This window comes from Durio zibethinus, chromosome 6 (genome assembly GCF_047325235.1).
Source record: "Durio zibethinus cultivar Kanyao isolate XHJ-2024 chromosome 6, ASM4732523v1, whole genome shotgun sequence".
NCBI classification, from domain to species: Eukaryota; Viridiplantae; Streptophyta; class Magnoliopsida; order Malvales; family Malvaceae; genus Durio; species Durio zibethinus.
Window position 1 is genome coordinate 9,532,904 of NC_143167.1, and position 72,089 is coordinate 9,604,992.

Genomic DNA, 72,089 nt, shown 5'->3' on the forward strand with positions numbered 1-72,089 from the left:
GCTTTATTCAATTGATCAATCATCAACCTACTAACTTGTTCTCTATCTTTCAGTAATTTTTCCACATTTTTCACTTTTGCTTGACTACTTGCATCCCATGCTAAGGCTAGTGGTTTATAACCATACAATACATTCCTAGAGAAGTATGATAGCTCCTATTATACCACCATTCAACTAATGGTAGCCATTAAACCCGACTCTTAGGCTTCAAAAAACACATACACCATAAATACTGTTTCAAATACTGATTAACCCTTTCATTTTGTCCATAGATTTTGGATAGTAAGTTACACTAAAATGAACTATGGTTCTCAATAATTTCATTAACTCCTACCAAAACAGACTAGTGAATACTGGATTTTTATCACAAATAGCAATTCTTGAAGTCCATGTAGTTTATGAACTTGGTTGAGATATAGTTTAGGTACTTTTATAGTTGTAAAAGGATGAGACAAAATAAGAAAATGACTATACTTAGTGAATTTATCCACTATCACCATAATACAGTTAAATTTTTGAGATAAAGGCAACCCTTCAATAAAATCTATGCTGATTACATCCTAAGCTTGCTGTGGTATAGGAATTGGTTGTAAAAAACTAGGATAAGAAACATGCTTATCTTTATTCCTTTGACAGGTTCACACAATTTGATATACTCATGAACTTTTTTCTTCATCCCAGGCCAATAAAAATTCAATATAAGTCTGTGGTAGGTGGCTTCAATTCTTGAATGCCCCCTTAAGGTGAATCATTCAAGGTTTGCAAAATCTTCTCCTTTAACTACCTACTATTACCTATATATACTTTTCTTTTAAAATTTAAAACTCCATTGCTAAACGAATAGTAAAAATTATTAAGAAGATGGATGATAAAAGGCTTAATTTCTTCATGTGCCACTATATCATCATTATAGTTATACTCGATCTTCTTTACCTACTTTGGTATAAATGTAGTTGATTGTAAGCTATAGCTTTGTGCTTTCTCTTCATGCTATTTGGATAGGGCATCTCCTACTATATTCATCTTACATTTTCTATATTATATAAAGTAATCCAATCTAAGTAATTTGGTTAGTCCTCTTTTTTAAATGGTGGTGATTAATTTTTGCTCAAGCAAATATTTAAAGCTTCATGATCTATCTTGATAATGAATGATTTTTCTTCTAACTAGTGTCTCCATTTTGTTACTACTATTAGTATGGCTAGATACTCATTTTCATAAATAGAAAGGTTTCTGTGTCCAGTACTTAGAACCTTACTTAAGTAAGCTAGGGCTTTTTATTTTGAGATAAAACAACTCAAATTCTATTGTTGCTAACATTAGTTTCTAATATAAAAAGTTTATTGAAATCAGGCAATGCTAGGATGGGGCAGAACACATGGCTTTCTTGAGTCGATTGAAGCTAATGCTATTGCAGGTATGCTTGGTTTTGACATATAGGTATTATTTAGATTTGTTTAATTTGTAGAAAAATTAGTTAGGTTTTGGTTCATTTAGTGGGCTTTTGGGGTTTACGTTCTTAATCAATTGAGGTTCTAATTAGTTTTTATTTTGCTAGGTGAATTTTTTTTACTATGAATTATGATACTTTGAAAATGGTGGAAAACATGCAAAAAATAATTAACCTTTTTTTTCTTTTGCATTTTTTGATTGTTTGTTGGTTTATTTTGCATTGATGAAGTTAGGGTAAGAGTTGTGGTTAAGGATGCATAATGAGTTTTTATGCATCGGCCTATTTACATATATTTATAGAGTATTTTTCTTTGCATGTATTGATAGAAATTTTGTTCAGTATCACTATTATCTTTGTTTATATATTTTTTTTATGCATGCATGAGTCTTTTATTAGGTTTAAAAGGTTTTTTTTGGCTTTGAATTGCCTTTTTTTTATTCTTATTTTAGAGACTAACTTTTTGCAATATGGGTTGTAAATTTTTGTTTTAAGCATGGTGTTTGAAAGGCTTTTATGGTGGTTGTTACGGTTCTATTTGTTTTTTTAATGTTGACATTCCACATGTTTATGATTTTGTATTCCTTTTAGATGTTTAAAGAAATGAATTCCTTTTCAATGCATATCATCTTAAACTCTCAACTTGATTAGAATGGATACTCATAGACAAATAAATGGATATTCATGTTCTATTGTTGCGATCCTTTTCCTTGAACTGCTTTTCTTATTTGTCCCTTTTAATAAGCTTTTTTTTCCCCTAACAATGCAAATTAGCAAGCATTAGTTTTTCAGTCCCTATTTGAGCTATGACCAATCAAGTAAAATCAAATGATCAAAATCAACATTGCATTTATATAGGATTTTTTTAATCTAAGATCAAGTAAATTAATCAGCCTTGATTTTATTACCACTAACATTAAGATAAACTCATTTTTTTTTAATTCATATTCTGTTGTTTTCAAGCCAATAATATATTAACTTGATTAGAATATGGTTTTTTCATAATCTGTGAATGTGTCCAAACCTAAGGTTGTCACTTAATTAAAAACCATAATCAGATAAAGCTTCTTAACAATGCCAAGAACAACTTAAATACAATAATCAAAGTGAGTTTTTTGTTTTCTTATTAATCAAAAACCACAATCAATGTTGTTTATTTTGATGATTTTAAACAAATACAAATGATAATTACTCTTTGAGCATACATATGGAAATGCATAAAGCCTTTCTATAGCATGCCTAAATTTTTTGTTTACCATTTAAAGGCTGCAGCATTTCTAAATAATGCTTACCACTCAAATGCTTTGTAAGGCTCGGATTTACTTTTGGAAATAGGGTAGTAATATTTTTGGATGGAAGCTGTTAGATATTTATAAGTTTTATTGTTGGATTTTATAAGGAAACTTAATTTTGTCAAGTGTAAACCTGTAGTTATATGGCTTTAGTGCTTTTCAATGTATTAAATACTATTTCAATGTTATGCTTTTCAATGTATTAAACAGAAACTACCTTTCAGAAGTGTGTTTATAAAGTGGTAACAAAGCCTGTAGTCGAGATGAATGAGAAATGCATTAAGCAATAGAGTTCTTTCTAGCTTGTAGATTTCACTAGATACCAATCTTGTTGACCAGTACCAATCTTGAAAAATCCATAGATGTGACTTAATGCCCCTAATTATGTTTGTATTTTCAGTTTGTAATTGGTCATTTCCTCTTTCTGAGACTGTTTGGTTTCAAGTATGATTTGATAATTATTTTTGTTGATTTTAATATGGTTTTACAGAGTGTATGAGTGGCTATAATGGCACAATTATGGCTTGTGGTTTAGTTCATGATTTCTATTATTGCATTCATGCTCCAATGTTATCATATTAACAATCTTTATTGAGTGGTTTTAGCACATAAATGTTACCTAATTAACAATCTTTGTTTTCATGCAATAATTTCTTCTTAAAATTATAATAAAAAAAGGATAGGTAAATGTAAAATGTTTCTATTTTCTTTCTAGCACAAGTTATAAATTTTGATATGCCTTATTGTACTTTAGGATATGTACATCATATTGGATGCACTAGAAGAGCATACAGTGCTAGTGATTCTATCTTTCTTGTAAGTTTTTCCTAACAAAATGTCTATTGCATTGTCCTTTTTACTAATTTCCACACCTTTTATATTTGCTATGATAGTGTACTTTTTGAGGTCATGTCATTCACTTTGACTTTGATTTGGCAACTTTTATAGTTTCTATTTATAGGCTAGGTGCTCTAATAATGATGAGGTTGATGTTGAATGACATTAGTGGTTATAGCATAAAACTTTTTTTTTTTAACTTGCATGGTTTTTTTAGCTCTTGCCAATCTACTTTTTTCTTCAACAGGTTTCTCCAGATGAGATAGAAGTTTTTGAAGAGATTAAATCCTTTTTGGGTGATGAATAAGATGATGAGACAAGTATTATTGTGACATTTTCATTGTTAACCAAGGATGCAGTTAAGTCTTTGCGATATAAGACTAAGGTGATATTATTTTGATTCCTATTATTGTCAGATGTGTAATTTTAATTATTATGGTTAAGGTTAATGGAGATCTAACAGTGAATAAAACTAACTTAAAATATAATTATTTTAAATCAATTATCAAAAGATTTTTAATATTACTCTTATCATATTTACAACAATTAATAATAGGAAATAGAAAATGATGATATTATTAATTTGACATTTCATTACTTATTAAAATAATTATTATATTTTAAGCTACAAGAATCAATCAGGTTAGAGATCTTAGCTTTGCTTCTGAGCTTGGAAATTATGCAGAATATAGTGGAGCTTCCAATGAAGAGGAAGTATTGCAATATGCCAAAGTAGTAATTGATGTAAGTACTCTGACCCTTCATTCACATTGTAATGCTATTTATAATGTGTTATTTTGTACAGTTTGAAGTTGTTGAAACTTTGAACAATTTCTTATTTTGATAATATAACTCAAAATTAAAAATTAATGTAGTAATTTTTTAGTTATTATAAATTTATTGTCAAACTTACACGTTTTGATATGATGCTACATTTTCACGGTAACTCTTATCTTTTTTGGGGGGAGGACCTTTTATTGCTAATGGATAAGAACCTTTTTTGTTGAGATGCTAATTTTTGTTTCACATTACAGATGGCTTTGCTCACTTAGGCAAAAATGCTTCAAAACAAGGTATCCCATTATACAATGCTTATGACTGAAAGATATTATAATTTCTCGCTGAGAGTTAGTGGTAGTGGTCATGAGATTTTGTGTATTATGGCACCAACAATTATTTTAAGGTTCATCTTAACCTATTTTCTTTTATTGGGATACTGTAGTGGACCTTTTGGTCATCTCAATGAATGGAGGAAGTGGAGACTTTCCCGATTATAATGACTTGGCGTATTCAAAAGCAATTGAAGATGGTGTAGGTATTCTTGACTGTCCTGTTCAAATGACAAAGGATGGAACAGCTATTTGCTTGAGCTCTATAAATCTGATAGATGGTACAACAGTTGCTCAATCAAGTTTTAGCAATCTTACAACAACAATTCCAGAGATTATGCAAGGCAGTGGAATATTTACCTTTAACCTGTCATGGAGTGATATTCAAAGCTTAACACGTAAGTTGAATTTAGTTCTCATTGCTTGTTCTTTATTGTACTGAACTTTTGGTTTTTATTTTTCCTATGGGTGTTTGGGGCCGGGGGTAGGTGGGGTGTCATCTAGACTCTTTAATCTTTTAAGAAATATAACATCTTGAAAATAAAAGGGGTCTAACTCAGCATAGATTGAGGTTTGTGCATTATATTGAATGGGTTTATAAAATTTGTGTTGCTTAGTGGATGCTGTTCATTTTTTTTTCTTGTGCTTGAAAGATTGTTACCCATAACCATGTTGTTGGAGCATGAATAAGACCCTGCTTTGGGAGATAATGCTTTGGAGCATGAATAACTCTAACATGACTTCACATATTTGACTACTCAAACAAGTCAGTTGTCAAGTAAAACATAATCATCCAACAAAACGACAGCATGGCATTTGTGAGCTCCTTGCCATTTCAGTGATAAAAAAATTTTTAAAATGATTTTTTTTTAAATCTCAAAAGACAAAAAGATTAAATAATATATGGAACTTTTTTAAAAAATTAGAAATCTGGAAAAATATTTTCTGAAAAATCAAATCTTGAAAAAATTAAGATTCATTATCTAAAAAAATAATTAAAAAATTCAAAATAAAGAAGAAAGGGTAACCAAGAAGTGACGCAAGCAAAAGGAAGAGAGGGAAGGAGCAAACCGATCATGGATTGATCAGTCTAGGGTGGTTCAAGGCTGATCTAGCGTTTCAATGAGTAACGATCTAGTCGAAGAAGACCAGATTAGTGCCAATTTATTTGGTTAGGATCATATCAGCCTCAATCTACCGATCAGCCCCTCTCATTCCCCTCCCTCTTTCTTCCCTTTCTCTCTCTTCAATTCTAAATTTTTATTACAAAACTAAAAAAAAATCTCAAACAAAATTGACAAGATATTTTTCGTCCCGATTTTATTGATTGTTTTTATTAAATCAGTCAATTGATTAACAATGTTAATTAAGGGGCAAAATACATGAAGAAGTAAATTTCAAGTATCTATGTATGAATTTTTATTTTTAAGGTATCAAATTTGTTTAAAAAAAATAATGATGAAAGGTAAATATGTCTTAGACGAAAATTTTTATAATAAGTTTAAAGTTTTTGATCTCGTTATAAAGTCATTAAATAATAATTGTTAGATATAAAAAATTAACATAAATTATTAATTTTTTTAATTGTAAAAATAATTAATTATCTGTTAACCTGTTAATTTAATTTTAATTAATTAATATTATTTATTATTTATTAAATAAAATAAAAAATTTTAACAAATAAATACAATCTATTTAAAATTCTTAAAAAAGAAAATAAGATAATATAATATTTAAAAAATTTAATTGAAAATTGGTTAACATAGAAAAGTGAAAATTATCATAAAATTAGTATTATTTGTTATAAAATGTGTTAAAAATATCGTAATAATATAAGAAAGAGTTGTAATAATTCTAAACGTAATGGAGTTAAGAATAAGCATAAAAAGATATTGTTGTAACGTAAATAATTAAGTTAACAGCATAAAAAAATTATTACCTTAAATAAAAAAAATAATTTTAAACTAATAAATAAGTGTTAATGTAAAAATATGAGAATATTCGTAAAATTTATGTCATTTAATGTAAAATAAGTTAGAAGTAATGTAATACCCTAACAAAGAGTTATGATTGTTATAAACGTAATGAAAGGTACTAACATGCATAAAAGTATATTATTGTAACAAAAATAATTAAGTTGATAATGTAAAATAAATATTATTGCAAACAAAAAATAATTTTAAATCTAAAAATAAAAGTTAATGTAAAAAAATGAGAATAATCATAAAATTAATATTATTTGATGTAAAATGATTGCAAATACTGTTAGACCTTAATAAAACATTGTGATAATTCTAAACATAATGAAAAGTAACATCAAGTGTAAAAAAATTATTAAAATATAAATAATTAAATTTGTAATATAAAAAAATTAGTATTATAAATAAAAAATCCTACACCAAAAAATTTGTGTTATTGTAAAAAAATAAGAATAATCATAAAATTGATATTTTCTGTTGTAACACCTTTAAGAAAAAGTTAAGATAATCCAAAATGTAATCAAAGGTAACAACAAATTTAACAAGAAATTATTATAATGTAAATAATTAAATTGACAACATAAAAACTTTTATTATTATAAATAAATAATAATTCTAAAAAAAGTATTAACATAAAAAAATGAAAGTAATTATAAAATTGGAATCATTTGGCATAAAGTACGTCAAAAGTGTCATAACGTAAAAAAGTAAAAATAGTTATAAAATTAGTGTCACTTGACATAAATTGCATTAGAATTATCGTAACACTCTCATAAAGAGTTTTGATAAATTTAAATGTAATAACAAGTAATAACAAGTATAAAAAAAATATTATTATAACATAAATAATATTTTTAGCAACCTAAAAGAATTATTATTACAAATAATTAATAATTTCAAACTAAAATATAATATAAAAAATGTGAGAGAAATCATAAATTTGGTGTTATTTAGCGTAAAATGGTTATAAGTGTTGTAACATTAAAAAAAAAGTTGTAATACTTCTAAACATAATAAAAAGTAATAGCAAGTGTAAAAAAAAATTATTAAAACATAAATAATTAAGTTGAAAATATAAAAGAATTATTATTACAAATAAAAATATAATTTTAAATAAAAAGTTAAAACTTAACGTAAAACGGTAAAAATAATTATAAAATTACTATTATTTAACGTAAAATAATTAGAATTATCGTTATACCTTAAAAAAATTATAATAATTCTAAATGTAATGAAAGGTAACAACAAGTGTAAAAAGATATTATTGAAACATAATAAATTGGTAACGTAAAAAAATTAATATTATAAATAAAAAATAATTCAATCAAAAAATAAGTGTTAACGTAAAAATGTGAGAATAATCACAAAAATAGTATCATTTGGCGTAAAATATATTAAAAGTGTCATAATACCTTAAGAAAAACTTGTGATAATTCTAAATATAATAAAAGTTAAGAATAAGCAAAAAAGCTTTTATTGTAACATTAATATAAATTGACAATATAAAAAAATTTATTATTAAAAATAAAAAATAATAGTAAACAAAAAAATATGTATTAATGTAAAAATGTGAGAATAATTGAAAAATTGGAATAATTTAGTATCAATATGTTACAATGTTTTAACGTAAATATCATAACATATAAATTCATAAACCTATCGCTATACTTGACTTTAAAGTCGCCACCAATATTTTTTGTTTAAGTATAATTGGTCACCTAATTGAATTTATCTCATTTTAAAAAGAATGTCCCAAACTTAATTTGGGTATCTTTAAAAGGTAAATTATAGTCTACAAAACTAAGTTAAGTCTGAGAATACGGTTACAAATGAGAAAGGTTATAACACCCTTATAACATCCATCAAAGGATAGTACCAGATGTTTTGTGTTATCCATTGAACTTTTAAAAATCTTATCAGATAATTAATTATTGGAAATTATTTTTAATTGATTCTAATATTTTAGCAAAAAATTAAAAAAATTTCCTCACCTCAAGAGTATACGAGAAAATTATTTTTTCTCTTGTAGAGGCTTTGTCGTTAAACTATTTAACATTTATTTAAAAAATTAAATTTAAAGAAAAAATTGATACTTCAACGTTTTACTAAGAATTCATTGTATTTTATTTTAGAAAAAAATGATGCTTTATTTTTAAAAAATTGATCCCTTCAACTTTTTCCTTAAATATTTTTATTTAAGGAAAATCTCTTAGGTGATCATAATTGCACCATGATCTCTTGTTAATCTCATAATTCATAATTTTTCTTCTCAGCTTTTCGATGCTAATGATTTTAGAATTAACTTACAAATTTGATTAATTGATCCATTACCATATCCATCATTTGCTCAAAACTTATAAACTCTATTGACTGATCCATCATTGTTTTCGTCACTTGGTCACCATAACTGCAAAACATTTTCTCATGCTTCTTTCACCTTTCTCATTTCTTTTTCTTCTCTTTGTCATCTTGGATTTCTTTTCAAATAAATGCAAAAATCTTTTATGAATATTATCATTCATTTATTTATTATTATTTCAATTCATAACAAATGTAATGCAGTCATGCATTTCTTCAGTTCATTCTAAGGATGCAGAAGTGGTAAAAAACAAAGAAAAATAAGAGAAATGGGTATGATTATTGAAATGAACAAAAAAATTGGTCTAGAACAAATTAAAGATGAATAATAGCAAATCAGTGTAACTGTTGGGTTAGGATATCAACATCCAAATAATGAATATTTAGACAATTTGAATTCTAATTTAGAATTCTTTCTCAAAAACTCATTTTATTGAATTCCCAAATCATTAAGCTTATCAAACCTTGCCTCAATTCAATAGAATTTTCAGATGACATTGAATTTTTCAACTCAAACATTTTCTATCCAAATCTCTCTTTCAAGTTTTTAATTTAAGTATTTCTTTTTCCTTTTTTTTTCATTTTTTTCTCATTTCTCTTTTTTTTTTCTTTTTTCTTTTCATTTTTTTTTCATTTTTTCATAGTTTTTTATTTTCATTTCTTTTTCACTTCATTCATTGTTGACATCCCCATCTAATTTCAAACCAATCCTAAAATACTAGAACAAATCATGATCTCATTGTCCTATCACAAGCATGCCTTAGTTCGATATTTAACTCTTCAATTCAAGCATTTATCTTTGATTAAAAAAGACATTTAAAGGACGTAACGTAAGTTAAAATGAAAGGTTATGAAAAAAAAGCTAAAATAAGCTCAAAACATATGTTTGAAAGGTTATGAACTAAATGATCATTTCATCATTTGAAGCATATTGGTTACCTCATTTCTCTTTTTTTTTTCTTTTCATTTGTTCATCTTTTTATTTTTTTCATGTCCATTCTTCTTCGTTAGTTTCTCTTCAAGAAGAATTTATTCACAAAAAGTTCCTTCTACTTTACCCCTCAGATCATTTGTGGCATTCATCTTTCTTTTAATGAAAGGGTTTTTTCGATTTTCATCCTTGAGCCCTTTTGTGATTTTTTTTTACAAACAAATTTTTTTCAAAATTTACCTCCCAATGTGAAGGATGATCTTTGGTTAGGATTTTTTAGAAAAAAGAATTATAATAGGCTTAAAGGGGTAGCAATGGACAAATTTCATTTTCTTGAAAGGTAAAGAAAGATGGCCATTTCTCATCTTAAATATGAATACTTTCTTTGAAGACCATTTATTAAACATAGACTTGTTTAAGGATAAATCACCATAAAAGACCACACGCTTAGGAGACATCTCTATTTTGCTTTTCAATGAATGGTCAAATAATCTTCTCAACTTACTTTTGAACTCCTTTTACACAACTTGCACAACTAATCTTTACAGATTAAGTTTATCAATATGAATGAGTTTTCAAAATTGAATCCCATATTATAATCATTATTGTTTGAACATTCACCATTTAGAATATGAGAATGGGTATAGAAGAAGATATAAGAAGATAAAAACATATAATGGTGATTCATTTAAAGAGTAAATGTCATGAAAATGCATCCTATTTGCCATTTTTATTTAAATGATAAAAAAATCAAATCCTAATACATAAAAGAAATCTTAGCATTAATCTAAAAGAAATCCAAAAATGATAAATAGTTTCCAACTAGTCTTTTTGCATCCTTCCCAAAATTATGTCTTTGAGTGATCAGGTAAAAAGTCTTTATTGATATTCAGCCTCTCTAATTGTCGAAACTTATTGAGCCTACTCGAATCAAATTTTGCTCCTTATGCTTGAATGCATGACAGATTTTTATAGAGTGAACCACATTTCTATTATGGTAATCACATGTGGCATTAGCATCATATCATTAAGGATAGGATGGCTTCAATGGTTCTAACTGAACTTTAGATACCAGGTTATTCTTGATCAATTTTGGGAATAACTCAGTGTAAGTTATAGGGATAAGATCAACGCGAGCTTTTTCTTGGTTGTTTCAAAATCTTCTTAAACCATTCATTTAGTTGTTAGGCCTTAAAGCTAGTGTAGTGATATAACTAGGCCCATATATAAGTATTTGAAAGGCTGGTTGGTAAGTTAGTGGATAAGTTGGTTATAGAACATGTTGGTAAAAAACTTGCGTAATACTATTAACTATGGGATAGTAAGGAGGATGAACAAATGGTGGATATGAAACATAACTTCTAAATTGTTGCCTTTCAAAATTCATAGCCTGAGCTTTGATTTTTTTCTATTTAAGCATCCATTCTTTCTTTTTACTTATGGTTTCTTCTTTCTTAAGCTTGTCATTCGTGATAGTATTTTCAATAATCTTTTCTGAAATCACCATATTAGTGAAGTTTTTTATTGTATTTCCTATCATCTTTTCATAATAAGGTATTTTAAAGTACTCATAAACAGCACTATAGTTTTTTTTTCAATCAAAGGTGACTGAACTTGGACACCCACATCTCTCCACCCCTGGACATACTCTTTAAATGACTCGATCGCCTTTTTTTATATTTTACAAGAAAAAACAATCAAGTGCTAGATCTATTATATAGCGATACTAATTAATGAAATCATAGGCTAGCTCACTCCAAGAGTGAATGTGGGATCGATCAAACTTGACATACCATTTTGTCGCATAACTAATAAAGCTATCTTAGAATACATGCATCAATAGCTTTTCATCAATAGTAGAGGTAGTCATTTTTTTATAGTATATCGTAACATAAGTTATCAGACACTTTATACCATTGCCCTTCTTGAACTTTGAAACTTTAAATTTTAGAGGAATAACAACATCTGGGACTAAACAGAGCTTAGCAGCATCTATTGAATCATAAAAATTGATTATTTTCATTACTCGTAAGCGTTCCTCTATCATGTTCATATTTTGGTCAACTTTTGATTCCTCTAACGACTCAATCACTAAACAGAGCTTAGCAGCATCTATTGAATCATAAAAATTGATTATTTTCATTACTCGTAAGCGTTCCTCTATCATGTTCATATTTTGGTCAACTTTTGATTCCTCTAACGACTCAATCACTTTTAACATTTACTTTTCCTTCTTTTTTAGATCATCTAGATCAAGGACTTGGATTGATTTTAAGGGTTTCTCCCCAAAGATTGGATTAATATAACTTTGGAACTGACCTTGTACAATAGTGGATTACATTTCTAAGTAGGTGTGTGAATATACCCTAAAAAAATTTGCTTGTGTCCCTTAGAAGGCTAGTCTTGATAAGGGCTGAATTTTAAAGGGTAAAGAAAATCAATAACATCTTACATTTGATGCTTTAGCTGACTTAGAGCTTTTTCCACCCTTTTTCCTTTATTTGGCTTATTTAGGGCCTTTAAGATTTTATTCAACTCCTATTGAACTCTTTTTAAACTTTCTTTATCTTATCAAAATGATTGGAGTTCTCTTACTCCATCTGTCTAACTTGGGCTTTAGTGTTGTATTAATGGTGAGTAGGGTTCTTGGACAATGACGTTATCCTTAAACCTTGTATACCATAATTAACATGCACATATTACTAAATGTTTATGCCAAAGTTTTCAAGATTAACCTAACTTGTTTAAGAATCCTATATGCATGAATGAATAAATACATTTAATGCTTGATATAGCAAATTATGATACATAAACACATGATTATATGCACAACGATGTATGAATAGGTAAATGAATGCATATACTAATGTTTGTTACATTATGATGCATGGATAAATACATATGTTAGTGATGCTACAATATGTTAGTGATGCTAGATTAAAATACAACACACAATATACAATAACTTAATAATAAATAAAAGATAAAATAAAGCTTAAAAAGTTTATTCATATGTCCTAACTAGGGTTACATTCTAAGGATAGATAAATATGGCTTTAACCAAATGTTGGCTTTTTATGTTTTACTACATGTGGTTTGAGTTAAATCTAAAAGTTCCCATTTTGTTCTCATATCATTGTTCATCATAGACTAGTAAGACACTCTAATTGTCATCTATCATAAGCTACAAGCAAAAAAAAATTAATTTGAGTAGGAGTATTTCACTAGCTCATACAGAGACATGAAATCTCACGAAAGCATAGGCACTTTACTCCCTCCTAAGGGACGAAGCTCGAGTATAGAATTCATGTTATGCACTTACAAATGAATGACATAATATGTGATAATTAGAAATAGATAAAACATTCAAAGAAAAATTTTTAATTTTCACTTAGGCTTTGGATAACACAAGTTTATTAGCCTGACTCTCGGTATTTCCAGTGAAATCATCAAACTATCATCACATATAGATCCATAGACTTGACTTTAAGGAGTCGCCATTAATTTTTTTTGTTAGGTATGATTGGCTACCTAACTAAATTTATCCCATTTTATAAAGATATCCCAAGTTTGACTCGGGTATCTTTAAAAAGTAGATTCTGATCTACAAAATCATTACTAGGTTTAAAAGTACGATTAGTGTGAAGAAAGTTATAGCACACTCACAACGCCTATCGAAAGATTATACCAATTTAATTTCATGTTAGCTAAACCTTGAAATATATTTGTATTTTTACCAAATAATTTAATATTAAAAATTGGTCTTAAAGTTACTCCAATCATTTGATAGCAATTTAAGATAATTTTCTTACCTCAAAAGTATTCATGAAAACTCGTATCCATGGAAACTTGTATCCCACTTTGAAGGGACTCTGTCGTTAGATTCATTAATGTGTTTTTTTTTAAGAAATTAATTTTGAAATCAATTAATAAAATCCTCTAATCATTTGGTAGGATTTTATATCGATGCATATCCCCTAATTATTTGGTGGGATTTTTATTTGAGAAACCTATTTATGAAAATTTTAAAAAGAATTATTAAATCTTCCAATATTTTGGTAAGATTTAACTCAGAGATTTAAATCCTCCAATCATATAATAGAATTGAAAATTTATTTTTTTCTTTAAAATTCATTATGAAATTCTTCAATCATTTGGTAGAATTCATAATTTGATATTTAATTTTTCCAATTATTTTATAGAATGAAAAATTATTTTTAAGAATTCATTATGAAATTTTTCAATAGTTTGGTAGAATTCATGATTTAAAGATTTCTAAACCTATAAAAATCCTTCATTCATTTGGTAGGATATCATGAATTCATTTTCCAAAAAAATTATTATTATTTTATATTTTATATATTTTAAAACATCTATAAACAATAACATAAAATAAATAAAAGCAAATAAAAATTATACCAACTGGACTAGGTCCAAGTCGGAATTCAAAATAAATTACACTTGAAATGGCCTAACAAATTCTAGCCAAGCTTGAAAAAGGAAGGCTAGCTAGATTTGGGCTTCACTATTGGGCTTGAATTTTCTTCAAAATGGCGAGCAAGCTGGGCATTGTTTGATATTTCTACTTTTCTTCAAAAATATTTTTTTAATATTTTTTATAAGGAAAATTAATATTTTCACTTTTTCTCAAAAGATTTTTTTGAAATATTTTTTATTTTTAAGAAAAATTGATACTTCAACTTTTTCGTAGACATTTTTTGGAATATTTTTTATTTTAGGAAAATTGATACATTAATTTTTCCTTAGACATTTTTGGAAATATTTTTTATTTATTTTTCTTCAAAGTTGATACTTCAACTTTTCTTCAAAATATTTTTTATTATATATTTTTTATTTAAGAAAAATTGATACTTTAACTTTTCCTCAAAAAATTTTTTTGAAATATTTTTATTTAAAAAAATTGGTATTTAGGAATATTTAAAAAATTCACTGAAAAAATACATAAATAAATAAAAAAAACTAATAAAAAGAAGAAAAAAATTCCAAAAATAATCGCAGCTCGGCTTAGCTTGAGTTAGGCACGGTTTCAGAAACAAAAATAGGTTGGAGCAACTTACAGCTCGACTAGACTTAGATATTGTTATTCACGCGGGTCGAATGGCAACTAGGTTAGGTCAAGTCAAATTTGAGTAATATGCAGATCCAGGGGATTTTTTTCTCCAAAACTGCGCTATTTAGCTTTTGTATAAAAGCTATAAAATCCTTTTTTTTTTCTTCAGACTTTATTTTTCCTTTCTCTCTTTTCACTATCATAATTTCTCACTCTAGAAGCAAAAATTTATGGTCGGATTTTATAAAAGCCCATCGAAAAGTTCATCAGTCACCAACTAGAATCTGGGTTCAACTATCGAATTCTACACTTAGTTGCCAAATTCTAAAAATTTTGCCGAAATATGTTTGGAACATATGAATTTTGCCAAAAATTTTAAGTTTTTCAAATTTTTCAAAAATTCTACAAAAACACCAATTCGATTCTTCTAAGCTCTATAGATCACAAATTTCTTCAAGATTAGACTGAATCAAGCTCCAAAATAAATTAGATTCCTCAAAAGAATAAATTTCTTCAAAAAAAATCTTTACTGCCTAAAAACTTTGACTTGCTTTTTGTGTGATTACTACTGCTCTTTTTTCTTATTTTTCTCTGTGCCTTTTTCCTCTTGTTATGTGTTCCTCTCCTTATAGTGACTGATGATTGCATGTCTTTTTATAGGGCAATACTAGCTTAATCGGTGTTTAGATGAAGATTAAATTCTTCAAAAATTGAAACTTCCCTCTTATCACTGAATTAAAATTAGCTTTTATTCCAAGAAAAATCATCCATGAATATTTCAAAAATTAAAACATGAATTATCACTTGAAAGTAGAGATCCAATCCAACCCCATCATTGACCAACCTTCACCAATCAAATTTTGACCATTTATTTTTTTAATTATCCCTTTTTTTGTGAAATAACCAGTTAAATTAAAAAATTAGATAAATACAAGAAAATACAATTAAAGATAAACAACAAATAAGCAAGATAAAATAAATAATAAAATAAATTAATAATATATAGATAAATAAAGTAAAAACATGACTTAAGCTTGGATCAAATTTGAGCCCATTAATTTGGGTTTTTGGGCCAAAATCGAGTTCAACCGATTTAGACTTCAAACTAAATGAGGTGTTTATAATAAAAAGATAAGAATAGTTGTAAAATTGATGTCATTTGACATAAATTGGATTAGAAGTGTCGTAACATTTTAACAAAAAGTTGTGATAATTTTAAATGTAATAAAAAGTAGGAAAAAGTATAAAAAAAAATTATTGTAACATTAATAATATTTTTGGCAATGTATAAATTATTATTACAAATAAATAATAATTCTAAACTAAAAAGTAAGTGTTAATATAAAAAATACAAGGGTAATCATAAATTTGATATCATTTGGCATAAAATGGTTAGAAGTGCCATAAGAAAAAATTATAATAATCGTAAATGTAATGAAAGGTAATAACAAGTATAAAAAGATATTATTATAACGTAAATAATTAAGTTGGTAATGTAAAAAAATTATTATTACAAATAAAAAATAATTTTAAAATAAAAAATAAGATTTAACATAAAACGGTGAGAATAATCATAAAATTAATATTATTTTACATAAAATGGTTAAAAGTATTGTTACACCTTAATAAAAAAAATTATAATAATTTTAAATGTAATGAAAAGTAACAATAAGCATAAAAAGAGATTGTTAAAATGTAATAAACTTGTAATGTAGAAAAATTAGCATTATAAATAAACAATAATTTTAATCCTAAAAATAAGTATTAATGTAAAAATGTGATAATAATCGTCAAATTGATATAATTTAACATAAAATGTATTAAAAGTATCGTAACATAAAAAGATGATAGTAGTCATAAAATTAGTATCACTTGGTATAAAATAAGTAAGAACTATCGTAACACCCTAAGAAAGAGTTGTGATAATTCTAAACGTAATAAAATATAAGAACAACTGTAAAAAAATATTATTTTAATGTAAATAATTAAGTTGACAAAATAAAAGAATTATTATTATTATTATAAATAAATAAATAAATAATTCAATCAAAAGAATAAGTGTTCATATAAAAATGTGAGAATAATCGTAAAATTTATATCATTTGACATAAAATGTATTAGAAGGATTGTAATACCTTAAAAAAAATTATGGTAATTCTAAACGTAATAAAAGATAAGAACAAGTGTAAAATCATATTATTATAATGTAAATAATTAAATCGGTAACATAAAAAATTATTATTATAAACAAAAAGCAATTTTAAACAAAAAATAAATGTTAACGTAAAAAAGTAAAAATAATCGTAAAATTGATATCATTTGACATCATAATACCTTAAGAAAGAATTGTGATAATTCTAAATGAAACAGAAAGTAAGAACAGGTGTAACAAAAATTAAAATAAATAATTAACTTGAAATGTAAAAGAATTGATATTTTTAAATTAAAAGATTCTAAATAAAAAAATTATTAACGTAAAAAGATGAAAATAATCATAGAATTCATATCATAAGATTTAAAATGAGTTTGAAATGTCTTATTCTCGAAAATATTTTAATTATTTTAAATGTAATGTTAAAAAAGTATAAAAATATATTATTATATGTAATTAATTAAGTTGATTTCGTAAAATAAATTAATATTATAAAATTAAAAATATATCATTTTTATTTGTTAAATTAATAAATCAAATAAAATTTTGTGTACTTTTGTAATGTTTACTTGTTAACCTATTCTTCCCTTTGTCTTTCTTTTTTTAAGTTATATTATTCTCATAATTTATCATGATATATAATGAGATATCATGATATCTCATGACCCTAGAATAAGGGGTCGATATATTACGATCTTAGTGTAAACAAACCCTTATATTTATTATTGACCCAAATATTCAGATCCATTTCCTTTTAGCTTTAACTTGTGTGCAGTCCCCACCACGTTAGGGATTATATATTTTTTATTTTTAAATATAAATTATTTAATTTTTTATTTTAATAAAAATTATAATTATCTATCTCACTTGATCATTTCATTTTAATTATTTTAAATAAAATGTCACATGTCAAATTCTATAAAGTAATGATAATGATATTTTAATAATTTAATATGTGACTAATTTTACAATATTTTAAAATTTAATATGTAATTTAATAGGGGTATTACAATAATTTTGAAAAAAAAGTCACATATTAACTTCTTATAAAATACTCATAAGAGTTTATACGTAATTATGATATGAGAAGCATTATAGTAATTTTGGTCACTTATGGTAGGAGGAGCATTTTCATAAGTATGGTAAAGGGGTAGTATAATAATTTTGACCAAATATGATATGAGGGCTATTTTGTAATTATAGTAAAATAGCATTATAACAATTTTGGTCAATTATAGTAAGAGGAGCATTTAAGTAATTATTGTAAAATAGCATTATAATAATTTTGACTAATTATGAAAAGAGATATATTTTTGTAATTATGGTAGAAATGTATTATAAAAAATTTAGATATGTATCAAAACCATATCAAATAAACAAATAAGTGTTATAGCAATTTCAATAGGAATTGTTCTAATTTATGTTATTAACATTTAATAAGTAATTTAATAGGGATATTATAGTAAATTTCAAATAAAATTTCAAAATCAAATTTTTATGAAGCAATGGTAAGGTATTTTAGTAATTTAATATGTAGTTAATTTTATATTATGTTAAAATTTCATATGTAATTTAATAGAGATATTATAGTAATTTTTAAATAAAATGTCACATGTCAAAGTTTTATAAAACCAATTGTAATAGTATTTTAATAATTTAATATGTGGTTAATTTTATATTTTGTTAAATTTTAATATATAATTTTAATAGAGATATTATAGTAATTTTGAAGCAAAATGTCACTTTTTAACTTCTCATGAAGTACTCTAAAAAATATTTCTATAGTTATTATATGAAAGGCATTATAGTAATTTTTTGCCAATTATGAAGGGGTATTTTTGTAATTTTGGTAGTTGAGGCATTGTAATAAATTTAGTCAATTATATTATAAGGGGTATTTATGTAATTATTGTAAGATAAAATTATAATACTTTTAACTAATTATAAGAAAATAAGTATTTTCGTAATTATGGTAGAAAGGCATTATAATAAATTTGAATGCATGTCAACATCATATCAAATAAACAAAGTTTTATTATAGTAATTATTAAGGGGATTGTTTTAATATATGTTATTGATTTTGAAATAAAAGTGCCACATATCAAATTGCTATTAAACATTCATAAGACATTTTCATAATTATGATAGGAGAAAGTATTATAGTAATTTTGATTAATTATGAGAAATATTTTTATAATTTTGTTATGAAAGTATTATAATAATTTTATTATTATAATATGAGAATGTTCTAATTAATTTAGTCATATGTCAAATTCTTATCAAACTATGAGAGAGATAATTTGATCATTTTTTAGGCAATTATTTTTACTATATAATTATAAGAAGAGGAGTAATTTTATTATTATAACATGAGAATATACTAATTAATTTATTCATATGTCAAATTCTTATCAAACCATAAGAGAGGTAATTAGATCATTTTCTAGGCGATTATTTTCACTCTATGTATAGATTATTGCCGAAGTCTATGAACCAACCCTTGCTGTGGACCACATACATAGAAGGGTAGGCTAGCTGGGTCAAGGTCCAGAAATATCTTGGGTCAATATTCATAAAGCGGCAAGGAAGGGACCAAATATGCATTTGTCAAAATTTTCTATTTCAAGAGGACAAGCCGCCTGTCCTGGAGTTTTCTTAGCCCTAGTGAAGCACGGCTCTCCCCCCCACCTCCTCTTCTCTTTCTTTCTTTGCTGAGTTTCTTGTCTGCCTCAAGCCATGTCTTCTTCATCTTCTTCCTTGCTTTCACAAACTCTAAAAATAGGCATAGTCGGTTTTGGCACATTTGGTCAGTTTCTGGCAAAGACACTGATCAAACAAGGCCATACCATAACGGCAACTTCTCGCACCGATTATTCCCAGCTCTGTGATCAACTGGGTATTTGGTTCTCCAGGTAGAATTAATATATATATATATAAACGGATATTTATGCAAAGCCAATACATTCATTTTTGTGCAATCCTTGTTTCTGCATTGTGGGGATGTACTTGCATTTATGGAAGCAGATAACGATGTGATACTGATTTGCACATCAATCCTATCTCTATCAGAGGTGCTCAAATCAATGCCATTACTTTCTCTTAAACGGCAGACGCTCTTCGTCGACGTGCTTTCAGTCAAAGAACACCCCAGAAACGTTCTATTGCAAGTATGTATTATATTATGCTTTTTTCTTCAACCATTGGTCAGGTTGAAAATGAAGGTGCTTTTTGTTCAGGTTTTGCCACAGGAAATGGACCTGCTCTGCACCCATCCCATGTTTGGACCTGAAAGTGGCAAAAATGGGTGGAAAGATCTCGCTTTCATGTATGACAAAGTTAGGGTGAGGGATGAAGCTACGTGCTCGAGTTTCCTACACATCTTTGAATCTGAGGTAATCCAATCCAATCCTCGGAATTAATGCAATATTCATTACAAAGTGCTGACATTACACCGAGTTGAGAGTCGACGTTTTGTATGTTGGGACAGGGTTGCAGAATGATGGAAATGTCTTGTGAAGAACATGACAAACTGGCTGCTAGGAGTCAATTTCTTTCTCACGCTGTCGGCAGGTATGAAGTGACCCTAATCTTATTTCAACCTTATTTCCTTCTGAGGACTGGTTGTGATAAAAAATAAAAATTATGCTTCTTACTTTGATAGGATTTTGTCAGAAATGGGAACTGAAACCACATCAATAAACACCAAAAGCTTCGAAACACTAGTTAGATTGGTAAGTTAAATCAGTTATCTTAAAGTAATGCATTTTTCCTTTTCCCGTTCTGCTCCAACTTCTCAGAAAGAGTACCACTGGAAACATAAATTATAAAATTGAAGTTTAAGGGATGCATTGATATGAGATCAATTGCAGAAAGAGAGCACCACCAAGGATAGTTTCGATCTATTCAGCGGATTATTCATCCATAACAGATTTGCTCAACAAGAGGTATGTGGCCTTCCCATCCCATCCCATCCCCGTGTTCTAAAAAGAGTTTTGCACTTTTTTGAAATTGATCTACTTTGTACTGTACAACAAATTTATAATATAGAGACATTGATGTTATGTCCAATGATGCAGTTGATGAATCTAGAGCATTCTTTCCAAATGGTCAAGCAGAAGCTGCTAAAAACAATGAACGAAGAGCAAAATCCTAGCAAGTCGAACCATGGCTTAGACGCTTCCTAACAAATATGTTCTAGTAATTGTCAACTTGGAAATTTCTTTATTCCCCTTTTCTAATCTTTAAATACATCCCTAGACTGTCATAATAGGCCAAGCTAGCCACATCCAAAATCCTGTTTCAAGAATAGTTGTGTAAGGACATTGTTTAAGCGGGCATTTTTCTCATAACAAGTGACTGTTACTATTTAATTTTATAAAATAGAACACCAACGTTAAGTAAACACCCTTTCTTGGTTTATTTATTTATTTATTATTTTGTTTGTTATAAGGAGTATTACGACCTGAACCTAGGATTTGCCAACAACTTGAGCTAAGCCCAAAATGGATTGCTCAGAAATAGATCCACAATCATTAAACTCAATTTTAATACAAGCAAGCACACATGGCAATAATATATATAACACAACAGAATGTATATGTATGTATGCATAAATACATATATAACAAGGAAAGGAACTGTGTACCGTCCAGGGATGATCCCTCATCCCAAATACCATCCAATATTGAGTCCAAATTTTTGCTAGTGCATGTATTTGTCATATATAATGGGCAGATCATAAAGATAGAGGTACGTTTAAAAATTATTTGGGGTTTTCCTGCTTCGCTAGCGACAGAGACTCTCATTCTGGGTCAATGATACGATGAAAATTCATAAATGCAAGCTATAGCAGTGGCTTTACGAGGCAAGTTTATTTTTCCTTTATGCCAAAATCTACATAAACCGAATTGATATCTAGAAGAGCTTTTAAGTCAAGATATCTTGTTTTAAGAAAAGGTCTTAAAATCAAGGATGAAGCCATTCATTCTCTTACTAGATGATTTCAAGCTGTATTTAATCAATGTTTTCACAACGTATTAGCGGCAAATGCTCAAATGCCATCCTTCCTATTTCCAAAATTCGTAAGAATTTGTGTTGAAGGATTTGTATTGTGGTACTGTGGTTGAAAGGGGCACAAAAACAAAAGTAAATTACTGATTCTTGAATTCGTCAATATTGGCCTCTTCTGCAGCATTGCATTCCACTGCCGCATGGTTAGGAGAATCTAGAGTCTGATAAGAAGGTTGTTCACTCTTCCAAGTTTGCAGTCCCGAGAAGCGAGCAAGATCAACCCATTGCTGTTTGCATTCAAGTAAGCAACAAAACTACGTTAATGTTTGAGACCTGCATGACTGTTACTAGAAGACAACCAGGATGCTATTACTGGTTGTAATGGTGGTAAGACGGATCCAAAACTAAATGGTATCTCAATGTGAATTAATCAACTTTATGAAGCAAGTAACAGTCCATGCGGAAACTAAGAAATATGAACATCTCAAACGTAAGCCATGCAATTCATGTTCAAATTAAATGAAATAATTTCACTCAGGCCACATAATTTAATGCAGTAATATGTGATTATATAATTTGCAATAATATGGTCCTCAGAATTATGATAATGTTGCTATAACATGACATGATCTAAAGGATCTAAAAATAATAGTGGACAATAAGATTAATAATCCTAAAGAAATGAAAGTAACAAATGAAGAAAATTCTAACCTGAGTTCCCCAGTAGGAGTTGACAGTCCGAACAAAAAAGGAAAGCATATTCACAATAAAGGTTTGAGAAGAAAATTCATCAGAAATTCGGTGCTCCACAATTCCAGCAATAATCTGCATTTTTTAGTTTATTTTAATTTTATATCAAGCACATACTAGGCAAAACTAAAAGTACAAATATGCATCATTGCAAATGAGAAAGGTTAGTGTGAATCCACAAATAAACCAGGGGAGTCAGAGTTTACCAACAGAAAATGCATCACAAATTCTCCTGATCATTTGATTAGATAAATCATAACAGTAGTTCCCAACAGAAAGAAAAGCAAACATTCTTTTGCATTCAATACGACATATATCATTCCCATACCTTACATATTCACAGGATGGAGGAAGGAATTATTAAATTATCATTAACAAATGCCAAAATCTATGTTACTCAGACTCTGAATGTTGGACAAGGACATGTTTCTTAGTTCTGACACAAGTAAATGAATTTTTCTAAGGTTAAATTAATTTTTCCTAAGTTTTTCCTTATATTTGGAGAGCTATGTTCCTGTTTCAATACCTACTTAATGTGTTAGATATGCTGGACACAACAGATGCACTATAGAAAAAATGAAGAGTTTTCATAATAAAGCTAAGTTCTTGGCATGGCCAAACTTATGTGACAATCATTCTTCTTACCTGATAACGAAGATTTGCAGATGTCCCTAGAAAGCCTCCATAAACAAGAGCTGTTTTCAGTATTGGTGATCTTTTAATTTGTTGGTTAGATACCAATTTTGGATTAAGGATTTTGCGAATCGCATACAAAATATTTGAAGCAGCCACAGCTCCAATGCTGGAAATAAATCCAACACTAGCCAGTTTCAGACCACCAACAAGCACAGATACTAATCTGTGACTAAGGTTCCAGTCCTTCCCAGCAAGATTCTTCTGAAATGCATTATCAGGTATTGAACCAAAGACACCTTTTAATGCATCCATGTTGTCAGCTCCATCAGCATATGAGAGGAATGAGATAGTTGGGGCAGGAAGCCATACAGTAAAAAAATCAACAACTGTTCCCCGGACTGTGTCTGTAATAACATAGTCAAGCTCTTCAAAGAATTTCTCTCTACGCCTCTCATACTGTGCCAAGAGAGTAGTTGTTATCGATATAGCTTCTTCTATAGCTAATCTGTGCAAGAACTTGGGATCTGCTAACAATCTTTCCCTGAATCCCTGTACCAAAATGATCTATGGTCAACTTGAGCACTTTTTGCCTAGGACAATCTTGTAAGTGATTTGTTTACTCTATAAACTTAACAAAAACACAAATGTATCATCCTCATGAGAGATATGTGCAATTTTATGATAAACCATGACATATTAGTCTACATTAATAATAACATAATTACAACACAATTCATTTCTAGAAAGTGAATATACCTGGAAGCGATGAGTGAGCTCTGAAATAAGAGGATATTGCTCCAAATCAAAAAAGTTCTGTAGCACCTCTGGAGATACTAAACCAAGGTCAAGTCCCTTTTGAAGGTCCTGTTACACATTTTTCACAATTAATCTTCATGAGAAGAGGAAAGTTGTGTCCTTAGGAAATAAATAAATTATTGATTTTATAAAAATCAAATAATATGGGGAGAGAAGAAGAAAAGGAAGAGAAATAGCTTTCTAACCAACAAAGATACCATGTCCAACAACCTCATGCACATCAAAACCATAATAAAATGTTACGGAATCTTCAGTTCAAAATTTACATCAAGGAACTTATCCTGGTTCACCCTAAGGATTCAATAATTTCATGGAAACATTCTAGCAGCAATCAAGAAATAATAAAATTAATTGGGAACTGTGGTTCTTTGACTGTAATCGGTCATTTCACACAAGATATTGCAGGATCTACAGTAATTGTAAAAACATCTTGGAACTAACTATTATAGGAAAAAAGATGCTTCTTAGTTGTTCACAAAAGCACTTAGACTTATAATCAAAGAAAACCCACTTCACACTTTTGAAAAACATAATAAAATAAGCAAAATTTCAGTGAACTTAATTTATAATTGACTCATTTCTTTGCAGTTATCATTACTTCTCTTGTCACTTAAATGTAAGCAAATCAGTCACATTATCATTTTCTTTTTACCATCCTGTGGATCTGTTACCGTTAACCACAAGAAATTTTCCAAAAGCGGTAACTGTCTTTCCAAAAACATTCTCAAGTAAAATGTGGAAACACATAGGAAAGATAGTAATTTCAAATACTATTACTTCTGGTATTTGTCAAACACTATTACTTCTGGTATTTGTCAACACCTGGAAGGAATTGGTAGAACCATACTGATTTTGCACCTAAAAATAGGACAAACATATTCCTTTTCCTTAAAATATATCCAGAAGTGTATCATCCAAATTCGTGTACTTGTTTAAACCATCACATATTGGAATTTATAAAGTCAATTGTGTGTGTCTTCAGCGTAAAAGTTTGAAAACATCAAGATTTGCTTTTGAACCACAACTGTTAAAAAAACATGAGTTAAAAAATGTTCACAAACTGTATCTAATGCCTAACGGTTGATATTGATAAAATCACTTCTTAAAATTTACAAGAGAAAAAAATGAATAACCTTGAATCAATCCAAAAATGCGTCCAAAAAGAGCTAAATACTAATCAAGTCAAGGAGATAAAACATGCACTTCCATGAAGACTTAAGCATAGCTAACCTGGGGTAAGGCATCTCGCTGTCTGCCAGCTGCATTCATAACTCGAGCAATTTCAGCACGATCAAAACAATTTCTACTGCATGGTCTGGCTGCGGAATACCACAAGAAATCAGCAACAGGGACATCTCCCTCTCTTCTTATATACTGCCTTTCAGGATTAAGAAGTATAGCCACTTGGTTCTTCTTCTGAATCTTCTTCGAAATTCTGGCTGGCACCCCTGTCCCTCTAGAGCCAAATTGGACATGGTTTGCACCCGTTACAACTACTAACAAACCTGTGCCTCCTCCATCTGCAACTTCTTTTAGAATAATTTGGGACATGTTATATTCCTCAACCACTCTTGCTTGGGCAGATAAATATGAACTTGGACCAAATGGAATCGACTGCATCGGGAAATGATTATCCACTGATGATCTGTGTGAAATAGAACTGAAGCCTGAGATGAAACCTGAACCAGCTGGAGGAGCATATGCCTTACGCTCAGCCTTAGAGAGGGCCCGAATACCTTCAGCTTGCACAGTCCTTAGGATCTATATCAAAATAATTAGAATACTCCATATTCATTATTGGCTTTGTGCACAAACTAAAATGATAGAATGATAACATAATATTGATATGAAATAACATAATATTGCTATGAAACTCAAACAGAAAAACAAAATTTTAGTCTTTTTTCATTTCTTTTTACGTATGAGACCACAAATATCTTGGATTACATCAGAGAATGTAGATAACCCTCCCCATCCCCAAGATTCAGACTTGAAACCTAGAAGTAGCATATACCCAAGTTCAAAATTGAGTCTTTTGAACATTATAGTACATAATAGGATATATTACAACAAACTGACAAGACAATCTAGCAGTTTAGGACTAAAAAAAAAATGTTGAAATTATAGTAATCAGCTTTTTTCAACAAAAACCCAATAAGGTGATGAAGCAACAAGTTAACAAAGAAAAGATGCTGGCAAAGTTAATGCAAAAAGGATGTGCACTACAACATTCCCAGTGATACGTGACAACTTAAGAGTACCTTTAACGGAGTTCCGCAAGCAACAAGGTGTACTTCATTATCGCGACAATAATTTAAAATTGGCTCATACTCCTGCCACCTTTGAGCTGGCCAATGTGAAACATAAGATTTCAGTCCTTCTCCATCTATCCTGTCAACAACATAACTCTCAGAATTACAAGCGTTTACAACAGTCTAATACACATGCATTCCAATCTCTAGGATGTAACACATTGTCTCTATTTATAACAATATGTAAATCAATTTTCAATATCAACAGGATTAAACATTTAGAAATGGAAAACTATTTAATTGGAAATGGATATTATTGCAATAGAAAGCAACCTTTTAGCCATGAACTGATTGAGTTGGTTTTGTAAATCGGAAGGAAAAGCTTCGATGGCCAAAGCCAAACTCCTCTCGCTCTCAACGCAGCGTTTTCTCAAATTCTTAACAATCTCAAGCTCCAATTCTTTATCGTCTCTAATCGGAACTTGCTCAGCTTCTCCTAAATAAACAATCCTCGCATTCATCAACCTCTCCCACACTTTCTTCTTATCTTTCCCCACCGCCAGCGGCTCCCCTATAGCCGTCGCATCGTATATCCTCGCCGACACCACCACCTCCTCTTCCACCACCTTGGGTGGAGGCGGATTCTCCGGCGGGGAAGGTGACTTCATCTCTTCGGCGATTGACTGCGAGTACGGCGATTGTTGGAAGAAACAAGAGCCGGTGGCGAGGAGGGGAGTGAGTAAAACGGCGCGTCGAGCGACGGAATATTCGGAGGCGGAGCGGCGGCGAGCATCCTCGCTGTTGTTATGAGCGTGGAGAGATAGAGTGACGTGGCGGGTCAAGGAAGGGAGACGGCGTCGTGGTGGAAGGTGAGGTGGAGCTATAATAGTAGGATTAAAATTAGAGGTGATGATGTGAATGTGGGGCTCCATTTTTCTATTTTGGAGAAGAAGAGAGCGTGTATCCTCGTTCGTACGACTACATGGCTGGCGAAGAGAAGAGAAGAGAAGAGAGGGAGAATCAGGTATCTGACTTTGTATTTTGTGCTTTAATTTTTGTTTATGTTGGGTTTTTTTTTTTTTTAAGAAGGACAATTTTCTGAGTCAGATAAAGAGGAGATAGAAATGTTTTTGGGAAGTTTGTGAATAATAACTTTCCAAGTTGCTAAGAGAAAGTAATATAATAAGATATGGCTATTTGAATGCCAAATAGGCAATTGTTTCATGTGGTTTCAGCTTAAGGAATTTTCTTTCTTTTTTTTTCTCAAACGAAAATATACGTGTTTTACTCTCGTGGTGGCCAAGAAAATATTCTGGTAAAGAAAAAATATTAATATATCACTTTTTAATACTTACTATTATTTTAAAGAAAATTTTCAACTCAACCACAAAATTTTCAATTGAAAAGTGCATATGATTTTTTTTATTTAAAGATGTTAAAAATTAAATTTTGATTTTTAAATTTAAATTTTAATATTTTATTAACAAATGACTGTTATGATATGTTTTCTAAAAAAAAACACTACATTTATTATTTTACCAAATAAAATTATCAAAATATCTTTTATTAAAAAAAAATATTATTTATTCACATTTAACAATAATGTATTATTTCTTTTAAAAAAATAATTTATTATTTTATCACATAAAATAAATAAGATAATCTTCTTAAGAAAAAAAAAAAGAAAAAAATAATAAATTCAACTTAAAAAAAATTGAAGCTACAAGACGTGTAGATGAAATTTACCGTTTGTTTTTTAGAAAAAGCAATCAAAATCAATTGAAAAGAACCCAAGAGAATCCACCAAAATATTTGCCGCCAGATCTAACTCTTGCTAAGGCCTGGGACATTTCACATTTCATTGGCCTATTTTCTCATGCCAACATATCTTGTGTTTAGTTCTATTTCAATAGATTAAAATTTTATCAAAATAAATAAATCTATATAATTAAAATTCATTCTCTTTTCTTATTTTTACTAATTTTTTCTTTTCAAAGTCAAGAACAAAAAATGTGCTTGGATACAAAAGTAAATAATATTTATGAGGCATTAAAATGAAAATTTTTTAACTTATATGAATTTTAAACATATAGTTTTATTAATTGGATAAAATTTATTGTCAAAAGTCATGTAATTTGTTGTCAGATAACTGAATTTTTAATTTTAATAATTAAAATTTTAAATAAAAAATTATAGCATATGATATATAAAAACATCTAAAATTTCTTACAATGGTTTTTATTAATTTAGGAATCCTTCACGGTACATTTAGTTTGTGAAATGAAACAGAGAGGAAATGAAATCGGTAAACTGTAAGAATAGAAAATACACTAAATAGAATAAAATATGTAAGTGGAAGTTTGGTTTATTAGAATGGTGTAAACATTAAATTTGTCCAAAATTTGTAACTCGAATTTTCAGTCCGAGATCCGATTTAGATCCAATAAGGCTTGAGGTTCGATTTCATTGTTTAGGCTCAGCCAACTTTTTATTTTATTTTATTTTATTATTTTTTAAATTAAATAAAAAAAAAGAAAGACAAATAAAAAAATACAAGAAAAGAAAAAAACAAATGAGGTAAGGGATGTCTGGTGCCTTGCATGGCACCACCCCCTGCTAAGCCCTGTGTGACCTACCTAGGCAAAGGGCCAAAGCCAGACAAAACAGAAGAAACAAGAAGGGGCGAAGAGATTGGTGACGGCACCCCCTTTTACCAGGCCTTGTGCTATCTACCTAGGCACAGAGCCATGGCAGGAGCTCTATAAATAGAGCTCCATAGTTGTCCCCAAAAAAGAAAAAAGGAAAAAGACCCTGCTAAAAACAAGCATTTTACCAAACAAAAAAACGTAAAAAAAACACAATCCCCTGGAACGGGGAACCTAGCGTTGAAACCCCCTGCAAAAAGAAAAAAAAATCAATCTAAAAAAAAAAAGTAAGCAAGTCAGAATACAAAAAAAAAGGGTTTGACCAAAAGTTAGAAGACAGATCTAGGGAATTTAAGACCCTTTTTGGAGAAAGAAAAGGTCAAATCTGTACTTAGAAGATTGAAAAGAGTTTGTGGGTGAGTTTTAGGATTTTTTAGTAATTGGCACAGTGGCCAACAACCACCAACGACGGTCGACACGACAGACGGTGACCAGCTGGGGAGAGAGGTAGATAGAGTAGGTTTGGGAGGGAGAGAGAATTTTTTTTTTTTAAGGGAGAGTAAGAAATTATCTAAAAAAAATTTAGGCTTTTATAGAAACTGCCAAAGGCTAAAACGACGGCATTTCAATAAGCATCAAAACAACGTCATTTCGAGACCTAAGGATCCGCTCGTTAGCCCACGACCCGACCCGAGGTCCGCGCACCAGACCCAATGACCCATTTTCCCTTTAACCTCTGATCGGTCCAATTGAACCGGCCCAAACCGAACTGAATCGACTTAAATTGTTGAACGAAGTCAAACTGCTGAACCAACCAAACCGAATCGAGTCGTCGAATCAATTAGACCCGCGTTGACCAAACCATTGATCGATCCGATTCAGGTAAAAAATTTTTTTTATTTTTTTATATATATTATTGTTATAATATTTATGCATATTAAAATTTTTATATTTGTTAGAATAAATTTTGTTGAAGTAAATAAAAATAAATGATAAAATATGTAGTTAAAATTTTTATAATTTTGTTATTTTTTAAAATAAACTTTTTAAAAAATAAAAATAAACCTAATAATATTAAAAAATAATAAAAGAAAATTTTTATCCAACGATGAGATTCGTAGGTATTCCAAATAGTGATACCTACGAAATCTCTAGGTGAAAAAATTTTTTAATACTACCAGTATATTGGAGTATTTATAAAAAAATTTTCAATACAATAAAAAAAATTTTCTTTTTTAAAAATCATAAAATAATAAAAAAATTAACTAATAAATTAAGAATAAGTAATAAAAAATGAGAAAAAAAGAAATTTTATCCAATGACAAGATTCTAAAAATATTCTGAGTAAAGATGTTTTAAGAAATCCCTAGGTAAAAAGATTTTTCTTAAATATTATTAGTATATTGAAATATTTATAGAAAATCTTTAATATAATAAAAATTCCTCTTTTCTTCAAAATTTTAAATAAAAATAATAATAAAAATCAATAAAATTTCTAAAGAGTAAAATAAAATGTGTGCATTAACGTATTATCATTTGCATTGCATGCATGACATAGTTGCTTTTTAGAAAAATAAATTCAAGTCTTTCGAAGATAAGATTCTAAGGTATTCTGAGAAGCGATGCCTAAAAAATCCTTAGGTGAGAAAGAATTCTTTTAATGTTACCAACGTATTTAAATATTTTAAGAATTATTTCAATAAAAAGTTTTAATTTATTTTTTTCGAATAAAATTTAAGCACTTAATAAATAAAAAAATAATTTCCAATAAATAAAAAAATCAAGAAAATTATTTTTCAAACATCGAAAATGAGATTTTTTTTTATCAAAATCAAAGGATAACGCGTAGTTAAGTGGTACTATTTTTAAACGAGTGCGTGGAGGTGCTAATCCTTTTCTACGCGTAATCGACTCCCGAACTCAGACTATTTTGTAGACCATAAAATTATCTTTTTAATTAATTTTAAAATCTTATTAAAAGGATAAATTTTAATAGGTGGCTAATTGCACCTAGCCAAAAAAGATTGGTGGCGACTCCATTTTCTCTAATTTTATTTTCATTTTCAAATTCGTCGAGCGACTCTATAACTGTTACGACAGCTTGGTGACTTCATTGAGGAAGCCATTTTGTTTTCAAGAGTCAGGCCAAAATTAACTACGTGTTATCTTCAAGTCTTGATTTAAACAATCTTAGTCGATATTTAGTTTTTAATTCCTAGATTCTTTTTGCTTTTAATAAAAAAAAAAAAAGCCAAACAAATTAAAAGCAAACCAAAAACGAAAAGAAAAAATTTTTATACGCCTTTCTTTTATTGTTTTTTTTTATGTATTATTCTCAATAAATTAAAAAACATATGCACACACAATGACACGATGCATATCATACATGAGCTCTATACCCGACTTCATCCCTTATAAGAGGAAGTAAAATACCAATGCCCTCGTAAGGTGATAATCTCTGTAATAGTAAGTGAAATACTTTCACTCAAATTGAACTATTTCAGTTCGTAGCCTATAATGGGTGAGGATAAGGTGCCTTACTAGTCCAGCGTAAACGATAGTAAAAAACAATTTGAGAACCTTTAGATGCATGTCAACTAAAACTAGGCATGTAATAAGTCTAGGAAGCTAACCTTAAGTAAAGCTTCACCTATTTTTTTTTTAGAAAATACCTAAGTCAAAATGTGTAAGAATAAAAGTTGTGTGTAATAAAAAAAAACACAAAAAAAATGAAAACAAAACAAAACCAAAAAGACATTTTTTAATCTCAAACCACAGACTAACTCAATTTTGTTTTCTTTTTCTTTTTATTTTTACATAAATCATATCATACAATTCTGCATCGATGTATTTGTTTTAAGACATCTTTCTCTTGAAAAGTTCTTCATAGATCCCATAGAACTATAGATTTACTCAAATCTCATGCAACAAAAGTTGTATGGAATTAATGAGAATTTTTAGTGTTGAAATTTGTCCAAAAACAAATATCTTCCATTTGCATTCATGCATCATGTGCACATGTTTTTCAAAAATTCAAATAATTAAAAAAATAAAATTTTTAACGCGTGGCATTCTGATTTTTAAAATAATTTATGGTGATAAAGGTTCAAGAACAGCTCACCCACCAAAAATTTTGACTCAACCTACCCATTATTCACACATCACCAAATCTCAAATAAGAATCATGAAACAAAAATAGGCTAGTCGATTTGAGATGATGGAGAAGGCTCAAGAAGAACTAAAAAGGGATATTGATAAAATAATGGACATGCTCAAAAATCTTGATAAAGAAAAAGTGATGGAAGAAAATCTCAGCTTTCAAGAACAATCGCTATACATGTTGGATCCTATATACCCTCTAGGGTTTGAGCAACGGCCAACTCAACTTTCTCAAGGAACCAAAGTACAAATTTTTACTCCTTAAGGGTATTCCAATCCTTATCCAGGAATGGCATTCACACATGCTCTAAGACAATTACAAAATTTATCTAATCCTGTTATAATGGAAAAACCACCCAAGCTAATTCTGGTTTCTGATTTAGATAATCCCAAAAAGAGAGAAAAGCTAGAGATAAAGACACTTGAGAAAGTAAAAGATACTGGTGCCCAGTAAAAGATGAAATTATTAGAAGAAAGACTTAAGGTTACAGAGAGAATGAATTTTTATGACTCTATGGGTGCGATTGAGCTTTGTTTGATCCTAAACGTGATCATTCCACCTAAATTCAAAGTTCTTGAATTTAAAAAATATGATGGCATAAAATATCGAATGACTCATGTCACCATGTATTGTCGTAAGATGGTAGCATATGTTTGTGACGAGAAGTTATTGATGCACGTATTTCAGGATAATCTTACAAGATTTACAGTTATATGGTATATTTAACTAGATAAAACTCGTATTTATTCCTAGCAAGAGCTCACAAAGGCATTCATAACATAATACCGACATATCATGGATCTAGCTCTAGATCGTTTATCTTTACAAAATATGAAAAAAAAAGTAATAGAAAACTTTAAAGAGTATGCACAGAGATAGAGAGATATGACTGCACAAGTATAACCTCCTCTAATTGAGAAAAAAACTAGTTGTCTTACTTGTAAACACTCCGAAAATACTATATTATGAGAGATTGATAGGTAATGTAACCAAAAATTTTATAGATATACAGATATATGGTGAGATTATTGAAAACACCATAAAAAATGGCAAGCTCAACGTAAGAGAGACAAGTGAGCAAAGAAAGACGAAGCTCTAAAAAAAATTAAGTCCAAGTAGTGAACTACGTAGGGTAATAATTCGAAGGTTTCGCTCCATACCCCACACTAGTATACCAAACCCATTACTTTCCCATAAATAATGTTACATCTATCCCTCATCCTTATCAGCGATATCAGTTACCATAACAACTAGTTTATCCATATTATTTTCAATCATTCTTTTAGACACCTATCTATCCCACTGCACCTAACAGACTAGAATGGAAACCTAGCCTAAGTAGTGGTCTAAAAGCCTCAAGAAATGTAAAAAAAAAATCACTTTTGATCTTATTCTTATATCTTATACTGAATTATTATCCCAACTTATTCAAAATTAGCTTTTGGAGCCTATGCATCTTGAACCCCTTCAACCTTTACCCAAAATGGTACAATCTTAATGCAAAGTGTGATTACCATAATAGAAAACAAGGCCACTCAACTAAGAACTGTCTTATACTAAAATACAAGGTTAAAGATCTCATTAAAGCTTGAAAAATAAAATTTGAAACTAAGAGGGATCATCATGTCACTGAAAGCTCTTTACCTTGATATGAATAATTTGGATGCAATGGATAGATGAGAAATCAAAGAATGGTTCTGTGGGTTTTCTAAAAAAATGATGGTTCATTTAGCGTTACAAAAAGGTGGATTGACTCAAAAAGTGTGCCTCTTTTATTTCCTTTTTCACTTCTGTATTAGACATGTGTATAAACTTCATGAATTGTATGAAAGTTAAATCTAAATGCTAATTGAGAGGATTTTTTTTCTCTTTTTTTTATTATTTAAAGTTTTTAAAAAAAATTTCTTTTCTTTTCATAATAAAAAGTCTTAAAAAATGGTGGTCGTAATTATGAATCTATCGTAATAAAATATTTTCATGTCCTTTTCATGTCTCAAAAATCACTTGAAAAATCTTAATGCTCCAAAAGATATAAGTTTGAACTTTGTGATACCTCTCATCAAGGCAACAAACATTGAAATGATCAATTTGGAAAAACTTTTTAAGTTTTTTGAAAATTAGACTAATATTTTACTTTTTTTATCTAAATTTTGATGAGTTGATAGGTGTCAAAACTATGCTTCAAATAAAAAGTCATCTAGATAGCCACAAATACAAAAATACACATTTTTTATTTAAGGGTATGTTGATAGAAGAGAATGATTTCTAATCACCTCAAAATTGTCTAGTTATGCCACTATTCAATTTGGTGATGATGTGCACAATCGAGAGCTAAATAGACCCTTTCAACATGATTTCCATTATTGAATAAACCTTGTTGGCTTACCAGGATAGGACAAATATTGGTTGTCAAATTAGTTGTGAAGAAAAAATGAAAAATAAAAAAATGTTGGTGGTTACATCATACACTTTAAATATTCAAACGATCCAAAAAAATGATAAAAAAAGAAGTGATAAAAATAAAATTTTGATTTTTCAAGGTATCACTTTTCATCATAAATGACCAGGCTTGAGACGACGAATGGTCATATTTTTTTCATCCTTTCACCAAAAAAAAAAAATTATCCATTTGTTACCTTTTTTAACCTAGTGAATTCTTTCTAAATGAGCCTTGATTAAGGATCACCTGACATAAAAAAATATCTATTTGATGAAGTCATACTTTGACAACAAAAGAAGAATGCCTTAAGTTGTAAAAGCAAATGTCAGACAAATTGAGTGTTAGAACATATTTTCGTAAAATGTTGAAATATGCACGAAAAAGCAAAAGTGAAAGCAAAAAAAAAAAAAAAAGAAAAAGAAAAGAAAAAAGAGATGATTTGATGTTACGACTAAAAAAATAAAAAGAATGAATGTCCAAAAGAAAGTTATTCACATGGTATGAAATGATCCTTAGTCCGATCACTTTCAGACAAATGTTTTGGGCCTATTTATCCATTCCTTCAAAACCTTAAACCCTAACTTATGTTACATACTTTGAAAAGTCCATTTTGATCAAACATGGACACTTGAATTGAAGAATTTGTTCCTTGCAAAATCCTCATGACCAACTTCACTTTTGTCTATTTTTTTGTAAGATTTTTTCTTTCACGAGAGTACTTGAATGCACGATGAAATCATAAAAAAAAGAAAGAAAAAATAAGATAAAAATGAAAAAAATAAAGCTTTAGGGTGAAAACTTAAAAAAAAAAAAAAAAACAATCTAGAGCAAGAATGATATTGCAACATGAAAACTCATTGCAACCAATGATTGAGATGGAAATCTTGGCCTTTCCCAATATGACTTAAACTTACCACAGCCAATCTTGACATCTATTAAAATACTACATTATGATAGTAAAAAGGGTGTCAAATATGATTTAACCATAAAAGAACCTTAAAAAAGAATTTGTTGTTGAGCCCGGATAAAAATCTAATTTTTCATATCAAGTTACGGACCTTAATTTGACAATTAATCATCCAAGCCATTTGAAAAGATGAAATTGCCATTCTATTCAGACCTGTGCATAATAATGATCACCATTTTTTAGAAACTTAAAAGTCACATTGTTTCATAAAGGTTGACTAAGGCAATTTCTTTTAGGAGAATTTTGTCATTAAAATAAAATATTTTTAGGGAAAAATTTTTTTTTTTTGAGGAAAATAAGGGGTAGTATAGAAAACACTTTTTAATATAAAAAGTATGTTTAATCAATTGTGTTTTACCACAATTCGATGGCTCATTTTCTTCAATTCACTTTCACTAAGTTTGAGTTGATCATATGCATATTTGATTTTATGATGAAAAATAAAAAGAAAAGTAAAAAAATCCAAATTATGAAGAAAGAAAGCAAAATTGGTGAAAAACGAGCAGTAAAGAAAGAATTTGGAATTGAGATGAAAGATTTGGGTTTGAAAGAAAAAGAACTTTGAAAAATTTAAGAAAAGAAGATTTTGGGCAGTTAAATATCTTAACTTGGCTATTTTTAAAAGAAAAATTTTGAGCATTTGAATATTTTGACTTTGCATTTGCATTAATAGCTTGTCCAACATTGATAGGAAAGTATGCATTAGTATTTTTGGAAAAGACATTTGTATTTCATGTATATCTTTTTAAGAAAAGACATTTGCATCTCATATACATCATTTTAAGAAAAGACATTTGCATCTCATAAGCATCATTTTAAGAAAGGATATTTTGCATTTTATTTGCATCATCATTTTAAGAAAAGTCATTTGCATTGTAATGGTGTTCGCCAATTTTGAAAGCATTAAAAAAGGGAAAAAAAGGGAAAAAAAAACATATTCAAAAGATCAAAAATTTTCAAGAATTTCAATGAGATGGCATAAGATAAGAGCTTTAAGACCAATCTAGCTAGCAAAAAAGTTGTTAACTCAGTGAAATTGGCATCATTTAAGAAAAATATTGTGATAGATTATTTTCAAAGTTCTCAGTGGTGATATCCAAGTATTAAAGTATGAACTTTATTTTTTTAGTGGTGATATCCAAGATATTTTTAAAATTACTCGGTGGTTGTCGTAATGGTTTTGAAACCGCTAGACGTGAATGAATGTTTTAAAATTGAGAGAAATAAAAGAGGAGTTGCCACCAATCTTTGTTAGGGTATGATTGGCCACCCAAAAGTTTATCTTTTTAATCAAACTATAAAAAAATGGGTTTAAAGTTTATCAAAAAGATAAATTTTGATCTACAAAAAATCAGGTTGAGTCCGAGAGTCGGTTACATGTGGGGAAAGATTAGCGCCCCCACAACACCCATAAATTGGTACAATTTAATTACACGTTATTTTTGATGTTGGATAAAAATAGTTTTAATTTGAAATTTAACACTAATTCCCTTTATTTGCAAAAATAAAAATTTTGCTAAAATTTTTATTTAGAAATATTGAAAAAATCTTTAAGTTAAAGAATTATCTTAAAATTCTTCAACATCTACGCAGAATTTAAAATAACTCTTTTTGCTTAAAATTTAACATAATAATCCTTAAAATGAAATAACAATCTTCATAAATAGTGACTTTCTAACATCTAGGCAGGGTACCAAGAATTATTTCTTTCGGAATGTTATTTTTATTTTATTTTATAATATCACAAAAAAAAATTTTAAGTATTATTTTTTTTTATTATAAAATATTTTATCATCGAACAGTAAATTAAAGAGAGAATAATATAGACAATTATTGATGATAACATGCTAACATATGTAAGCTAATGAATGTTATGTAGGATGAAATGCAATTTAAAAGTTGAGTTCTTAAGTATAATGAGACCACCCCGACTCTCCAACATCTAGGCAGAGCTTAGGTGTGACTGTTTATATTTAAGATCCTAATTTACTATTATACTTTATATTTATTAATATTATTATTAATACGAATTACGAAATCGTGTGAGAAGACTTAACAAAGTAAAATTTTTTAAATACCCTATCATCTAGGCGATATTCAAGAACAAATTATTTCAAATAGAATTTTCACACGTGTCCTTAAGATTTTTAGAAGGTTTTGAGTAAGGGCTTGAGTAGAGGTTTTGAAGGTTTGGTTTTAAGGTTTAGAGGGTTTTAAAGCTTGAATTTTAGGATATGAAAGGTTTAGGGTTTTGATTTTAGAGTTTGGAGATTTTGTGGTTTTGATTTTAAGGTTTGGGGTTTTGATTTAAGGGTTTAGATTTTAGGGATTTTGGATTTTGAGGTTTTGATTTAAGGGTTTAGATTTTAGGGATTTTGGATTTTGGGGTTTGGATTTAAGAGTTTAAAGGTTTGGGATTTCAGATTTTGGGGGGTTTTGGATTTTAGGGGTTTCGAATTTTAGGATTTTAGATTTTGGATTTTAAGAGATTTTAGATTTTAGGGGTTTTAGAAACCTAGGATTTTGAAAATTAAGAATTAGTATTTAAGGTTTCATTTTTAAGAAAATACGAATATCTCTAAAAATCCCCACCATCTAGGCGAATTTTCTAAGCAAGTTCGATTTTAATGACTTTTGAAAATTAATTTAAAAAATAAACTCATATATTTCTTTATAAAAATTTATTAATAATAATTCTCCAACATTTAGGCGAAATTATTTTTTAGGAATATGTTTTATTCCCTCCAACATCTAGGCAGAGAAAATAATAATAATTATTCTATTATTATTATTATTATCTTAAGCATTTTAATATATATTTTTAATTATTATCCTATATTGTTTTCATTTTATTATTATTAAAAATAATTAGATATTTATCTTAATAAAATTAAACATTTTATCATGCATAAACATAAAAAAATACTTAAAATAACAAAAATAATAATATATAAAAATATTAGAAAATTAAAAAAAAACTTTTTACTTGAACCGAACCAGTCAATGACGGTTCGATTGGACCGAAAAGGGGTCAGTTCGACGCGCGGTTCAGTTGAGCTAGTTGAGGAATGATTCAGACTGGTTTAGAGAGTGGTTCGATCCGACTCAATTGGATCGGTCAGCAACTGTGGAAAACAACGGGTCAATTACGCGGATCTCGGGTCAGATACGGGTCAACACACGGATCCTCCTTGACCTGAAACGACGTCGTTTTGGCCCTATGCTCAAAAGGACATCATTTTGCTTTTAATGTTTTCTATAAAAATCAGATTTTTTTCAGCTCACTTTCTTGTTTCCACACAAAAAAAAATTTTTCAGAGTTCTGGGTTCTTTCCGACCTCCGCTGGAATTCGATCCCCATACTGTTGCACTGATCGCCGCCTAGGCCACCGCCAGTGGTGGTTGTCGGTGATCAAAAATTTTGAAATCCTCTTAGAAGCTCCTTTCGACTCGATCTTTCCAAATATGATCTCTTCTTCATCGAAAATGACCCCGATCAACGTAGATCGAGGTTCAAAATTTTTTGTTCTTGTTTTTTTTTTAAACTCAAACTAATAACCTTTCTTTTTTGTTGTAGGTATCTCCTTGGTGCTGGGTTCCTCATCGATTCGACGAGGACTGTGGTTTCTATTTTATGATTTTTTGTGTTAATTTTTTTTGTTTTGTTTGTTTTTCTGTTTGGGTATTTGGGGGGTTGTTTGGGTTTTTTTTTCGTTTGAAAGGTTGTTGGTAGGGGTGTGTGTTTTTTGTGTGTTCTGATGAGGGGATATCTAAGCGTTTTCAACTTTCGGAAATGGTGGTCTGAGAGTTTTTTTTTAGAGGGGGTCCGAGAGAGCTTAAAGGGGAAGAAGTTGAGAGTTTTTAAGGAGTTCAAAAGGGGACTTGGGTGGCTATAGGTGGGCTAAACAGGAGGCTAGTCAGAGGGCTGTAAGGTGGCTGGTTAAAGGGCTGTACGGTGGCTGGTCGGGGGCGGCAGCAGTGCCAGCCACCCTACTTTTTATTATTATTATTTTTTATATAATTAATAATTTTTTAAATTATTATTATTAATAATATTATTATTAAAATTATTAATATTATACTGAAATAAAAACAATAGACTCGGACAAAAAAAGGAAAAAAAAAGGGGAAAAAGATATATTTAAAAGATAAAAAAATTTTAAGAATTTAAATGAGATGGCATAAGATAAAAGCTTTAAGACCAATCTAGTTGGCAAAAAAGTTGTTAACTTAGTGAAATTGGCATCATTCAAGAAAAATATTGTGATAAATTATTTTCAAAGTTCTCGGTGGTGATATCCAAGTATTAAAGTATGAATTTTATTTTCTTAGTAGTGATATCTAAGATATTTTCAAAATTACTCGGTGGTGATATCCGAATTAAAAATTTGAATTTGCACTTATATTTTTTCAGTGGTGATATCAGAACATTAAAAAAATCATTTACATTTTCTTAGTAGTGATATCCGAGTGTTAAGGTTTGAATTGCATTTTCTCAGTGGTGATATTCGAGTGTCGAGGGTTGATTTGCATTTTTTTTGTGGTGATATCCGAGCATTAAAAAATAATTTGCATTTTTCGATAGTGAATTCAAGTTTCATTTGGTGGTGATATCCGAAACTATTTACATATTCTCGGTGGTGATATCCAAGTTTTAAAAGCTGATTTGCATTTTCTCGATAGTGATGTTTGAGTTTCCTTCGGTGGTGATATCCAAAGTTGTTTGTATATTCTCGGTGGTGATATCCGAGCATTAAAAAATCATTTGCATTTTTTCGATGGAGATATTCGAGTTTCCTTTAATGGTGATATTCGAAGTCGTTTGCATATTTTCGATAGTGATATCCGAGTGTTAAAGCTTCAATTACATTTTCTCAATGGTGATATTCGAGTTTTCTTCGATGATGATAATAGAAGTCATTTGCATATTCTCGATGGTGATATCCGAGCATTAAAAAATCATTTGCATTTTCTCGATGGTGATATTCGAGTTTTCTCCGCTGGTGATGTCCGAAGTCATTTGCATATTCTCGGTGGTAATATCCGAGTGTCAAATGTTGATTTGTATTTTCTAGATGGTGATATTCGAGTTTCCTTCGATGGTGATATTCAAAGTTATTTTTTGATAGTCAAATTTATTTTTATTGAACCTCTACATATATGAGCCTTTTTTAATATAAAATTTTAAAAGTTATTGAGCCTCTGTTGAAAGGAGCCTTTTTCAATATTAGCATTTTAAAGTTGTTGAGCCTCTGCTTAGAAGAGTTTTTTCAAGATAAAAATTTCTTTAAAGTTATTGAACCTCTATTGAAATGAGCCTTATTCAGATTTTAAAGTTTCAAGTTGTCGAGCTTCAAGAAAGAAGACCATTTCAATTTTATGTGAAAAGTCTTTTGATTAGTTAAAAAAAAAAAACAAAAAAAATCTCTTGACTTTAGACAAAATTGATGTATTTGTCTTTGTACTATTCATTATCCTCAGCAATGTGCAAAGAGGGATAGCTACAGACACCAAATTTGTTCGAGACTTGTAACCCAATTTTTAACCCAAGATCCAATTTCATCCCAATCAGGCTTGAGGCCCAATTTCATTGTTTAGGCCTAGCCTACTTTTTTATTTTATTTTATTTTTAGTTTATTTAATTGTTCTGTTAAATTAAATAAAGAAAAAAGAAAAAAAATAGAAAAATACAAGAAAAGGAAAAAACAAATGAGTTAGGGGTTGCCTGGTGCTGTGCATGACACCATTAGCCCACCCCCTGCTAGGCCCTGTGCTACCTACCCAGGCACATGGCCAAAGCCAAACAAAATAGAAAGAACAAAAGGGGGCAAAGAAGTTGGTGATGCGGCACCCTTCTCCTGCTAGGCCCTGTGCCACTTCGCCCAAGCACAGAGCCACAGTAAGAGCTTTATAAATAGAGTTCCATGACCATCCCCAAAAAGGAAAAAAGAAAAAAGACCCTGTCAAAAAAAAATTTCGCCAAAGAAAAAATAATAAAAAAATCCCAATCCCCTAGAATGAAGAACCCAGCGTCGAGAGCCCCTGTAAAAAGAAAAAAATGAAATCAGTCTAAAAAAAAAAGCAAGCAAGTCAGAATACCAAAAAAGAAAGGTTTGGCCAAAAGTTAAAAAGTAGATATAGGGAATTTAGGACCGTTTTTGGAGAAAAGAAGGTCAAATCTATGTTTAAGAGTTTAAGAAGAGTTTATGGGTGAGTTTTGAGAGTTTTTGTCAACTGACGTGGTGGCTGACAACCACCAACGGCAGTCGGCACGGTGGACGATGACCAACTGGGGAGAGAGGTAGGGATAGTAGGTTTGGGAAAGAGAGAGAATTTGTTTTTAGGGGAGAGAAAGAAATGATCTAAAAAAAATTTAAGCTTTCATAGAAACTGCCAAAGGCTAAAACAACGTCGTTTCGATAAGCGTCAAAACCACGTCGTTTTGAGACCCAAGGATCCGTGCATCAGCTCACAACCCAACCCAGGGTTCATGCACCCGACTCGACGATCCGTTTCCCTTTAACCTCTGACCAATCCAACTGAACTAGTCTAGTCCAAATCTAACCGACCCAAATCGCTGAATCGGAGCCGAAACGATGAACTAACCAAATTGGACCGAGCCATCGAACCGATTAGACCAGCGTTGACCAGACTATTAACCGATTGTTCAGGTAAAAAAAATTTTTTTTAAAATTTTTTTATATATATTATTTTTATAATATTTATGCATATTAAAATTTTTATATTTGTTAGAATAAATTTTGTTGAATTAAATAAAAATAAATGATAAAATATGTAGTTAAAATTTTTATAATTTTGTTATTTTTTTAATAAACTTTTTAAAAATTAAAAATAAACCTAATAATATTAAAAAATAATAAAAAAATTTTTATCCGACGATAAGACTCGTAGGTACTCTGAGTAATGATACCTACGAAATCTTTAAGTAAGAAGATTTTTTTAATACTATCAGTATATTTGAGTATTTATAAAAAAGTTTTCAATACAATAAAATTTTTTTCTTTTTTTTAAATCATAAAATAATAAAAAATTAACTAATAAATTAAAAATAAGTAATAAGAAACCAGAAAAAAGAAAATTTTATCCAATGACGGGATTATAAAAATATTTCGAGTAGAGATGCTTTAAGAAATTTTTAAGTGAGAAGATTTTTCTTAAATATTACCAGTGTATTTGAATATTTATAGAAAATTTTTAATATAATAAAAATTCCTCTTTTCTTCAAATTTTTAAATAAAAATAAAAATAATAATTAATAAAATTTCTAAAGAGTAAAATAATATGTGTGTATTAACGTATTATCATTTACATTGCATGTATGGTATAGTTTTTTTTGAGAAAAATAAATTCAAGCCTTTAAGGATGATATTCTAAGGTATTTCGAGAAGTGATGCTTAAAAAATTTTTAGGTGAGAAAGAATTTTACCAACGTATTAAAACATTTTAAGAATTATTTCAATAAAAATGTTCTAATTAATTTTTCTCGAATTAAATTTGAGCACTAAATAAATAAAAAAATAATTTCCAATAAATAAAAAAATCAATAAAATTATTTTTCAAGCACAAAAAATGAGACTATATTTTATCAAATCAAAAGATAACGCGTAGTTAAGTTGTACCATTTTTAAACGGACGTTATGGGGGTGCTAATCATTTCTCACGTATAATCGACTCTCGAACTCAAACTATTTTGCATGCTATAAAATTATATTTTTAATAAATTTTAAAATTTTATTAAAATGATAAATTTTAATAGGTGACCAATCGCACCTAACCAAAAAAAATTGATAGTCACTCTATTTTTTTGTATTTTTATTTTTATTTCTAAATTTGTCAGGCGATTTCAAAACCATTACGATAAAAGAAATAAAAAGATGAATTAGTATTAAGAGGATTGGTTTATTCAAAGAATATGGATGAAATAAATTTAAAAGATCATTTTATCCATGTAATTTATTATCAAAATAATTAATTAATAAAATGAGTAAAATAATAATTAAATATTATTTATTAATATTAAATACTAATACTTTGATTAATATTAATTTATTTATTTTAAAAAATTAAAAATTAATTTAATCATATTAAATACTAATTAATAATATTTTGTATAAAATTTAATAATAGTCAATATTATTAACTATTATTTGATAATATTAAATTTTAATAATATTAATTTATTCAATTTAAAAATGTTAAAATATTAATTTAATAATATTAAATATTTTCTTACTATTTTATTATTTAATTTTATTATTTCAAAGTCTTTTAATAATATTTTAATATTCTATTTCAAAAAAAATGATATTTGAATATTATTTTATTTCTAGATATTAATTTAATAATATTTTCAAAATATTTTAAAATAAAATATTAGTTTAATGCTATTTATTATTATTTTAATAAATATTTATTATTACTAATAATTTTAGAACTTTTTTAATATATTATATTATTTCAATTATATTTATATTAAATATTAATTTAATAATTTTTAATATCATTTTAATATTAAGTATTAAATATTAATTTTATAATACTTTAAAGTTAAATGTTAACTAACAATATTTATATTTAATATTATTTTTTATTATTTTAATATAAAATAGTAATTTATTAAAATTTTAACACTATGTTAATAATATTTTTGTATAAAATATTAAGTTAGTAATATTTAATATTTAATATTATTTTAGTATTTAATATATTTTCTACAATTTGAATATTAAATATTATTTTAATAGTATTTTAATATTTCAATATTTTAATAGTAAATGTAAAATATTTAATTTTTAATTAATTTTATCATAGTTTATTATTATTTCAATATTATTTAAATATTTAATATTTATTTAATATTATTTTACTCTGAAATATGAATTTAATAATATTTTATTTTAATATTAATATAATAATATTTTATTTAATTATTAATTTAATAATATAATATTTTAATATTATTTAATTAATTTAACGATAATTTCAATAGAATTTAATATTATTTGATTAATTATTTCTTAAAATTTAATTTAGTTATAATTAATATTAATTATTTTTTTGATTAAATTTTATAATTAAATATGTAAGGAAAAATTTAAAATTAATTAAATATATAAGAAAAAAATTATTCATAAATACTATTTCCAATTCTTAATGGACAAGGAATTGCAATTTTTAAGACAAAGTAAAGAATTGCTATCCCTTATTTTTAAGAAATTTGTATTCTATATAATAACTAATTTTTTGCTAAAAAATAACCAAATAATGGAATAGAATGACCATAAGAAAAATGGGGGAATGGAATTGTAATTCCCTCCGACCAAATATGCTGTCAGTACTTTAATTTCCTTTCTTACTAAAATTAGTCCTTGTCAGAGGTGAATTGTTTTTCATAAAAAATTTCATTGATAATAGTATATTTATAATTATTTTAATAAAAATAATAAAAGATTTATTTCATTCAACAAAATATTAAAATAAAAAATTTCAAATCTAATATTGCATATATGTCATACATTAACAATCTAAAAAAATAATATTTCGTATATTGTGATTACATTTTCTTTCTTAGTTTTTTGTGCTATGTTATAAACATTGTATTTTTTTTCAATTATTTGATAATTTTTTAATTTATTATAAATTATAACCTTTTTTAAAAAACATTTTAAAACAAAAGAAAGTAAAAATAGAAAAGAATAACAATTATAAATTTGGGGGATTTTTAATTTAATTTTTATGTCTTTTTATATTTCTACAACATTCTAAAATTTAGATTTTAGGAGTTTTTAAAATAAATATCTTTTACATATTCAATTTAAATTGATAGTTTTTTACTATTAAATCCAGTATGACGTAGTTTGGTGATAACAATTGTGAAACCAAAATGAAATAACTTTATAAGTATTATTCTCCCTTCTCTTTCTCTCTATCTTCCCACTCTCTATCTTTACTCCTCAAGATAACCACAATTTAATATGCTACTATTTCTTTCCTTGGACTTTTATTCTTGTGACACATATCCTCGTTAAAAGACTCTTTATTTTTTTTTTATATATTTATATACTACTTTAAATATTTTTATTTTTTTATATATTTATATAAATTAATATGCATATATGTTTATCCTATTATTAATTGATGTTTTTAATTTTTTGTTTTAAATTACATGAATTTTTCTATTCATTAAATTAGACATTCATAAATCTATAATATTTATGATCGAACACAATTAATTGTAACATATTTTATGTCATTTAAATTTTGAGTCTAGATTTTATTAAGTAATACAAATAATTACGAATCAAATTAAAATTTCATGAATCTAACTATTAATGAATTTAACCATTTATAAATCTATTGTACTTAGATAAATTATTTAGATTGTTCATGAATTTAACCATTTATAAATTATGGTATTCATGAACTTAATTAGTTTTAGATGAATATATTTTATGTTTTGTGTCATTTAAATTTTGAATCTAAATTTATATACTATTAAGTAATATGAAAAATTATGAATCAAATCCAAATTATATCAACCTAACTATTTATGAATGTGGCCCATCTTCTTTTTCAATATTAAATGGTGAATTTTGTTGATGATTAAATTAAAAGACACATAAACATTAAAAGAAATTACGACCTAAAAAGTGCTACGTCAAAGTTGCAAACAAATAAAAATTATTTGGCAAAAAAAGGAATTTTTAACAATAAAAGAATAACCATATATTTTATTTATGTTGATGTGGCTTTTGGTTTGGCCATCAACAAGACTCTCTCCATTTAATATTGAAGAAGGAGAGGAGTCAAATCCACTATTCATATACTTAATTATTTATAAATTTCTGGTATTTTGAATATAATTAATTAGGGATGAATGTATTTAATATTTAATGTAATTTAAGTTTAACATATCTATTAAATAATATAAATACTCATTAATTAAACCAACACATTAAGAAATAACATCCACAGCAACATGCGATATGCTATCTAGTTATTCTCAAATTTAGTTGCAGACTGTCTCTCCCACAACCATCAATAGTCAAAAGTTGTTAGTCTCTAGTGTTAATTTTCTTCAAGAAAAAAATCTGCTTTCCTCTTCCTATACATGTTATAATTGCCATCACCATTGCTACCGTAGGCGAGAGAACATCAACCCTAGCTCAAGCAACGATGATCACAACCCTTTCATTAAAAGCCAATCTCTCTTTTCTCTTCCTTTTTTTTTTTATTTTTTTTATAAAATTTGGCTCTACTTATGTGTCATTAAATTATAACCTCCATTAAGGCCAATAAACAATGATAATTTCGATACTAATTTAATATATAACTAATACAATGATTTTCGCTTCCCTATGACTCATTGTGGCGTATACAATGCAACATAATAATGATAATTAAAACGAAAATAAAGTTATAATATGATAATTGAAACGAAAATAAAGTTATAATGAAAGGAGTTAATATATGTTCTAATATTAAAGAGTTAAGTTTAAAATTCAAAAGATACATTTAGAATTTTATAAGCTAAATAATTATATGGTAAATATTTTAAAGTTCAAAAGATAACATATAATTTTATAATGTTCAAACATTATAAAATCCCTTCTACATATTATTTTATAATCATTTTAAATGATGCATCGACTCCATTTGTAGATGCAGCCGATATATTTTTGAATTTCTACATTTGATTGATTACCTATATTCAAATATATATATATATATATATCTTGTTGTTGGTTTTTTTTTTTTTTTTTTTGTCTATTTTTACCTTATGATTGATTTGGTTTCTTTGGATAATGGATAAATCATTGCATCAAATGTTGCTTTTTTTATTGATTTTTTTTCATTTTTTAACTTCTTTTAAAGTTGATTGATTTATGGTATTTTGAATTTTGAAATTTTGTTTCTTAATCTGTTTTGATGCTCTTATTGTTTACTTAACATGTAATGTCATTTTAATCTCTTGTCTCTTTACAGGAATCAATAGTTAATTGGTTTGTTGATTACTTGTATCAAATGGGAATGGGCTAAAGACTTCAACTCAGTAGTTCCAATAGTCAATAAGAGGCTAGTGGCTACATAACTTCAGGATTATTACGCTACTGACAACCTATTTTGAAGTAGTTTTTAATTGTATGAGCAAGTGACTTTTGAGAGATTGCCTACTTAATTTAAATAGTGCATTGTAATAGTGATGAATAACATACTTGTTTGTTATTAACTATTTTATCCGAAATTGAGTTAATTCGTACATATTTCTAAAGTTATCATCAATTTATGTATTGGGTTTGTTTTAACAAAACTATTATGAGAAACACAACCAAAACCACACAGTTCAAAATCTATAATTCTCGATTTAAATATTACATCACATCACACTAGATGAAATGATCACATAAAAAAATAGCAACATTAAATTAAAGAGAAAATAGGAGAAAAAAAGTAAATCATAAAGTTACAAATGTAACTATTATTAATGTGATATTCTTATTAAGCTTAGCTACAATAGCAATTAAAGCAACCATTCAACCTGGATGGTTGCTAAATTCATATCGTTTCTAAACTTTACACCCACCACATTTCTAGCATCTTGCCTTGTCATTGCTTTATTCACTAACAATTTTGAAATTACATTTTGCAAATAAATTAAATCTTATAACTTTCTAAAACAAACCAAAAGCTAACACACCATTTTAATTTTTTTTTATCACAAAACAAACTAAATTCACTGAAAATCCAACTTTGGCTTTCACTATAATTGTATCACTATTGCATCAAACCAAACTTCAAAATCCCCAATCTCGTCCCCAAACCTCTCAACATAGATTCCAACATTGCTGGTTCTATATCTCTCTCTTGATTTCTTATTAATTTTCCTTTGTATTTCTCTGCACAATAATTTTTATCCAATATTCGATACCTAGTATCAAAGAATGCAATTCAAGCCAGTAAAAAGGATCCAACCAAAGTCTACCATGCACATGAGAATGTAGGAATCAATGTATAAAATCGTTTAATTGGAAAACACTATTGAAATTATAAAATGTTGAAAAGAAGACCTACCTTATCTCCTTTAATTTAAATTTAAGAAATACAAAAAAAAAAAAAAAACAGTTGAAAAGCAATCCTTAAGCATTGACTTTATGTGTAAAGGACAATTTATCCATATCTTTGGAAGGAAAAGATGTAAGCTATTTGAAAAAGTTAGATAATCAATTAAAGAGCAAAGCACTTACAGTGATTCAATTTAGTCATAAATTAATTGAACCACCTATTCTTTTCTGTCTTGTAGCTTGTAAAAATGCTTTTAATGTTTACACCATAATTTGTTTCACCATGTTCAAGATCAGTTCAAGCCTCTCGATTTGGTTCGTCGACATTGGCAATAATTCTTTCCTTTTTGTGTCGCCTCCCCTCTTTGTTATTGTTCCCTTTCTTTAGCTTTTTTTTTTTTTTTATTCATGTTTGTGTCTCCAAAAGCTTCAATCTCCTTTCTCTTTTTGTTTTGTTTTTTTTTTCACCCTCATTTGTGTCTTCCTCAAAAATTTTTTTGTCAATGATGAAAGCTTAAAGATTGAGAACCTTTCCCTTTATCTATGCTTTAAACATAATTTTTAAAAAATCAAAGATTAAACAAAAATCACGTGCCAATCAATTAAGCTTGAAGACGTGTTAACCTAATTAAATTGAAAGAGATTACTATCTATTATAGTTGTAGATTATAAATTAAAAATTATGGACTATAAATGTTTTAAGTGGCTTTTATAGGTTACTCTTATGTGGATTAATCAGTAACTACTTTCTTTTACTCCATCTCACGGTTTAAGGCATGATAATCTTTTATCAAATTTTTTTTTTTCAAAAGCTTTCTAGATTCATTAAAATTGAAAGTTAATAATAATTCTTGAGATAAGATACAAATTTATAACTCTATTTATATGAGTAGTTCAAATTTATAATTAATCTTTTAACATATGTAATTTTACCATCATATTTCTAAAATTTGAATAAATTTACGAGCGTGCTTCTAATTTTGAAGCAAATTTGATTAAGATATAACAATTGGGAAGTTGTTTTGTAATTTAAAAAGAAAAAGGAATTTCAAACAATTAACATGGCATGAGAAAAAATTCAAGCCAAAATTTATTATAATGTGACATTATATTTAATAGAAAATATCATGATGAAAGAAAAATAAAATAAAAAAGAAAATTTTGAATTTAAGCTTGACGACCATTTTTTTACTCTGTTAATTGCGATGCCATTTAAAAATGATTTTTTTGACCAAAATTTAAAAAATGATTTTTGAATGGTGAAATAGCTTATAAGTTATTTAAAGCTTGATGATTTTTTTTTTTTTACTCAGCTAATGTATTATTTTGATCAAAATTTTAAAAAATAACATTAATTATCATAATTTTTTTTAAAATATCATTTTTAAAATAATACATTGACAATTAAGTTTTTAGACTACACAACCAAATTTAGCAAGGTGTCATATAATCATGTGAAATTAACAAATAAATTTATTTTTATTTTTATTTTTATTTAAAATTTGTGAAATATTTTTTTCATTTATTTTAATCCAATGAATAACAGTTTTTTTTGTTTTTTCTTTTTTGTCATTCAAGTTAAGTTGTAAAGATAAAAATGTCTTTATAATTTATTTTTTAATTTTAATTTTTGTTTAAAATTTATGAAATAATAAATAAATTTTAATTGTTTATTAAATTTGACATAAAAATAATTTAATAAAATTTGAATTATTTATTAATTTTAAAAATATTAAATAATTAAAAAATTTTATTACATATAATTTTTAATTTAATATTTTTAATGATCATTTTTTTTATTTTTATTTTTACTTTATATCAAAAAACCAAATCTTAATATTGATTTTAATGTTATTATTATAATAATCAATTTTATCCTTATTTTCGATCTGTAATCTCAACGTATATAATAATTAACTCCTTAATCCAAAAGGTTCGATTACTTTTTGTTTTTTTTTTTAAATAAAATTTCACAATATTAAAATTCAATTATCCACGTTTGCAATAACTACCTAAGAAAAAACTTAATACCAAAGCAAGAAAAGAAGACAAAAAGTTGAAGGGCAAATAGGTAATTTGATTATGAAACCGTACCTTAAAAAAGAAAAAAAAAAGAATAGATTCCCAGTACTAATTTCGCGCTTCATGATTTCTCTGCGTCAGTTCCTCTAACTTCTCGTCTCTGTCTTTCTCGATTTCTGTTTTTAGAAAACAATGGGAGAAACCCTAGTCATTTTGTTGTATTTTCCCACTCGTAATCGACTTTGAAGCGTTAACTTTCCCGAGAAACAATCACCAGTATTTTTTTTCTTTTGTCTTCCAGGTCTCACTCACACTGATAATGTTCCTTTCATCTTTCTTTTTTCATTTTGATTCTTCAAATTGAACTATCTATTTAATATTTATTTTTTACGCTTATCATTTTATCCTATTCAGGAGCGAAAGAGTCAGATTAGTGTTTTTTCATCTTTACAAAAACTAATTTTAATTGATATATTGTTGAAAGAAGCTAACTTTTTCTTTGAAACTTCGTCTTTCTGTCTTCTTTTGTTTATGCCTTTTTGTTGTCTATTTTTATTTGACTTTTTTGTTACAAGAAACGAAGATGCTTTTTTCCAAAAAAAAGATAAACTTTTGTTTTTAATCTTCCACTCTATTTTTACTGGATTGATAATGACATTTTCTTTATCTTTATATTTGTAGCAATAAACAGCCATTTCAACCTAATAACTGCGGTTTGTGAATATGTAAAATTGGTTTCATAACGGAGATCCTTTGAGAACTTTGAGATCCTTTGTGAACTTTGAGATGGTTTCTTGGACTTTTGAAACTTGAAGTTTAAAATGTCATATATATTTGATTATGGATTTGTCAGAGTTGAAATAGCCTGTAGGCTTTTTAAGCTGATGATAATTCAGACTCCGTATGGTTGGTGATTTTGGTTTTTATGTTTTTTCTATTTGTTTGTCCCTTGTTTTCACTTTTTAGTTCATTTTGTATTTTTTGCTGTTCACTTTTCTATTACAAAAAGCAAAAGCTCTAGCCAAACAGTGATTTAGATTTAGGAAACGTTTGATTGTTGCTTTTTCCTACTTGCTCACTAACAAGTTGAACACACACACATTATATATATATATATATATCTTTTGAAAAACAAGATGCATGATTTATTTTTAAATAAAATAATAATTATGTTAGAATTGATTTACATTTTAGTCATTTGTTCAATTTTATCAAATGTCACTTTGGTTTCTACTTTTTTGCTTTTGCTTATTAGAGATTTCTTGAAAAGCAAACAACAATATTTATTAAAAGGAAAAACTAAATTGAGCCTTAAAAGTCTGATTTGTTGAAGTTTTGATTGTTTAAATATGCCAAAATGGTACATTGTGATTGAAAGGAGTTTTATTTGGTTTTCCATGCTTGCTTAAGTTTTGTTGTTCCTTTTTTTCTCCCTTTCCTTTTAGTTAGGTTTTAGTGTTTTTACACTATCTTTATTTCAAGGAAAATTTGCTTCTTGCATTTCAAATTCGTCTCCCTTTTGAAAAGAATGTGCTTGGGTATATATTCCTTTTTATTGATTGTTTTGTTCATAATCTAAGTTGTGGTATCCATCTTCATTTTTATGGCATGAGTATGAAGTTGAATTCAAACCCACAATCTGTTATATTATGGTATTCTGCTTATATGTGTGCATGTTTTTCAAATTTATAGAAATTTTCGTGTGTAAACTTCTTTTTATATGGGCAAAAAGCTTACTTTAGCAATTATGCTTCTTTGGCATCAGTGATACTTTAAATACATAAGAGACTAATTAACTCATTTTTTTTCTAGAACAACATAATGGGTGCTAGGAGGAAGACTCAGACATTCACTGTGAGTGAAAAAGCTCACAAGAGGTTTTCTGTTAATTGTAATGCCACGGCTAGGAATCTCAGGAAGAGTGATCTAGCTGGCGTCATCTTTGGATGCAAACATGGTACATATGGAGAATGTTTGTCTAAGCAATTGTTGGGTTGGTTTGCTATCCCTCAATATTTTTTCAGCATAGGAGCAAATGATCTACTTTTTGATGAGCATAAGTGCTTAACTTTGTCCGGAGTCTCATGACAGAAATGGTGTTTAAACTTTTAACAGGATTACCTGCCCCCCCTTATTCATATGTAAAGAACATCAAACCTCGTTTGCCACTATTCTTGTTCAATTACAGTGACAGGAAGCTTCATGGTGTCTTTGAGGCAGCAAGCTCAGGAAAACTGGCTATCAACTCCACTGCTTGGACCACAGATGATTCAGAGAATACCCCTTATGCTGCATAGGTATTTCTTGTGATCGTACTTTACTTTAAAGTTGTTTACAAATATATGTTGATTAAGTTTCCTAATCATTTGGTCAAAGTCTAGATGTATAATTTGTTTGATCTTTGCTGCATTTGTTTTCAAGGTTAAAATTCAAAAACGGATGCAATGCCAGCCCTTGCTAGAAGATCAGTTCCAGCCAATAATTGCGGATAACTATTATGAACCAAAGCTTTTCTGGTTTGAACTAGATCAGGCTCAAACAAACAAGTTAATTTCTATGTTTTCATCTTCGCCTATAATAGCTAGTACTTCACTCTCAAACAAATCTAAAAAGATGGGTGCTCAACTCAAATCATTAAGGGCCCCTAATCCAAAACAAGATTGTGACACCGGAGAGACAACTGCTTCAAAATTGAAGTTTTCTAATATGAATCCGGCTAGCATGGAAGGTTCCACTTTGGATCCTAGCAGTGGGCAGTCTTATTCGTCTGAGGTGAGAAATGTGAATAATTATGTTACTCATACAACTCAGTCTAATGTAGGATGGCTCACTTGGAAAGATGCTGGTTCAAGAGAAGAAAGACAATGGTTCTCATGTTCAATTAACGATGAAGTCAAATTAAATCATAAGTAGGATGTTAAGTTCCAGAATTTAAACTGTGATACCTCCTCTTGTGTTGTGAGATGCCCACAGAAAAAGTGGAGTGCTTTATTCAAAGAAGAAACTTGTTCTGACATGACAAACGAAGTTGAAGAACTCAATCCGCCAGCTTCAGAAGTGAATCTCATTCATCTAGATCTTTTTAATGGAGAATGGAAATCTCTTTGTCTTCTAGATTGTTTGTCTGAAAGTAGTGAGGTTACAAAAGCTCCATTAGACCTAGAGGATTTTGGAGAATATGGTGAAGTTGCAACCTTGAAAACAAATCATGAAGCCTCGTGTTCTTCTCTGGCGACTGAACCAAGTACCTCTTATCTTCAGAGCTGCTCATTTGAAGCTTTACCCATTTCAGGGGCAACACATGAAAGCAAACATTTTCAGTTAGCAGCTTCAGAGGTGAATTTTCCTTTTTCAGACAAGTTCAACAAGCCCTTTATGCATTTCAATTGGTCTGGAAGAAAAACATCATTTAGAAGTTCCTAGAGAGGAGAATCGATTAGAATTACCTGGGGAAAGGATGCTCTTCAAATCAGATCACGAGTCCTCATTTCCATTTGAGTCTAGAGATGTAGTGTCAACACATAATCAGTTGAAAGACTCTGAACATCAGTCGAGTAATTTCTCCTTTCCAGAAGTAGCATTGGCCTCCGAAATGAACTCTTCTAGCATTCACTCTACAATAGCCAAGGTACTTGAATGAATACATTGAATGGTTAACTGCTTAAAATTTTTTAATTTCATTTTTATCTTCTTACCCTTATTATCCTTTGCTATATTTTTATAATTGTTATTCGAAGTGGGGGACTTGAGGTTGTCTCTGTGCGAACAAGTTCAAAAGGTCAATTCCTTAGAGCAAAAGCTGGTATGATATCTAATTTCTTAGAGTTGTTTCTTTTTATTTTTAAACTTTTCCCTTTCTCCTACAGTTTCATATCATCATCGCAAATGATAGTTATGTTTTTGGTTGATATCATATTTTTTATGAATGCTTTTGTAACATGACCTTCCCTGGAACATAGTGCTTGTGCTATGCTGCAAGTTTAAAGAATTAAATGTCCTACATTTTTATTCTTAGGTAAGCCGGAGGCGAAGGCGAATGGCCCTTCCAAAAGAATCCTACTATTTTTCATTTTCTACTGTATAATCCTTATTGTTGTATGTGCACTCTCGGTAATTAAGGTGGGATTTACATAAAAAAATACCTTTTGTTATGCAACTAATATATATCCATAAACCAAACTGAAAAATTCTACCATTTAATTATTATAGAGATGCACTATTTTTGTGCACTAGGTTAAGTATTATTCAAGTTAGCTCTTATTATCTATCAAATTGGCTTAATGTAATATGTGATCTGGTTAAATGAAAAATGGTTTCATTCAAGTCAAAAGCTTTGATTTATTATTGGACTCCTGAAGCTATGTCTCCCTCCCCCTCACCCACCAAAATAAAACTAAGAAAGAAGATAAATTAATGGTTTCACCTCTGAAGTAAGTTCCCCTTTTATGACACTGATTAATTTACCTAAACAAGTATCCTTGAAATGTTGCTTCAAATGAAATATGTATACAATATGCAAGCATTGGTTAAAATTATATTGATGTCTACATGTAAAACCCTTGGTTGTAGAACATTTTGGGTATATTTTGGCCCTTTTTCATAGTTGTGCTGTATATAATCTCTTGTTGTTAACTCCAAGTTGCTCACTATTTTCCCTTGAAGCCTTTTTACTTTTTACTTTTTCGTTTTTGTTGTGTTATGATATGGTGCATTTTTTTATTTTCAAAATTTCTTGATATTGCTGAATTTTGTAAATTTGACTTTATTCTTGGCAAGTAACATCTTCTTAGTAGTTTATGTTGGCATATTTCAGAAACGAAAAACCTTGATTTGTTCTTTTACCAGTTTATATGAGTTTCGATTCAAATAACATATGATTTTGGTTTTTGAATTTTGGCATTTTTAATCTCTTTGCTATCAAAAACTGTGTTATACTTCTTAACTTGATTATTTGTGTATGCTCTAATTGGAGTAAAAAAAACAAAATGTATGCTGAGTTTCTTAAGTGAGGACTTTGATGAGGATAGTAAACTTGATGTTGAAGCAATTTGGCTTTGAAGGTTGAATCAAGATTAAATATCCAACAGTTGAAAGACCAGCGTAGGATGTTGGAAACTGGGTGTTTGTCAAGGTGTGTTGAGGCAGATGAACAAAAGGAGTGTCAGTCAATGGACGAACGACCTCATCCAGATTGTGATGCATCTATATGTTTGGTGGGAGGATTTGTTAGTTGTACATGGTTTTCTGCTATGGACATCTATTTTTCTTCACAGGACCTGATGAAAACCTGGACTTCAATAAGCTTTGTACGCTCATATGCTTCAGCAGCAAAATTTGGTGGTGAGTTGTATATTTTGGGTGGTGTAGATGGTAATCTATGGTACGACACAGGTATGATTATTCTCTTAAGGCTTTTTGTTTTGTGCAACCATTTTCTATCATACTACTATGTTTGTTGTCCATAGTTGAATCATACAACCCTGTAAGCAATCAGTGGACAAGTCATTCCCCATTAAAACAAAAGAAAGGAAGCTTTTCTGTACTTTCTTTAGAAGATAGCATGTTTGTCTTTGGAGGTGGAAATGGAGTTGAATGTTTCTCACAGGTAGAAATGTTTGATCCAAACATTGGAAGGTGGATTCCTATTCAGTCACTAATGCATAGGGTATATTTTAATGATTGCTTGTTATGCTTGTCTAGACTGATAAATCCAATGCCTTGGTTTGCTTCAAATTAGTTGGTACTTGGTAGCCTACCAACCATAAAGAGGCTGAATAGACATTGTGGAGAAAATATAAAACTCTTTGTTTCTCTCTCTCTCTCTCATAAAACTTTATGTGCTACCATCTTGATCTTAACATTTTTCTGATCTACTAACTAATACCATTTTGTTTTAAAGAGATTTGCTCCTACTGCAGCAGAAGTCAGTGGGATACTTTATGTTTCTGGAGGATACAATGGAAGCGACTATTTGAAGTAAGTAGTTATTTGGTGTTGATGGACTGAGTTGTGCACACATTCGTGATTCATGTATACTGTTATGTGTAAAGACTGCTGATTATCCATGTAAAAACTAACATTCTATGTGATTCATTTTTTTTAAAGCATTCTAAGTGTCTTACACCTGTTGACCAAAAAAAAAGTCTTACACCCAGTAGTTAGTCTTGTATTTATAGCCTTTTATAATTTGCACAATGTATTTATTATTATTCAAGATTCACCACAACGATGCTGCCCTTAATGATAAGGCTTCTTATTGGGGCTCTTCTCTCCGCCCTGCTTATTCTTTGGTGGTAAAGGGATAGGGAGGAGGTGATGGATAATCGATGCAGGGCTGTTATAGCTTTCAGGTAATATACCTGCTTTAGTTGTGAAAATATTTGGCATGCTGATTTAAAACCTTCCTAGTCCTCAACATTTAAATCATGCAAAGAATCCTTGAAAATCCATGACCGTTTTCCAAGCATTGGTTATTGCGAAATTTCCAAATTGGTTTGTCCTAAACTTGCTATAGTTATATAGATGGTGCATAATATAGGTCTATGAATAGCCTGATCTGTAATAGTGAAGTAGCAATCACCTGTTGCCTCATGTGTGTGAATATGCATGTTTACCATTCTCTTCACATCATATAATCCAGAAGGCCCTTTTTGATGCGAACTTTTGACCAATTTTCTAAGGTTCTTGATAAAGTAATGTATCAAGAATAACTTTTGTTTAAATCATTTGACTCTAGGCAGAAAAGCATGGGAATCATAATTCACATACAGGTTGTATTCTATCAATCTTATGGTTTCAATTTCTATAGAAACAATGTAGTAATTGTAGGATTGATTTTGGAGGCTTGCTTAAGCCAAGCAATAAATACCAAGAGCATTATCTTGATTTTACCTATCAAGATTAAACTTTTCACCTTCTTGGTCATGTTCTGTCCTTAACTCATAAATGAGGAGGTTTGTCTTTTCCATCAGTCATAGAGTTAAGCTTAGATTTTTATTTCTATTTCAATAACATTAGTAATAAAATATGTAATAACATGTCAAAAACCTAATGACTTTCTTTTGCGGACTTATTTATAGTCTAATCTACTTTATCATACATTCGTATTGATGGGCACATTTCATCTACTATCCTAGATCAATTGAGAGATTGGATCCTCAAGAACATTCATGGGAAAAACTAGAGAGCATGGCCATAAAGAGAGGGTGTCATTCATTGGTTGTTCTCAATGAAAAACTGTAAGTTGATTTTCTTTAGGTGGTCTTTGGTATGGAGTAATTACCAATGTGATATACAATTGGTGAATAGATCATTATATTTGCTAGGAACTTGATAACTTTGTGTTACAATGATATTATTGATAGTGATTAAATCTATTTCTTGATGGGTCATCTATATCCCAACTGAGAGGGTGAGGAATGTTTTTATTGGAAAGTGGTGATATGTGAATATTACTTATGAACAGGACAATATTACCCTTTTAATTGTGCACAAAAAGCTTGCACTTTTTTTTTTATTGTATAAAATTGTCCTTTTAGCAAATTAAGTTTATTTTAATAGATTTAATTTTCACTCTCATTGAAGAAATCTCTAAAATAAAACTATTTTATTCTTCTATATTTTTCTTATTACAATGCTAGAATTGCATGAAAATATGTAGGTTAAAAACTGAATATTCTTAGCCTTAAATCCCAGGATTTTCATGCATTAAAACAGCTAATTAAAGGAGTAATCTACTCTCTACGTATAATAGGAAAATATCTAATGGATTTGGTGTAATTACCCAAATCACTTCTTCTAAAAATAAGAGATTTAACTAAAATAGATAAAGTCAACTAATCAAGTAATAATGAAGATTAGATTTTTACACTCCCCTTCAAGCTAGGTGGTAGATGTCAATCATGCCTAGCTTGGACTTTAGATTTTCAAAGTTGTTTTGAGAGAGAGCCTTAGTGAGTATATTTGTAGTTTGAAAGCATGTGGGAGTATAAGCTAATCTAACAATTCCTTCCTCTATCTTCTTTTTGATGAAGTGATGATCAATCTCCACATGTTTAGTCCTATCATGATGAACATGATTCTTTGCTATACTTGTGGCATTTTTGTTGTTGTAAAATATCTTCATGGATTCTTTTACAAAGACCTCTAACTCCCCTAGCAATCTTTTCAGCCAAATTCCCTCACATATGCCATGAGACATAGCTCTTAACTCAGCTTCTATGCTACTTCTAAGCACCACATATTTGTTCTTGCTTCGCCAAGTAACCAAATTTCTTCACACATAGGTACAATAACCAGTAGTTGATCTTCAGTCAATAACGATCCATCCTAATTAGCATTAGTTTAAATTTCAACATTTCGGCATGATGTCTTCTTAAAAAATAACCCTTTATCGAGATTTTTATTTAGGTATTGTAAGATTTGATACACAGCCTTCAAGTGTTCCTTGATTGGGTTGTTCATGAATCTGTTTACCATGCTAACTGAAAAATCGATATATGATCTTATATGAGAGAGGTAGATGAGTTTTTCAACAAGTCTTTGATATCTGCCTTTATCTATTGGTGGACTTCCTTCTTCCATTCCTACCTTATTCATTATGTCCATAAAGGTGTCAGTAGATTTGCATCTAAGCATTCCAGTTTCCTTTAGTAATTCTAGGATATACTTACACTGTGAAACATAGATGCCATTCCTTGAGCGAGCTATCTCTATGTCAAGAAAATATTTGAAGTGTCCCAAATCTTTGATTTCAAATTCTTTGGCTAGGAGGTTCTTTAGGTTGCTAATTTCTTCCACATAGTCTCCAATAAGAATAATGTCATCCACATAGGCAATAAGAATGGCTATTTTTCCTTTAGATGAATGTTTGACAAACATGGTGTGATCAATTTGGCATTGTGAAAAACTATACTTCTTTACCACTTTTGTTAGTTTATCAAACCATGCACGTAGGGATTGTTTGAGACTATATAATGACTTTTGAAGCTTACATACCTTGCCAAATTTGTCTTGGTTTTTGAATCCTTGAGGGGTTTTCATGTGAACTTCTTCTTCTAGGTCGTCATTAAGAATTACATTTTTGATATCTCGTTGGTGAAATGGCCAATCTAGATTTGCTGCCAATGATAATAACACCCGGATTGAATTAAGTTTAGCAATCGGAGCAAATGTCTCCTCATAGTTAACACCATAACATAAAGTAAATTCTTTTGCAATAAGGTGAGCTTTAAATCTGTTAATACTTCTATCTGTATTGTGTTTAACAGTAAAAATCCTTTTTCACCCAACTGGATTTTTTCCTTTGGGTAGTTGTGAGATCTCCCATGTTTTGTTCTTTTCTAAGGCCTAAATTTCTTCCCAAACAGCCATATTCAATTTTGGTTGCATGAGTGCTTCATGAATTTTATTGAGAATTTGCATATTGTTTAGTATGGTAACAAAAGCTCGATAACTGGGTGATAAACCTTCATAAGAAATCACATTATAGATTGGGTGTTGAGTACATGATCTCACACCTTTCCTTAGAGCAATTGGTTGATCAAAATTATTAAAAGATTCAATTGAATCAGATTCAGTAAGAGCGTTACCTATGTTAGTTTCAAGTATCTTTGGAATCGGTTCAAATTCTTGGTTTTTCTTTGTAGGTGTAAATTCTCTTATATCTTTCTAAGTTTTTGTTTTCTTGAATAGATAATCGATTTTCTGTTTGTTTTCCTTTGTGTGAACTTTGGGCTTGGAGGATTTGGTTGGATGTTTTGGACTTGAAATGGAGTTAAAGGATATGGTTGAATGTTTTGGACGTGAAAGGAAATTTGAGAAGTGTTTGTTGGTTCGGTAATAGGATCTTCCCAAAGCTGATATTCTCGTGTGATTGAATTCTCCCCTTGAATGGTAGTTTTAGGAAAGAAAGATTGATTTTCAAAAAAGTTAACATTCATAAAATGGTAGAATTTTTTTTGTTACTAGTGAGTAACACTTGTATCCTTTTTGATTTGGGGAGTATCCGAGAAATATACATTTGATAGATTTGTGATCTAATTTGCTTTGGTTTTGTTGGCTGGTAAGAACAAATGTAGTGCATCCAAACACTTTAATGGGAATAGACAAGATGATTGTCCAAGGCTTTGAAATTTCAGGACTCGAGAAGGCATTCTATTTATAGGATATGTAACGGTAAGAATAGCCTCACCCTAAAAATGCTTAGGTACATAGGTAGCCATTATAAGGGATCTTGCAACTTTCAACAAATATCGATTCTTGCTTTCTTCAATGCCATTTTGTTGAGGAGTGTCAACACATGAGCTTTGATGAATTATACTATGCTTTATTAGATATAATCCAAGAATTGAATTGTATTATTTTTTCCCATTGTCGGTTCTTAACACTTGGATTTTGGTTTTAAATTGAGTTTGGATCATATTGTTGAAGTTTTGGAATAGCTGATCCACTTTTGATTTTTTCTTCATAAGTATTACCTAAGTAACCCTGGTGTGATCATCAATAAATGTGACAAACCCTCTGGAGCTAATAATGTTATTTACTCTTGATGGACTCCAAATGTCACTGTGTATCATTGAAAAAGGATGGGATGGTTTGTAAGGCTAATAAGGATATGTTTTACGAGTATGTTTGGATGGTTAGCAGACTTCACACTGAAAATTGTTAGAATTTTGATTGAATAATGAGGAAAACAACCTTTTGAGGTACAAAAAATTTGGATGACTTAACCGATAGTGTCACAACATGACAGTACTATCTTTATTATTATTGGAGGATGAAGCCACAAAAGAGGACTTTTGATATTGTCTTTCAGAATCATTAGCTCTTAGGATATGGAGTCTTGCACACATCTTAGCATTGCCAATCATCTTCCCCGAATCCAAATCCTGAAATTCACACATATTTGGAAGAAATTTAATAACACACTTAAGCTCTTTTGTAAGTTTGCTTATAGACGGTAGATTGCAACTTGGATTTGGGACAAACAGAACAAAATTAAGTGTTATCTCTTTGGAAATAATAACAGAACTTATACTAGTTATTTTTGAAAGTGACCCATTAGCAATTCGAAATGTGAAGTTTTCATTACATAAGTTGTATTTACTAAATACAAATGCATCTCCAGTCATATGGTCTAAAGCTCTTGAATCCATAATCCATGAATTTGATTTCTCTAGTTTTACACTCAAGGCACTTAGAAAATTGCCTTTTTGTGTTAAAAAGCTTGTTCGAATAGGAGAGGTAATGTTCTTTAGTGATTGAGAAACGCTATCTCTAGTGTTAGAAGTAACTTTTGACGTCTAGCTTTCCTTTCCGCTGCTCATGTTGGACTCAAAGTGAAAATTTTCAAAGGTTTAGATCGTGCTTTAATATCATGAAGAAATCTTTAGAATAAAACTATTTTATTCTTTTATATATTTTTTATTATAATGCTAGAATTGCATGAAAATATATAAGCTAAAGACTAAATATTCTCAGCCTTAAAACCCAAGATTTTCATGCATTAAAATAGCTAATCAAAGGACTAATTTACTCTCTACACATAATCAGAAAATATCTAATGGATTTGGTGTAATTACCCAAATCACTTCTTATTCTAAAAATAAGAGACTTAACTAAAATAGATAAAGTCAACTAATCAAGTAATAATTAAGATTAGATTTCCACACTCATTAAAAATGATTTAATTTGATGTATAATTAAAAGTTTATTGAAGTTATTGATTTATATTTCATATTTGTTGATTGCATAGTTCAGTTATACCTTGCTTGAAAAACTAAAATATTAAATTTTACAAATTTTTATTTTAATATAATATCAAAATTATTGACTTCTAATTGTTTTGACATTATTATTTTGGTATGATATATTGAAATTTGAATTATGTTTGATTCTTGTGCTTCAAAACATGGTTTTTTTAGATTGTTATTGATAAAATCGCTATAGTGATAAAAGCATCATGATGAATTGATGATTAGAGCACTATGGTAAATACAATACTAATACCAAACACTATCTGAATACTCTTGATCATTTGTTCTACTCCCCTCCCCCTCCTAGATATGGAAAAAAATGTTTCCCTTGTATGGAATGCGAATCATGGAAAATATTTTTGTAGACATGCTATAGGTGGCTTTGATGGAACCAGAATGGTCTCATCAGTTGAGGTCTTTGACCCTTGTGCTAGCTCGTGGATGGAGGAGTCCATGAACAATGCAAGGGGATATTTTGGCACCGTTGCGATAAGAGATGAAATACATGTTATTGGTGGATTGCAGGGTGATGAGGAAGTTCTGGACAAGGTATGTGACTAGTGCCAGATCTTTCTGATATAAATGCTAAAGAAATGAGGTTTCTTTTTAACATTTTCTAAATTTTGTTGGGGTGATGACAGATGGAGTCTTACAAGAATGGTCCAGGTTGGCAAGTGAACAATTGGAAGGCCATTGGGAAAAGATGCTTCTTCTCTGCCGTCCTTCTATAAGTAGAATCTGGTATGCTTGCTTTGGTCTGTACATCCATGTTCACATGTGTGTTCTATTACAATTGATAGTTTTGCATTTTGATGCAATATCATACCCGAAGCAATGCAGCAGTTAAGAATGTCTAATAGAAATATATCCGTTGAACCACTTGAGCTTAGCTCATATGTTAAAGCAGGGACAATGTTTAAGTAGAGCTCTTTAGTTTGAGCTGTGTTTTTTTGTTTGTGTTATTGACAAGTGCCATGATGGAGACTGTAACTGGTAATAGTATTTGGCAATACTAAAAACATAATAAAGTTAGTAAATACAAATTTGTATGCCGTATGAAACTACAATGTCGAGATGGTCATGCTATTAAACATATTAAAATTTGTAAGATTAGGCTATTATCAATATTTCCTTGCATAACATTAATTAATGTTTTTTCGTTTTGAATTGTTTTGTTTAGGAAAGATTCTTGTTATGATACGAGAAAAACAAAGTGGTAATTGAGGATAGAAAGTAGTACTAATCCAAGAGTGAAATAAATTGTGGAATTCGATTGCATTCGCTTCAACATGGAGCAGGAGGATCATTAATATTGCAAGAATTTAACTTATTTAATCTTCATTCAGTCTACGGCAATAGAGCTGATCTTCTTGAAATGCAAATACTGTCTTGCATTTGCTTAAAGGAGATGATACAGTAAGTGCCTCGCACAAAAACTGAATTAAACAAGGCTCTCTGTAAAGCGAAAGGGATTATGGAACATTTTAAAGAAATAGTTATTACCGTCCCAATTCAAAACCAAATCACCAGCTTATCAGTAACCTTTTGGGAGTGGTGGCGACTTTTAATAATAGGGACGACTTTTGAGTGATGGAGCTGGTGATTTATGGTGGAATGGAGGATGCGCATGGTGAAATGTAGACTTAAGGAGGAGATGGGGATGGTGATGGTGGAGGTGGGGAATTATAGACACAAGGTAGGGGTGATTATGATGATGATGATGGAGGTTGAGACTTGTAAACATATAGAGGAGATGTTGACGGAAATGAAGGCGGTGGATATTTGTAGTAATATGTAAGAGGTGAAGATTTAAGAGGTGGAGGTGGCAACTTGTACAAGTACGAGGGATTCGAAAAATGCTTTGGAGGGGATGGGTTGTAGTAGAATGGTGGGAACTATGCATGCTTTGGTGGTGGAGATATGTACTAGTACGGTGGGTAATTGAAGTAGTGCTCTGGGTAGTTGGCTACCACAGCACAGAAGTGGCGCCAAGGCAGAATGCCATAAGCATGAACCATATGAGGCCAGAACCCTAGCCATCTTCCCGTTGCCATTTCTAGCAATTAAGGTCGATTGCTAAAAATTAGATTCAGAGTCCATTTGGATCTTAGTGGAGTATCATTACAATGAGAGGGTTCATTTGGATCTCAGTGGATTGGCATTACGATGAGAGTTGAACTCTTTTTCCGGTTCAATTGCATCGTGATGATGTTATTTGAATTCTTTTTTGTATTCAATCGTGCTGAGATGATGTTTGCATTTCACTAAAAAGGTCCAGTGAATGAATCATGTCGGCACATTTGAGAGTGAGCTTTTATGTGTTCCACCAGACTTCCTTTTCCAATTTTGTCGTTGACCTTTCTATCTTTTCATTTTTGCCCTTAAAAATATCAAGTTACTATTTTATTTTGAATTTTTTATTTTAAAATATTAAAATAATTTTGTTAATTTAATATGATAAATTTTATTATATAATAAGCTCATAAATAAATTTTATTATATAATAACTAAATAATTTGTATTACTATTTTGATGGAAAATAAAATTTTGAGATTTTAAATGTTGTAAATAACATAAAATATATAAAAAAATAAATTATAAATACATTTTTAAAGTAAAGTGTTTAATAATTATTTTCAGTATCTTTTTATATATTTAAATATATATTTTTTCACTGATTTTAATCGTATCATTATAATAAATAATTTTACTTTCGTTATTATTTTCAATCTTATTAAAATTAATTTCATCATATATTCAAATGTATCTAAGAACTTGTATCAAAGAAATCTTTGGTACTGCCTCATAATATATTGATTGTAGTCCTCTTTAAATGTTCTTTTCCATCATTAGATTGTAACCGGTGTTATACACAAGATAATTTTAAATTTTAAGAATGACTGTTGGGTGGTAATTAGGATTGCATAAATAATTTTTAAATTGATTATTTTTTTAAAAAAATTTTAAAAAAGGCATAATAAGTGATAAAAGATGAAATCAAATTTCTAATGTATATTTGAAATATAAATTTAATAATTAGGGTCGAGATACATAAAATCCTTTTGATACTCTATTATTTAGAAATTTAATATTAAATTTTTAATGCTTTACATAAATTTTTGAAAAAAATAATTTTTGTTTGATTCAAATCAAGATAAAATAAATAGGTGGTTGTTGAAAGACCTGCATTAGTTTTTAAACATGATAAAAAAATTTTATAATTAAATAATTTATTAAATAAGATATTTGATAAATAATTAAAATGATTTATTACGAAGATAAAATTTATATTTTATATTTTAAATTTTAAAATATAAATCATTAGATTGATTTGATTTACAATTGTAATTTGAATCATTTTGATATTTGAATCAATTTAAAAAATTATCTTATAAGAAAAAAATATCTTACATGTAGATTAAAGAAATGTTCACAAAAGTATTTATGTGATAAATTTTATTAGATATTTATGTGTCTTGTAATATAATATATGCTTGTTTAAATGTGCGTAATAGGCTGGATTATACTCGTTTAAATGTGCATAATCAGCTGGATTGAAGATTATAACATAATGTTTCAAATCTCGATCATTTTTCAAACTTGTATTTTATGGTTTCCCACTAGGTTGCCTAGTTTTTAAAGACACCAACTCATCACCATCATAGGTATATGATAAATAATTACACTAATCGGCAGAGCTAATAGCTTGTTATTGATCCTTCTACTAGATGTTGGGATGTTTTCAATTAGTGGTTTTTTTTTTTTTTTTTTTACAGTTAAAACTATTTATATTATTTAAACATTTACTTTTTCATATATATAAATTTTTTGAACAAAATTTATTTAAATTCTATCCATATTTAAACTACGTGTCCTCTAACCAAAAAAAAGGGGGGGGGGGGATAAATTGAGAATAAATTTAAAAGATCAAGCAAAAAAAAAAAAACTTGTTAATGGCAAAGATGAAATGCAATATACTGTAGATTATGTGCACGTGTCATGAACCTGTGATTATGCCTAATGCTTTAAGATCGTACTTTCTTCTGTGTCTAATTAAAGTTAAAATATTTAAGAAGAGTGAACGCTCAAAAGAATATCGAAAAGACACTAAAAAAAAAAAAAAAAGAAGCTAGAAAGTAAGCCAAAAATAAGAAAAACTAAAAGGCAAGAAAGATACTGAAAATGTTGTAATAGTATTAATTTGAGTGTTTAAGAGCAAAACAAGTCTGGAATTTTTGTCTAAACATATAGGTCTGAAGAAAACGTAGTGCTTTAATGTCTGAATAAAACGTCTGAATGAATTGTACTGCTTTAATAGAGAAGCGAGATGGGTTCCTCCTTTTTTGCTTTAATAGAGAAGAGGGGTGGGGTAACAAGTAGTCCATAAAAGCAGCAATTACTGCTTTAATAGAGAAGCGAGAGATGGATTTCATTTTTTGCTTTAATAGAGAAGCGGGAAAACAAGTCGTCCATAAATAAGCAGTGTGACAAGTCGTCATTGAGACCCTCCATTTATAGTTGAAGTCCCATAAATCAATGATTAAAATTGACTCAATCTTACAAGGTCTAAGATTATAAGAAAATTACATGAAATTTACATCAAAGAATTTAAATTCTGCATAAAACCTGGACCTGGTCTGCCTGCAACTGGGTTTGGTGCGCTTGCGACCCTTCTAGAGGTATTTTCCTTGACTTGGGAGTGTCATGATCTTAGAGAACAGTAGTAAATTTTACATGTATATTAAAATTAATCTTGAGATATAAAGATTTATTTTTTTTAATTTATAAAATATTTTTTATGAGATAAAATTATGAAACTAACGGATCAAAATTAATAATATTTTATAAATTAATATGAATCGTGATATTTGATATTAAAATTGACTCTGAAATACCAATAATGTATCATCGAAGATGATAAATTTTCGTTAAAGTGAAAAAAAATATTATAATTTAGAAAGAAATTATAAATTTCGATGAATTTTTATTAGAATGAAAGAAAATATCATAATCTTAAAAAAAAAAATTAAGATATCATAATATTAAAGATGAATTATGAATCTCAAATTAATTATGTATTAAAATTAATTTTAAAATATAAAAATTTATATCTTTTAATTTATGAAATATTTTTGATGAAATAAAATTAATAAACTAAAATAGACGTGAATTCCTTATTCTGTTGCTAGTCCCAAGCGTAAGTCCTCCCGACTGATTCAGCTTAGGTGTCTGGGCCTCAAGTGGATCTGCATTGGCGGTGACACGTGCTAGCATGCTTGTACATGTTTGTTCATGATTGGTAGTAAACAAGTCAAGACTCAAGAAAGCCGATAAAAGCAAATAAATTTAATTTCCAAAACCGCGTTCAAATCAAACTGAACAGGTTACAATTTCAACTACGACGACAACGAGAGCGAGGTTAAAACAACCTCTCCAAAAGTTAAAAAATGCGAGGCTAGCTTTTCTCAATTGTATGAATATTTGCTCTATTTCTGCATGCAAGTTGATTATATCTCTGCAAATTATTCGTCTTTTTCTTTGAAATAAATTTGTCTTTATTTTAAGAAACTTGTCACAATTTCTTTAAAATTTTACACTTTGACTGGAGTTATTATTATCGGCAAAAGGAAAAAATTAAAAAACAAGTTACAAATAATCGTGTTTATTTAAATCTTAACAATTTTAAATATAAAAAATAAAAAATTAATGTTATAAACCAATCTAGATATTTCTCCTCTTGCCTTTGTATATGCTAATTACTCAAGGAAAATAAAACTTTTTTTCTATTTCTTGTGTAGAGGATGAAGATTTTATTACATTGATATTTTGTTTTCATTTTTTTTGGTTTTATGATGTTTATATACATATATATATATATATATATATGTATGTATGTATGTATATTTGATTACATGATATTTTTATAGTCAGATACAAGGTCAATTACTTTTTCATTCTATGTTGAAAATTTGGTTGTTTTTTATTTTTAATTTTTATTTCAATACATTAGCATAAGTAGATTGTTTTTTTAAAAGAAATTTCTCATATATTAAAAAGCTATTATATATTATTTAATTATTTTAAAATAAAAACTAATTACGCAAAGTACATGCCAAAATAACCATTATCATAACAATAAGATTTAAATTCAACTTTAAGCACAAAGAGAAGAAAATCCAAGTTATGTATTATTCCCTTTACATATTACAACGTTAAATAAGAACAAAACGCTAATAAAGATAGTTTGGCATTGTTTTCTTTTCTTTCTTTTTTTTTTGTTTCCAAAAATTTGTTTTTGTTTCGTGTTGTTTTATTTTCAAAAAATAAAAAAGATGACTTGCTTAATAATTAATGTTGTTACCTATTTAAAACAAACACTTATTGTAAATATAACTTTTAAATAAAATTATATCATTTAAGTTATATTATTTACATAATATTAAATAATACTATCTGATAATATTTAATGATAATATTAAACATTATTATTTAAAAATATTATAATTATGAAAAATATTAAAGAATATAATTAGAAAATATTAATAAAATCAACATTAAAAATTAATAATTATAATTTAAATTTTATTACATAATAATAATGTAAATTAATATAATTGAAGATTATATATCTTATATTTAAATTAATTAATATAATTATAAAACTATATTAAATACTATTATTTAATTTATTTTTTAATAATATTTAATTATTTTATATAACAGAATATATTTTAATAATATATTACAAAATATAATTAAATTATTGGATAATAATGACGCAATTAATGAATATTCAGTAAATTATATAATTATTAAAATATATAAAAATTATGATATAAATTATTATTTAATATTAAATATTAATTTAATTAAAAATATTAAATTTATTGATAATACAAGAAATATATTTTAAAGTTATATTAAATAATAATATACTATTAAAAATATTATTTCATAAAATATTATTAAATTATAGTAAATAATTATACTTAATAATATCATAGTCATTAATAAAGCATTAAAATTAAATTATTGAGATTATAAAAAAATTAATTAATATTATGTATTTTTAAAATTAAATAATAATGTACTATTATAACATTATAATTTATGTTATTTATTAAAGATTTATATATTTTTCCTTCCAAACAATTAGTTGTTAATTTTGAAATATTTAAAATTTATTTTTTATTATTATTTTATATCAAATTTAATATTTTTTAATTTACAAGTTAATTCATTTCCTTTATAATTTTTATTATAAACATATAATATTATTTTAATACTTGGATATTGTTTACTTAATTTCAAAAACCAAAACAACTTTTTTGAAATAATAAAAATAAAAAATTCTTACTTTTAATAATTGTGAAAATTTTGTTTTCGTTTTCCATTTTTAAAAATAAAAACATATTGCGTAACATAATTTTGTAGGGGAATATGTTTTATTTACTAAAGATAAAAGAAGAGTCATATGGTATTTTATCCACCGACACATGAATCTAATATGATTTAACAAAATCTCAATTAATTAAAATTTATCTCTTTTAATAAAAAAAAATTTAATAAATTTTAATAAATCTAATATGATCATAATAATGATTTATTATGATCATATAAAAACAAAATTTATAATTATTAATAAATTTTATCCTGACAATTAAATAAACTATCTATTTCAAATTTTTCTCCACAATGAACCAAAAAAATGATTGAACAAGGACGATGACGGAGTTGATGGTAGCATAAACCTCAATGATATTCTCACTTGTCATTTCCATTGTTCTTCCACAACCTCCATTTTTCTTTGGTTGGAAAGCTCCTCAAATGTTATGCTTAAACTCCTCCCTTCCGGCCTTTCCAAGATGGAAACACCAATCATCTTTTCTTCTTCAAATATTATTAACTATACCAATATTCCTCCAAAAATCTCATTTACCAATTCCATCGATAATCCCTTTCACGCTTTAGAATCATGCCATTCTACAAAAGAAATAAAACAACTCCATGCTCTAACCATCAAAACAAGACCTCTCCAAACCCAACTTCTATGCTCCAAAATCTTATCATTTCTCAACCCTTTTTCTTCCCCTGAAAGCCTTGACTATGCCAGAAAACTTGTCCACCACTTAAAAACTCCACATTTACAAGTTCATTTTTATAATTCATTAATCCGGCCCCTCTCAAATTCCTTAGAAGCCATAGCATTATACAAAGAAATTATAACCAAAGGCATTTATCCTGATACTTATACCATTCCTTATGTCCTAAAAGCTTGTGCCCAATTCCATGCCCTGGAAGAAGGCCAGCAAATCCATGCACATTCTATTAAGTTTGGTCTTAATTCCAATGTTTATGTTCTCAACACTCTGATGCGCCTTTATGCTGTTTGTGGGATTATTCATTATGTTCAAAAGCTGTTCGATGAAAGTCCTGAAAGAGACTTGGTATCTTGGACTACCCTTATTCAAGCTTTTGTTAAAATGGGTTTTGCCAAGGAAGCCATTCAGGCTTATTTTGATATGTTTAAAACAAATTTAAGACCCGATAAAAGGACACTGGTTGTCCTCCTTTCGGCATGTTCTAGGCTGGGAGACTTGAGTTTAGGCACCCAAATTCATGAAGATATATGTGATTCTCATGATATTTATTCGGATGTTTTTGTTGGCAATGCATTGGTTGACATGTATATGAAGTGTGGCGATGCAGATTCCGCTCGTCAGTTGTTTGATAAAATGCCTGTTAAAAATGTGGTTTCCTGGAATTCCATGATATCTGGTCTAGTTCAACAAGGACAATTTACGGAAGCATTGGATTTCTTTCATGACATGCAAAGGATAGGTCTTAAGCCTGACAGTGTTACTCTAGTTGCTGTTTTGAATGCTTGTAGTAATCTTGGGAAGCTTGAGTTAGGAAAGTGGGTTCATGCATATATTGATAAAAATCAAATCAAGGCAGATGGGTTTATAGGAAATGCGTTGGTGGATATGTATGCTAAGTCTGGAAGCATAGAACAGGCTTTCGGTGTGTTTCATGGAATGAAATGTAGAGACGTTTTTTCTTATACTGCTATGATTGTTGGATTTGCAATGAATGGACAAGCTGAGAGAGCGTTGGATATTTTTAAAGAGATGCCCATCGTGGGCATCAAACCAGATGAAGTAACATTTGTTGGTGTCCTGTCTGCATGTAGTCATGCAGGATTGGTAGAGGAGGGTTGGAAGCACTTTGAAGACATGTCAAGAGTTTATAATCTGGAACCTCAAACAGAGCACTATGGTTGTATGGTTGATCTTCTAGGCCGTGCTGGACTAATAAGTGAGGCAGAAGAATTTATAGCAAATATGCCAATTGAGCCTGATGCATTTGTTTGG

At 28.6% G+C, this 72,089-nt stretch overlaps 2 protein-coding genes and 2 pseudogenes across 5 annotated transcripts in view; 3 read left to right on the top strand and 1 right to left on the bottom strand.

Moving 5' to 3' along the window:
* Positions 1 to 19,782: 19,782 nt before the first annotated feature.
* LOC111284814 (arogenate dehydrogenase 1, chloroplastic-like) lies at positions 19,783 to 21,581 on the top strand. Of its 2 annotated transcripts, none has more exons than XR_016342811.1 (7): positions 19,783 to 20,090; positions 20,177 to 20,346; positions 20,416 to 20,571; positions 20,667 to 20,749; positions 20,841 to 20,910; positions 21,015 to 21,123; positions 21,256 to 21,581. XR_016342811.1 is itself a non-coding variant. In XM_089762098.1 (7 exons), the coding sequence occupies exons 1-7, from the start codon at positions 19,916 to 19,918 to the stop codon at positions 21,361 to 21,363; spliced, it is 837 nt and encodes a 278-aa protein (XP_089618224.1). In that variant the 5' UTR covers positions 19,786 to 19,915; the 3' UTR covers positions 21,364 to 21,581. The 2 variants fall into 2 exon arrangements, 1 of the variants encoding a protein (XP_089618224.1); XM_089762098.1 differs by having other exon boundaries at positions 19,786 to 20,090; positions 21,049 to 21,123.
* A 557-nt stretch (positions 21,582 to 22,138) lies between these two features.
* On the bottom strand, positions 22,139 to 27,790 carry LOC111284320 (protein RETICULATA-RELATED 6, chloroplastic-like). The gene is made up of 7 exons (XM_022873024.2): positions 26,977 to 27,790; positions 26,653 to 26,782; positions 25,622 to 26,152; positions 24,332 to 24,439; positions 23,585 to 24,124; positions 22,901 to 23,014; positions 22,139 to 22,476 (listed from the first exon to the last, which is right to left on the bottom strand). The coding sequence occupies exons 1-7, from the start codon at positions 27,573 to 27,575 to the stop codon at positions 22,330 to 22,332; spliced, it is 2,169 nt and encodes a 722-aa protein (XP_022728759.2). The 5' UTR covers positions 27,576 to 27,790; the 3' UTR covers positions 22,139 to 22,329.
* Positions 27,791 to 52,498: 24,708 nt separating this feature from the next.
* LOC111286866 (uncharacterized) lies at positions 52,499 to 63,866 on the top strand (annotated as a pseudogene). Its single transcript, XR_016342812.1, has 12 exons — positions 52,499 to 52,952; positions 53,075 to 53,256; positions 53,381 to 54,221; positions 54,358 to 54,585; positions 54,682 to 54,761; positions 56,020 to 56,350; positions 56,425 to 56,624; positions 56,859 to 56,935; positions 57,259 to 57,309; positions 58,096 to 58,197; positions 63,081 to 63,264; positions 63,357 to 63,866. The product of XR_016342812.1 is annotated as an uncharacterized LOC111286866 (transcript).
* A 6,526-nt stretch (positions 63,867 to 70,392) lies between these two features.
* LOC111286479 (pentatricopeptide repeat-containing protein At1g08070, chloroplastic pseudogene) overlaps positions 70,393 to 72,089 on the top strand; it is a 2,583-nt pseudogene continuing 886 nt past the window's right edge. The window contains exon 1 of the transcript XR_016342813.1: positions 70,393 to 72,089. This exon is cut by the window's right edge and continues 886 nt beyond it. The product of XR_016342813.1 is annotated as a pentatricopeptide repeat-containing protein At1g08070, chloroplastic pseudogene (transcript).

Coding starts and splice junctions, on each gene's coding strand:
- LOC111284814 (XM_089762098.1), top strand. CDS start 19,916: ATGTCTTCTTCATCTTCTTCCTTGCTTTCACAAACTCTAAAAATAGGC. Junction 20,572..20,666: donor TACACATCTTTGAATCTGAG/GTAATCCAATCC, acceptor ATGTTGGGACAG/GGTTGCAGAATGATGGAAAT. Junction 20,911..21,048: donor TCGAAACACTAGTTAGATTG/GTAAGTTAAATC, acceptor GATCAATTGCAG/AAAGAGAGCACCACCAAGGA.
- LOC111284320 (XM_022873024.2), bottom strand. CDS start 27,575: ATGGAGCCCCACATTCACATCATCACCTCTAATTTTAATCCTACTATT. Junction 24,440..25,621: donor AGCGAGATGCCTTACCCCAG/GTTAGCTATGCT, acceptor AATGTGTAACAG/GACCTTCAAAAGGGACTTGA. Junction 24,125..24,331: donor AGCTCACTCATCGCTTCCAG/GTATATTCACTT, acceptor ATTTTGGTACAG/GGATTCAGGGAAAGATTGTT.